The sequence below is a fragment of the Musca autumnalis genome, unplaced genomic scaffold (assembly GCF_047663935.1).
Source record: "Musca autumnalis isolate F117 unplaced genomic scaffold, ASM4766393v1 scaffold_4, whole genome shotgun sequence".
In the NCBI taxonomy this organism is placed as follows: Eukaryota; Metazoa; Arthropoda; class Insecta; order Diptera; family Muscidae; genus Musca; species Musca autumnalis.
Window position 1 is genome coordinate 31,189,017 of NW_027411977.1, and position 60,948 is coordinate 31,249,964.

General features: G+C 36.6%; 1 protein-coding gene across 1 annotated transcript; it reads right to left on the reverse strand.

Annotated features, from left to right (window-relative positions):
- Nucleotides 1–21,768: 21,768 nt before the first annotated feature.
- Nucleotides 21,769–53,962, reverse strand: Cpr66D (Cuticular protein 66D). The gene is made up of 4 exons (XM_073981996.1): nt 53,204–53,962; nt 52,831–52,932; nt 43,349–43,495; nt 21,769–22,541 (listed from the first exon to the last, which is right to left on the reverse strand). The coding sequence occupies exons 1-4, from the start codon at nt 53,429–53,431 to the stop codon at nt 22,218–22,220; spliced, it is 801 nt and encodes a 266-aa protein (XP_073838097.1). The 5' UTR covers nt 53,432–53,962; the 3' UTR covers nt 21,769–22,217.
- Between the last annotated feature and the right edge of the window lie 6,986 nt (nt 53,963–60,948).

Consider the following 60,948-nt stretch of genomic DNA (forward strand, 5'->3'; position numbering starts at 1 on the left):
TTTTTGAACTTTTGTGGGGTAGGTACCTGAAGGAGTGGACCGATATGGCTTATCTACGAACTTAAACTTAGTTTGGAAACAATATTACGAAGGACAAATTTTGGCCGGAAACGGCATTTCCGTTCGAGAATTATCTTGCGCTTCCACCCATAAACATGGTGTCATAGGGTTTGTTTTTCAACTTTCAAGCTATTTTTTCAGGAAGTATGGACTTGCCCCTGAGGAAACTTGTACCTTCGTATAGGGGGCAGTCAATACAAGATGGTACAACAAAAACCAAGGCGATTCGAGAGCAGGTCCTAAACTGAACTTTTCCGAAATTTTGTGTGGGAGGTACTCGAAGGAGTTTACCGATTGAGTCCATATTGGGACCTCATCTAAGTCTCGTAGAAATTTCATAATGTGCAAAGTATGGACCAAATCGGTTACTTCCTTCAAAAGTTATCGTACGCACAAATTTTCAGAACATTTTCGAACTTCTGTGGGGGAGGTACCGGAAGGAGTGGACCGATATAATCCACCTTTGAACTTGAACTAAGTTTGGACAAAATATTACGAAAGCCAAATTTTGGACCGAATCGGCAGATCCGTTCGAGAGTTATCTTGCGCTCCAACCACTACACACGGTGTCATAGGGTTTTTTGTAACTTTCAGGCTATTTTCTCAGGAAGTATGGACTTGCCTCTAATGAAACTTACAGCGTCGTATAGAGGACAGTGAATACAACTTGCGTAAACAAAAATCAAAGCGATTCGAGACCAGGTCCTAAACTGAACTTTTCCGAAATTTTGTGTGGGAGGTACCCGAAGGAGTGGACCGACTGAGTCCATATTGGAACCTAATCTAAGTTTGGTAGAAATTACACGATGTGCAAAGTATGGACCAAATCGGTTATTCCCTACAAGAGTTATCGTGCGCACAAGTTTTGCGACAATTTTTGAACATTTGTGGGGGAGGTACCTGAAGGAGTGGACCTATATGGCCCATCTTCGAACTTAAATCGAATCTGGACAAAATATTTCGATACCCAAAATTTGAACCAAATCGATTGATCCGTTCGAGAGTTATCGTGCGCACCAGCCAGCCAGACTGACCGACAGACAGACAGACGGACGGACATTGCTAGATCTACTCAAAATTGTCTGAAACTGATATCGTACAAACATACTTGGGGTCTAAAACCATTATTTCGATGAGGCACATTTTTGGTCGTATCAAAGTGTAAATACCCTCTTTAGCCTAAAGGCTGAGGGTATAAAAATCGCCGGACGGATTTTCAAATAAATCGCGATTTAAGTTCACATTTTTAGGGGTTCTTTAGGTTTTCACGATTTTGCTTGGAAACCCCGAGTCCTATGTAAATGGGCCTAAATAAATATTGTAGCTGTGAAAATTCTCCACAAGACTGACTTTTATGATATTTTCGTAGGTTTTACCGTTTTTGAGATATAAAAGTTCAAATTGAGACAATGCACTGACTGTATCGCATCCTTATAAAACAATGTAAATACCGTAATTCCCCAAATTAAACTTATATATCTTGAAAATGGTACAATATAGGAAAAAATAAATCATCCAATCTTGTAGAGAATTTTCACAGCTTCAACACTTTCTTCACTCCCATTTTGATGTGATTTGCGGTTTCCAAGCAAAATCTTAAAGACTTAAGATAAAAACCTCAAAATTTGAAGTGAACGCGTATATCTCAAAAATACTTAAACCTACGAAAAAACCTAAAGGTCAGTCTTATAGAGAATTTTCACAGCTACAAAATTTTCTTTAGACTCATTTCGATACGACTTGCGGTTTCCAAGCAAAATCGTGAAAACGTAAAAAACCCTAAAATTGTGAATTTTGATCGCGATTTATTTGAAAATCCCTCCGGCGATTTTTTTGTTTTTTTTTTTTATTTTTATTATCTACGAACATTGCTGTTTCAGAATCCACGAAATCTTCCCATGTGTAAGCGGTTTTCATCAAATGTTAGTTAAGGCGCACTGAGCATGATATTGTTTTATAAGGAGGCGATACAGTCAGTGCATTGTCTCAATTTGAACTTTTATATCTCAAAAACGGTAAAACCTACGAAAATATCATAAAAAACAATCTTGTGGAGAATTTTCACAGCTACAAAATTTCCAAGAAAAATCGTGAAAACCTAAGGAACCGCTAAAAATGTGAACTTAAATCGCGATTTATTTGAAAATCCCTCCGGTGATTTTTTTTTTGTTTCTTGATATTTCTCACCTATGAGCATTGTAGTTTCAGAATCTGCAAAAACTTCCCAGGTGTAAGCACCTTCCCTTTAAATTTGGTTAAGGCACACCGTGATTACGAAAGCCAAAATTTGAACCGAATCGGTTTATCCGTTCGAGAGTTTTCGTGCGCTCCAGCCAGCCAGACAGACAGACGAACGGACATTGCTCAATCGACTCCAAATTGTCTGAAACACATTTCGTCCAAACATACTAAAACCATTATTTCGATGAGGCACATTTTGCCCGTATGAAAGTGTATATGAAGAAAAGACAAAATTTTTTAGTTTTCCATAAGAAAAAAATTAAAAATTTTTTTTTAAGCTACATGAATGATTTTTGGTACATACATTGGGGAAAAAATCCCATTCTTAAATCTGTTCGAGATACTAAATTTGGTTGTTGCGCGCAAAAGTTATGGCGGTTTCAATTCTGATAAAAAGAAAAAAATCTTTAAAAGACTCTAATCATTATATTGAGAAACTCTCTTAATTAGGGGCTCCCTACATACTATATGGTTACTGAGGTCCCATAACTTTAGTGAAAAAGTTGTAAATTTTCGCGGAAATTAGGAAAGCATTCAAAACAATTGGTAGTTTACAACTTGTTCTAATAAAATTCTAGCTGTTTATGCATCTGAAAAATATATAAAAAATATGTACGTAATCTAAACATCGCGAAGATTCAAATGAAACCAAAACTATACAAATCCGTTTAGCGGTTTGCATATTATAGCAAAAAACAAAAAATATATTGAGGAAATTTATAAAATTTTTGTAAGAGAAAATATTTATTAAAATTTATTTTGTGAGTTAGTTGAACAAAATGTAAGAAAAATAGGTCGGAGTTTTTCTTCTATTTTAGTTAAATTCCACGCAATAAATCACATTTTTCATTCTAATCACTTCTCGAAAACACGCTAACATCTAGCAGAAGATATGGATATCTTTCAAATAAATGTTGGGTTCCTTTAAATAGGGTATAATCTTGAAATAAAATTGTATCGGGTAATGTTCATTTTGAAATGCGTGTAAATCGCGAAATCCTCAAAATCACTTGATGCGCATGCGGTTTACCAATACAGCGAATTCTTCTCTTTTAATTTGTACACATTTTCCAGGATTTACTTTGGCCGCTAAGATGTAGCATCGTCTGCAGTTTAGTGTGCAACAAACTGTATTACGCTTATATTTTGCACAAAGTGCATACACTTTTTATGCGCATCCGATTTCACTATCAACCATGAAAAAATACATCGATCTAAACATATTTCAATAAAATCCATCAAGAACCGTGGATGTAGCATCACACAGTATTTTTTGGATAAATCGGATACAGCTCCCATGCCACTAAATTTTTCAAACCGCTGTTTTCGCACAAACGCGAGTGATAATTCACTTTCTTCATTGAAATGGAAACGATCCACATAAAACGCGAGTTAGTCAGCGATATTTTGAAAAACATTTTTTTGCAAATTTTCAATTTTTGCAGTAGCCATTTCCGCCGTTCTAGTAGATGGATTTTTACGATCTGTGATTCATATGATCCGGATCGTCGAAAAACTAAAATATCGCGGGGTACCAGCACACTCAAAACGATATTGTAAATACTGTACCCAAAAAATAGTTTTTTTAGAAAAAATATCGCACTAAATTTTGGCCTTTGGCAGTAGATTACTCTGCTGCTGTGTGGGCTACATACTTAATATACATATCAGATTATGCGAAATCGCGAGTTCTTTAGTCCTATAATTGGTTTTTCGAAATATCCGAATGCGCGTCCCAGTTACATAAAAAATACAAAAAACACCTGAAATCCGGCTTCAAAATGTCAGCATCCATAAAAGGTGGATGCAGTGGAAATTTTGGAAAGTGATACATTAGAAGTGTAATCTTCATTTTGTATTCTCCTACTTTTACTTTGGACAGATGTCCGTCATTTGAATGGTTTAATCAGAAATCGAATAGGAATGTAAAAACCCTGTTTAGATTCAACGTGTTTTTACCTATGGTTTTTCCTTTACGTGGTCGTAACTACCACGTAAATTAAATTTTTTTGCTAAATTTTGGAGCTTTGTACAAAAACATCTAAATTAATCCAGCAATAGTCATAGTTACTGGCAAACTACAATAGTTCGCGTATTGTAATAGTGCAAACCTTGGCTTCATGGAAACTAAAAAATTTTGACTTTTCCTCATATACCCTCGTTAGCATAAATGCTGAGGGTATAAAAAAAGCGAATCGTTATAAAGGCGAACGAAGTAAATCTTTCAGAATGACTAGAAAAAAAGTAAATTCCTAAAATTAAAAATTTATTCACATTTCAAGATCCTGTGGATGGATAATAAAGGCGGTTATGCTTAACACTTTCGGAATCCGGATTTGGGAAAACTTTAAGGAACCCTAAAAAAATCCTTAAAACGTGACTTGGTGAAATTTTGCAGAATTTATGTATAAAAAAAACTTGAGACAAAGGAAAATTGCATTCGTTTTCGTTTAACGGGGAATAGGTAAGACGGGGTTGGCAAATGGCACAACTCATTTGCATATCAAGCAGAAGAAGAATGCATTCTTACTTCAAAACCCCAAAGTAAGGATTAGAATCTGGTCATAAAAAGGGTGTTGTTTTGACAGAGGACTAATTTTCTCACGTTAAAAGTGGTCAGTCCAGTTTTTTTTGTTTTTTTCATTTTCTTCTTGATTGGTAAAATGTCATCTTTTGAAAGGTCATCTCCTAAGTCCAAGTTAGACAAATTTGTGTTTAGGGCTATCTGTTTGCTTACCTTTTTTTACTTCGATCATCCTTTAGAGCAAAACCAGTTTTGTAATGACCTTTTACAAGTGATTCCTTACAAACGTATGATAATGTCCTAAGGATATTAAAAAAGGATTGTTGTGTGATGTAACATTGTAAAGGGTTGTTGCTGTGGATATCTTTAAGATCAATGTCCTAGGTGGTGGTGTTGTGTATGCAAATGTGTTACTGCTGCTAAAGAAATTGGGGTGTGCTTTGTTTGCCTTCTTGTCTCTTGATGGGATTGTCTAAGTCCGAGACAAGCGGGAGACAGCAGCTTCATTTGCATATCCTTTACTAATTTTAAAAATATCCTTGTAATGACCACTTTTTAGAATTTCTAATCAAACAGCTGGTCCTTGTTGGACATCAAGACGACTGGCCATCTTTCATTTTATTCGTGATGGCCTTTCGCCATGGGTATGACCAAACGAGCACCATATTGGGCAAGTTTACCATAATCATTGACTTGTTCAACAGTCAGTCCATCAACTTAATCGATACAAATATGACAACAAGGCAGAGTTACCTTTTAGAATTCCTCCTTACCTTCTGTATGTATGTTTGTGTGCGTGTCCTTTTAATGCAGTCTGTCTCCTTATTATCTTCCATTGCTACGTTGATGAATGTCCAGAACCGGTTTTGTTTTTTTGTTTTAGGTCATATCAAAATCATTTAACCCCTTTTTCCCACACGAACGCATCTTGGGCAATCTTTACTTTAGTTTCAGTTGAGTCGCTTAATGTATGCAAGGACACTGCAAAAGACACGTCCAACAACAACAGTAGCAATGACACATCATAAGTTCTTCTTCTCTGGAAGTTTAAAGATTTTCCCACTGATCAGTTTGGCCTAACCGGTTTGGCCGGCCGGAGATCTAAAGCTAATCAACCAAACTAATGGAAATTCATGACGCAGGCAAATGGAATGAATTATGGTACTAGACAAGAAAGGTATAACAGGGAGTCATAGACGCCGACAGAATGAACAAGTGGCCAATGATATCAAAAAGCATGGTATTCTAAATTGAAACGAAAAAGACAAATATTTGAAGATTTCGAAATCTCTGCTTAGTTCAGCTTATGTCACGTATTTCTTATGAACAGTATTTCTTATGAACAGACTATGGAGCCGACAAAAAATTTGGAAGAACTGAATTTATTTATGGGATGAAAGCATTTTCAAGGTTTTCCATCAGACTTTGAATCTTGGACTAAGCTGGATACGCCTACACATAAGTATTTTTTAAAATAAATAAATATTCGACGTGTAATTGAGGCAGAGTTCTAATGCTGCGGTGGCAAAGCCTCTAAACAGATGGAACTATAAGTATTAGGGTGGCGTGATTTGTATGGAAGGAAAATTAATCATAATGGGCTCTTCGTGTTTCTGTTTCTTGGAATTGTACTTAGCGAAAAAGTCCACTAGTGCATATGTCTACGGGGAAAATCGAGCTTCCCGATTTTGACTAAAACAACTGGATTTCTTTTTTCGGTCAAAATACAATATTACTATATACGGATTTGATATGTCCCTTATAGGCTTTCCACGTTTACAAAGTCAAGATTACAATGATCTTTTTTGGATGACTAAAATCGATGAAAAATTATAAACGTCAGAAGCAAATCATTAAAAGTGCTTCTAAATAAAGTGAATTAATTATAGTTTAACCCCCTAGCGTATAAGTACCATACCATATATAAAATAATTTTCATAAATCATACGCCGGTGGGGATAAAATCCCAGAATTTCATAAATATACAAGAGAGTTATTAATTATTGTCTTGGCTACAGTTTTTGTCTTAGTATTGGGTCGAAATCATCAATGATTTGGCTGTTAAATGCCAAAATAATAAATAAAAAGTCTGATAAAAAACTTCAAGTCTAAATCGGGAGGCTCTATTTTCACCGTAGACATATGTATAGTCTAGTGGACTTTTTCACTCAGTGCAATGCCAGGAATCAGAAACGCGAAACGCCGCATATGATGTTCAATTCGCCCCATCCTAATAAGTATGCTACAAAAATAATAGGTGTAAAAGTAGTACAGAATGTTAAACAAATATTTTTTTCCCATTTGTTATAGAGGAAAAATCTATGCTGGACTGAGAACAACGATTGAAATTTTTAACGGAATTGTCTCTCGAAAACTTCTATCAAGACTTTGGAAGGCCAATGCCACTTCTACAAATATAAAGTCAGAACCATATAAGTCATCTGAACCACATAAATAAATATCTGGTCTCATTAGTCCTCATCAATCGCTTGTAATAAATGATTTCAAATATTATCCAAAGTTAAGCCAATATCTAAATCCAACACAAAATGTATTATACCAATTTTTCCAAATACGAATGTTTATCATCCCGTTAAAAAATCCAAAGACAAAATCAAATCTATTTACATCCCAGCCCTTGACACCTGTTCATGTCACATCTTTACACACCCAAACATGACACATGAAACCCATACAAAAGACAGGCAGTACACAATAATCACCCTTTAATTAGCTCGTTAACTTTTTGCTCTCTTCGTATTTTTACTTCTGTTCGCTATAGTCAGTTGATTGTGCATTTAAATGAACCAAAATATTTACCAAGAAAACAAAGAAATTTGAGGGGAATTTTACTGGACAAAGATGTGGATGTATTAATTGAGCGTGAGGATGATCAGCATCATCATCACCACCAATGAAAGTCATTAAAACAATGAAGGCCACATGAAGAGGGTAAGAATGAGTATACAAAGGGTACAAACGATGATCATGAGGATGGCTATAACAACGAAGATGGTGACAACGATGCTAACATGACCGAAGATGCTGTGTAACATTACCCACAACGGAACAACCACCCCTGTCGAGAAAACATTAAATATATTACTTACAGTGAGTAGACGAGTGCTGACATACCCTACTTTTACTTTTAGGGTAGGGTTATTGTTGTTGTTTATTGCATTAAAAACAAAATTGACTTTTACGCCATGTTATTGTTTTGGTTTTCATTGGTTGTAAGTAGAGTGTTAATAGACCCTTGCCTTGGGAAATTAAATCAATTAATGTGGTGAAAGTGTGGCCATAAATGTTGAAAACAAGGAGTGCACGTTATTCATGAGTTCCAAAATATGGACGAAAATAGTAATGGATACTTGAAACATGAACAGTGATGATTAGTGCAAATACAGGCTTGAATGTTTGTTTTTATACCATCAGCATTTATGCTAACGAGGGAATATATACTTTCATACGGGCAAAATGAGCCTCATCAAAATAATGGTTTTAGACCCCAAGTATGTTTGGACGAAATCCGATTCAGGCAATTGTCTAGCTGGAGCGCACGATAACTCCCGAACGGACCAACCGCTTCGGCCCAAACTTTAGTTTACGTAATATTTTGTTCAAATAAGTTCGAAGATAGGTCATATCGGTCCACTTTTTCGGGTACCTCCCCCACAAAAGTTCCAAAATGTTCGGAAAAATTGTGCTCTTGACGGGAGTTACCGATTTCATCCATACTTTTTTACCAGACATAGATGAGGTTGCAATATGGGCTCAATCAGTCCACTACTTCGGGTACCTCCCACACAAAATTTCGGATAAGTTCACTTTAATTAATTTTTGTTGAAGCAACTTGCATTCGCCTCCCCAATTGCCAATGTTAAAACTTTTTCAGGGGCAAGTCTACACTTCTTGAGACAACAGACCGAAAGGTGTAATAACCCCTATGGCACCATATGTAGTGGCTGAAGAGCACGATAACTCTCGAACCGAATACTGCGTTCGTCCACACTTTGGATATCATAATATTTCTGAGAATATTAGATGAATTGGAAGATGGTGCTTATAGGTCCACTCCTTCCGATACCTCCCCCACAAAAGTTCGATCGAAAGTTTGGTCGAAAATCGTCCATTTTTGGGAGCCAAAATCGTCAAATCAGCAAATTAGTTTTTTTAAATCGTCAAAAAATCAAAATGAATAGTTGTCTTTCAGAGATCAGTGCTACCAATCGCAATATTCACACAAAACGCACATTTTATGTGAAAATCGGCATTTCTGTTTTTTTGGTCTAAAAATCGTCAAAATGCCGATAAATAGGCAAATCTCCTAGAGTGATAATATCCCAGCAAAATAAATTGGAAGTAGTGCAATGTAGACTAGTTCTTTCACGGCATGTTTTGATGCAGTTCAAACGGAGTCGTGAAAGAGGCACTCCATTCCTTACATTTTAACCGCATCCGGATGCGATCCAATGAATGACATCCTTTCCTCACATTTTAACAGCATCTAGATGCAGTTCAATCGGAGTCGTGAAAAATGCACTCAAATTCCTTACATTTTGAACAGCATTTGGATGCGATCCAACAATTGACATCCATTTCTCACATTTAAATTGCTTCCGGGTGAAGTTCAATGGAGTCGTAAAAAAGGCACTCCGTTCGATACATTTTACAAGCAGTTGCTTAGTGATCCCTCTTGTAAAAATCACGTTCTTGTAAAAATCTTGAGTGAAAATGCATAATATGTTGCACTTCGAGATCACTTGTACATATGATTTAACTGCATCTTTGGTGGCAAACATTTTGCTGGGATGTTTTTCGTGGACAAGTCCATGTTTCCTAATACCTATCTAAAATCTATCGAGAAGAATCTCTCCCAGAAATAAGATACACTTCCAAATGGACTATGTCGGGCGATTCCTTTAGTTACCTTCCTCGCAAAATTTTTGAGCTTTAATCTAAATCCATATTTTTTATCGGTAAGTTCATAAGCCCAAAATTCTTCGAATTTCCTTAAGATTCATTTTAAGAGGTTTGGAAGAGCAGAAAACAAGTCTGAAATCTGTAATAACAACACCCTACGATTTTATATATATACTAGCATGTGCCCGCTACTTCGTTAGCCAAAAGTTCAAATTAATAGAAAATGGGGTGCAAACAGACTTTTTATTTATCCCATTCATATTTTGAAAATTTATAAAGGAAAAATTTTTTCAAATTAAAAAATTCGATTCCTAACATACCTAAAACTAATGGTACATAATAATACTTTGCATACACTTATTTTGGGTTTCTGTAAGACGATTCGAATTCAAATTCGTTCGTATTAATACCAAACACATCAACAGTGACACTCACACCAAATTTCAGAATCCCAATTCCACCCTTTCACTCTATACAAAATTTAGTGATTTTTGCAAATTATTTAAATCTAAGCACCAGCAGTGACCCTAATATCAAAATTCCAGCTTTATCCTTTCATCCAAGTTGTACCACATTTAGTACCATTTATTACTTTCCGTAAGATAATAGTACTTATAGTTCTTAAACGACCTCATTACCTCAACATCACTCACAAATAGTTATCATCCCAGTAGAAAATCGACTCTTTGATGACATTTTCATCGACGATACGTTGACGAAATTTCCGAAATTGTCATATACGACAAATTGCGTGACCATATCTTGCATTGTGTCTTGGTAACAAACCCAAAAATGCTAAAAAAGGTGCTTTGAAATAATTGTACACATTTTTATGCAAATATACATTTTCTTTTTGTAATAAATGAAATCTTATAAAAATTCTAAGCCGCGTCTCGAATTAACAACTGTTTAATTTAGTGTTTATAAAATGTGAATTGGCTAGAAAAGGGTAAGTTAAAATAAGTAGATTACATTGCATAAAAATAATTGTATTTTTTTTTATTGGGGAATTTAGGTGAAGCCAATTGAGAAATTTTAAAATTCCAATATGAAGCTCGGTGGTAAGATTTTAGAATATATTAGTTTATATTTACAAAATTGTTGATGTTTTTTCTTTTTACAGAATTCATAAGTGAGAAGTGCAACGAGGTAAAGCAAGAAGAAAATGATGTATTGCAGAACATATGGGAGCTAAGTATTATTCATTTAAGATAAAATTTTTAAAAATATTTCATTTTATAATATAATAAACATTTGACAGACGATAATATAAATGAAATAGTAAATTTGGGTCATGAATGACTAATAGCAGGAACGGGTCTGTGGAACAGTCGTTAACGAAATATGGGGGTTTCAGTCGTCGAAGATGTCATCAACGAAAAGTAGGGAGTTTACTCACCGAAGTTGTCGTCAGTGACAGCTTCACTTACCCTGTCGCTCAAGTTGTCTTGCATGAACACATGGACATTTGTGTGAAAATTTCGTCGATGATTTCACATTGCTGTCTGCAAGGTGTCTTCAGGGATTTGCCACTGTCTTAAACGATTCGTCAATGTTATCTTCATGACACTTTCTACTGGGATATAACCAAATTTTCCAGATATATCCCATTCCACGCTTATTGTTCTTATTTTCTCCTCATATCAACCCCACTTATCACCTGTGACCCAGTTCTATCCATTCATCTAATACCAAAATTATTCCAAATGTTGTACCATATAGCATTTTTCGTACTCTTATAGTATGCATATAGTAGTTTGAGAATTCCCGGAAGACCCTATACCAAATTTTGTACAATGTATTAATTTCGCCCTTTATGGTACAAATTTTCATAACCACCTCCATATTACCTTTCGTAATAATATAGTACATATTTAAAAAACTTTCCCTGCAACCAATACAAAATATAGTACCATTTAGTAACTTTCCTACACATACATAAGTAGGAATTTCCAAATGACCAGCTCTATCCATTCACCCAAATTCAAATTGTTCCAAATTTAGTACCACTTAGTACGAATTTCCAAAACTCGCTCCATATCCCAATTCTACACTTCAACAGTAATCATAAATCCAAATTTCAGGATTCCAGCTTTATTCGTTCCTCCAAATCCAAATTGTACCAAATTTAGTATTTTTCGTACCCATAAGTACGAATTTCCGAAACTACCTCTATATCTCAAACCTACACTCCAACAGTAATCCTAATTCCAAACTTCTGGATTCCAGTTCTATACGTCAACGCAAATCTAATTTTTATAAAATTTAGTACCATTCAGTACTTTTCGTACACAAACCACCTCCTTATATTAACCCTAATTCTCATACTTGATTATCAATGCAAATTTCAAGTTTTTATCTCTATACGTTCACATAATACCAAATAGTATCAAATTTAGAACATTTTAGTACTTTCCGTACATTTATAGTTCGAATTTCCGAAAACCCTTCGGTACATCTATCCTGCACACTATAAGTGACCCTCATTCCAAATTCTAGCACGCGTAGCCCCCAATAAAAATGGTACCATATTAGGTACCTTTTAGTACTCTGCGTACCCTTCTAGTCGGAATTTCTACAAACCCAACCTTATCTGACACATTCGGACCAAGAGGAACCCCCACACAAAACTTCAAGTTTCTAGCTTCAACCGTTTGGTCTGGGCCTTAATCAATCAATCAGTCAGTCAAATGATACCAAATTTAGTACCATTTAATACTTTCTGTACACATAAGTACGAATTTCCAAAACTATCTCTATTTTCAACAGTAATCTCTATTCCAAGATTTAGATTTCCAGCTTCCAGCTTTATCCGCTGGTTCATATCTAATTTGAGCCAAATTTAGTACCATTTAGTACTTTTGGTAGGAATTTCCAGAACTATCGCAAAACCTTCATATTCTCCCTTCCAACAGTCATCTTAGTTCAAGTTTTAAGGATTTCAGCTATATCTGTTCAATCAAATCCAATTTGTACCAAATTTAGTACAAATTTCAAAAACTACCTCAATACATCTATCCTACACTACAACAGCAATCTTAATTCCAAATTTTAAGTTTTCAGCTGTAACCGTTCATCCAAATGTAAATTGTACCAAATTTAGTACCGTTTAGTACATAAGTAAACATTTCCGAAGCCATTTCCTTATATCATCGCCACCACCATTCTTGATTCCCATACCAAAATTCATGATTCTAACTTTATCCGTTCAATATATATCATTGGTACTAAATTTAGTAACTTTTAGTACTTTTCGTACACTCATAGGTCGAATTTTCAAAAACCCTTTGGTAAATCTTTCTAACTCTTCATCAGTAATCCTCATTCCAAATTTCGCAAATTTAGCTCTTCCCGTTTGCCTAATACAAAGGGTACCATATTTAGTACCTTTTAGTACTTTTCGTATACATATGAATGAATTTCCAAAACTACCTCATTCCTAGACTCCAACAATAATCTTAATTTGAAATTCCAGGAACCAATCTTTATCGGTTCAACCAGGGACGTACGCAGGATTTCATTTCGGGGGGGGGGGGCACAACTTGACCAAAAATTACAAAAATTCAAATGTTGTGTAGCGTTACGTAAAGCTATTTTAAGGGGTATTGGCCACTTTTAAGCATGAGAAAAGCCATTTTCATGCATTTTTTATAAAAAATCTATTAAACCTTAAATACCTTCTTCTTTTTAAAAAAAAAAAAAAATCTTGCATTAAAATGCCCGCTTATAAAGCACTGTTTTTACTAAAGCAGTTGGCGGTACCCACTGTAGTTTGAAAAAGAATAAACCGATCAGCATATATTTTCATCATTACGAACCTAATAATCTTGTCCATTATAGAAAAGGAATTAAAAAAATCAATTTTTAAAAATTTTGAACAGTTAAAATCAAAATTTCGATTTTAACAAAAACAAAACACCGTACAAAATTGATATGTTTTCTGACTCCGTCAGCAGTTTTTTTTAGACTCTCTCGGTTAAGCAAATGATTTATGTGTACAATAGTCCCACAAAAACATATAAAGTGCCATTTCGAGGAAAAGACGTTTTTAGTTTCTATGCTACATACATAACACAATAAATGTTTCCCTTCGAAAGCTCATACTTACTTACTTAGCTGGCCCATTACAGAACATTTGTTCTATAGGCCGAACTAAGAAGAGATCTCCATTCCTCTCTATTTGTTGCTTTGCTCTCTGGAATACCGCGCCTTGTCATCTCATCATCCACTTGTTTGCGCCATCTATTCCTTGGCCTGCCAATTCTGCGTGCACCGCCATGTGGCATGTATTCATACGCCTTTTTAGTGGGTTCATCATCGCTCATTCTTTTGATATGGCCTAGCCAACGCAATCGCTGCATCTCGATACGTTTAACAATATTGATGTCGTTGTATAGCAGATACAGCTCGTGGTTCATGCGACGTCGATATTCACCGTCAACGCAGATTGGTCCGTAGATCTTTCGAAGAATTTTTCTCTCAAACACACCAAGCACTGCCATGTCTGCTTGCGCAAGTACCCAGGCTTCGGAGCCATACATCAGCACGGGTAGTATCAGTGTTTTGTAGAGCGTTATTTTTGTTTGACGAGATGTGGGTTTGTTTTTAAGCTGCTTACTTAAACCAAAGTAGCATCTGTTGGCCAATACAATTCTTCTTTTTATTTCACAACTGATGTCGTTTGTTGTGTTGACGGAGGTGCCGAGGTAGACGAAGTCTTTTACTACCTCAATATTATAGGAACCAACTTCCACAGTCGGTCCGAGCTCAATGGACGCATTGCGCGTCGACACCATCAACTTGGTCTTCTCACCGTTTACCGCCAGACCCACTTTAGCAGATTCTCCTTCGACTTTTATAAAGGTATCAGTTACTTCTTTTACTGATCGACCCATGATGTCTATATCATCAGCATAAGCAAGTAACATGTGACTATTGGTGTAGATTGTGCCACTTCTTTTGACGTTTGCCTCTCGTATAACCTTTTCTAGCAGGATGTTGAAGAGGTCACACGAAAGGCTGTCTCCTTGTCTGAAACCTCTTTTGGTACCAAACTCTTCGGAGAGGTTCTTTCCTATTTTAACTGAGGACCTCGTGTCAGTTAAAGTCATTTTACAAAGCCGGATGAGCTTTGCGGGAATACCAAATTCAGACATGGCTTGGAATACCTTTGAGCGCAGCGGACTGTCGAAGGCTGCTTTATAATCGACAAAAAGGTGGTAGGTGTCGATCTGCATCTCTTGGGTCTTCTCCAGGATTTGCCGCAGGGTAAATATCTGGTCAATGGTGGACTTGCCAGGTCTAAAGCCGCATTGGTATGGTCCAATAATCTCGTTGACCATTGGCTTTAGTCGTTCGCACAATATCCCTGACACGATCTTGTAGGCAATAGGGAGTAGACTTATGCCCCTATAGTTAGAGCATACAGTCTTATCTCCCTTCTTGTGGACGGGGCACAGGATACTCAGGTTCCAATCGTCGGGTACTCGTTCTTCCTGCCAGATGGTGCTAACTAGCTGATGAATACACCTTATCAGCGTGTCGCCTCCGGTTTTGAACAGCTCGGCTGGTAAGCCATCGGCCCCTGCTGCCTTATTATTCTTCAGCCGATTTATTGCTGTCTTTACCTCATCTTGGCTGGGCGGTATACATTCAATACCATCTTCTGGGATTGGGACTGTGGTATCTTCGTCGTCTTCGCTGCTATTGGATACCAACAGATTTGAAAAATGTTCTTTCCATATCCTGAGTACACTATCTGTATCAGTTACCAAATTACCTTGCTGGTCTCTACAGGAGGATGTGCCTGTACCAAAGCCATCAGTTTGATGCTTGACTCTTTGGTAGAATTTTCGGACTTCATTCTGGCTCCTGTACATCTCGATTTTTTCACACTCCCGCTTTTCCATCTCTCTCTTTTTCCTGCGGAAAAGACGTTTCTCCTCTCTCCTTTTCTCCCTGTATCTCTCTCGTGCGCTACGCGTTGCTACGGATTGTAAAGTAGCCTTATATGCCGCATTTTTCTCTTCGGTGGCAGCACGACACTCCTCATCATACCATGGATTCCTTGGTGGAGGTCTCTGGTATCCAAGTATGGATTTTGCGGCTGTTTGCATGGAGTGGGCAATGCTTTGCCATTGCGCTGATATGTTATCGGGATGAGGAGGGCTTTGATTAAGCAATTGGGCTAGTTGAGTGGAATATGCTGTGGCTATCTGTTGTGATTGCAGCTTACCGATGTCTAACTTTCGTGTTGTGTCTGTTCGTACTTTGTTTGCTACGTTTAAGCGGGTGCGTACCTTTGCTGCAACAAGGTAGTGGTCCGAATCAATGTTTGCGCCTCGGAACGATCGTACATCCAACACGCTCGATGAATGTCTTCCATCTATCACAACATGATCAATTTGGTTTCTTGTTTTCTGATCTGGAGACAGCCAGGTGCCCTTATGAATATCGAGATGATTAAATCTGGTACTGCTAACTACCATGTTTTTTGCAGCTGCAAAGTCTATCAGTCTCATACCATTGTCAGATGTTTCACTGTGGAGACTGAATTTCCCGACTGTTGGGCCAAAGATATTCTCCTTTCCAATTTTGGCATTAAAATCGCCTAGAATGATTTTAATGTCATGGGCAGGGCAACGGTCATATGTTTCTTCTAAGCGCTCGTAAAATATATCTTTGGTCTGTTCATCCTTTTCTTCAGTGGGAGCATGAGCGCAAATAAAGCTGATGTTGAAGAATTTAGCTTTTATTCGAATTGCAGCAAGTCTTTCATTCACTGGAGTGAAGCTGGATACAAGATGTTTTAGTCTCCGACTAACTACGAATCCACAACCAAACTCATGCTTTACGTCATGGCAGCTATAATACAGTGCGTCACCTTTAGGTGTTGTTGTGACGCCTTTCCCAATCCATCGTATTTCCTGTATGGCAGTAATATCGGTCTTGTACTTTTCAAGTACGTCTGCCAATGCGAAGACTGCACCTTCTCTATAAAGAGTGCGAACATTCCAGGTGCAGATTCGCAGATCATGGTCCTTAAAACGTTTGCGGGGTTCGTCAACTTTAGAGGGGTTTGTTTTTCTTTTCTTTCGTTTCGAAAGCTCATATCTAGGTAAATTTTTGCCCAATGGACTGCAAATTTTGGCACATATTCTATTCTATATTCTATTCTATATTTTATATGAAATAATGGTACAAAGTATATAAATTTAATAGAAAGAATTCATAATATTTAGTCCCAATTTACATTAGGCGAGTTTACTTGCGGCAAGTCTCAGTTTGTAGGAGAGACACGTAAGGGGAAAAAAATTGCTCGTACCGGCAATTTTCAGGCAATTCCTTTTATATTTTTCGTTTTTGACATTATTTTCATTGTTTTGAAAACAAAACTTGCAGAAACAGAATTGCCTGTACAAACGCAAGAGGCAAGTTTAAAAGAGAACGAGAAAAATTGCCGCAAGAAAAATCGTTTAATGTAAATTGGGACTAAGGATACAATTTTAAATATTTACAGAGTACGATATTTAGAATTGAAATTAGACAATATCGGGCCACGTTCGGTAATGTCGCCATGTAAAATTTATTGAAGTATATTGAAGTTTTTAATCATACAGGTCCACGTTATGGTTTATCGCAGAATTTTACAACAACAAAGAATTGTCGTTGTCTTTGCTATAGCAAGATTTTCACTATTTCGATGATCTTAGCCTAATTTTTAAGAATATCGGCTGTCGTTGATATGTTTCCAAATGAAAACATTAAGAAAAATTTAACAGTTTTGGAGATATGGTGCGAAATGTATACAAATGATGGAATTTTGAGATATATTATAAAATTTTTTTTTTTTCATTTCTCCAAATATTTTATTTTGGTCCTTATCTACAAATTTGCTGCAAAGGTCAGAAGAAGATTTGCATTGGATTCAGAGATATAGCCCCGAGTTGTTTAAAAAGTCGATATTTAATAATGTTTAGATGGGGCCATAAAATCCAAGTTGTATCTGACTCAACAAAACGGAACTTTTGTACTTTGGTTCTGTACTTTCAAAAAATCCTCACTTCAAATTATTTGCACAAGATTACCTTAAAAATGTTGCACAGTGTTATTTACCGAAAGATATAGATTCTGATACCAGGATTATTTTTACTTTTAATATTATGTTACAAAAGAAGCGTTATAATTTGCTTTCTTAATTGTACGGTTAGAAGTTTTTGGACTCGATGACCTTGATATACTTTTGGAAGTAATCTTGCGAACCATATTAGGTTCGATTTTAGACCGAATCGGTTAGTCCCTTCGACCATTTTAGTGAACATTTTTGGACTTTTATGGCGGAGGTACCGATATGACTTAAATTTAATTTAGACAAAACATTACGAGATCCATAACTTGGACCGAGAGTTATCATGAGTTCCAACCTGCCAGACAAACAGAGATACAGACGGACGGACGGTGGTAAGTACTTCCATCTTGGCTGAAACGAATATCGTCCAAACATATGTGAAGTCTTAAATCATTATTTTGATGAAATCTATACAGTCCTAGTGTATATAATCTCGTAATCTAAAGTCTGAGGTTACAATTATACTTCGGTAATGATAAGTAAAAATCAAGTGACGCACAAAAATTCATTTGTCTTCATTATTTTCTCATACTGTTTAGCAGCAAATTTGTCTAAAACAGAATAACAAAATTTTTGGCGATGGCAGTAAAACAAATTTCTAATTGGCTTTCAGTATGTAGTCCACGAAGGACCGACCCTTCATACATTTTATTCAATAGATTTTTTTATATATACATATTTCCATTCCCATAATACTGAACTCGTTATTTTTGTTATAACCGGAAAAGTTTTAAGCCTCGAGAGCTCTATACAGTTCGAATAAATAATAGACATGGGGTATATTCATTAAGGAATTAGCTTTTGATAGTGGTATGATATGACATGAAGAAGTAATTCAGATTTTATTGGAAGTTTCTCTCAAAAACAGCTTACAAAAAAAAAAATAATATTTTCTTACAAAACATGTTAATGATGTACATTTTCTGTTCAGAAACTTAAGAAAATATAAGTTTTAATTTGAAATCTTCAAATATACAAACATTTTTATGAGATAAAAATTCAATAACTAGTTACAGTAGCTTAAAAGATTTTGTTCGACCAAACCATTTCGGGGGGGGCCCGGGCCCCCCGTGCCCCCCCCCCCCTGCGTACGTCCCTGGGTTCAACCAAATCCAAATTGTACCAAATTTAGTACCAATTAGTACTTTTCGTACACATAAGTATGAATTTCCAAAACAACATCGATCCTACACTCCAACAATAACTTTAATTCGAAATTTTTAGGATTCCATCTTTATCCTTTCACCCAAATCCAAATTGTACTAAATTTACCAGTTTTTAGTTTTCGTACACCATAGTACGAATTTCCAACCTATTTCCACATTCCACTCCTATACTCCAACAGTAATCTTTTTTCCACATTTCAGGATTCCAGCTTTATCCGTTCACCAAATCCAAATTGTACTAAATTTAGTACCATTTAATACTTTTCGCTTCCATATGTATGACTTTCCAAAACTACCCCATATCTCAAACCTACACTCCAACAGTAATCTTAATTCCAAAGTTTAGGATTCCAGCTCTATCCGTTCAACCAAATCGAATTTGTACCAAATTTAGTACCATTTAGTACTTTTCGTACACATTTTCAAACCAATATCTTCTATCAGTCCTACTTCCCTTTCTAGATTCTCATTTCAAATTTGAAGATTCTAGCTCTATACGTTCACATAATACAATATAGTACCAAGTTTAGTACATTTTAGTACTTTTCGTACACTTCTATTCCGAATTTCTAAAAACCCTATGGTACATCCATCCTACACTCTATTAGTGACTCTCGTTCCGAATTTCAGAATTCTAGCTCTTCCCGTTTGCCTAATACAAAGGGTACCATATTTAGTACCTTTTAGTACTTTTCGTACCGTTCTAGTTTGAATTTCCAAAAACCCAGCCTTATCTGACACCTTCGGACCAAGACTGACCCTCACCCAAAATTTCAAGATTCTAGCTTCAGCCGTTTGATCTGGGCGTTGATGAATCATTAAGTCAGTCAGTCAGTCAATCACTTTATTAATATAGATTGGGAATTTTAGCGATATGTTATAACCGATTCGGCTGAAATTTGGTACTTCGACTTCTTGGAAGATAAGAATCCTTCTTACCAAAAATTGTTAACATACGTCAATGTTTTGGTTTAAACCACATACAACGGTACCACCCTGTAATATGAATTTTGGCCGTTTTTCGTAATTTTGGGCGAAAACACGTAATAATTACTTTTTTTACAAGTATGTATATTAAAAATAATAAATTGCAATACAAAATGAACGTTGAAATAGTTTTGGTTAGCAAATTTGGATTTGAGACCATAGAGCGTTGTTAGCAATCTTCCAGAATGACCAGAAAAAATGCAAAATACCTAAAACTCATGGAATAAGGTTTTGGAAAAACTTTAAGGAATCCCAAGCAAGAATGCACCAAACGTGACTTGGTGAAATTTTGCAGAATTTATTTATGATTTAGGGAGAAAAAAACTTGAGACAAAAGAAAATTGCATTGCTTTATCTTTCATTTGGAATAGGGAAGAGGGGTTTCGAAATGGAACAAAACATTTGCATATCAAACAGAAGAAGAATTCATTCATGCTTCAAAACCTCAAAGCAAGGATTAGAATCTGGTCATAAAAAGGTGGTTGCTTTGGCAGAGGAGAATTTTTCTCACGTTAAAAGTGGTCAGTCCAGTTTTTTTTTCAATTTCTTCATGGTTGGTACAATGCCATTTCTTGAAAGGTCATTTCTTAAGTCCAAGTCCAACAAATTTTGCGTTTAGGGCTTACCTTTATTTTACTTCGATCATCCTTTAGAGCAAAACCAGTTTTGTAATGACCTTTTACAAGTGATTCCTTTCAAACGAATGATAATGTACTAAGGATAGCAAGAAGACAGATTGTTGTGTAATGTAACATTATAAAGGGTTGTTGCTATGGACATCTCTAAGATCAATGTCTTCAGTGGTGGTGAGGTTGTATATGCAAATGTGTTACTGCTGTTAAAGAAATAGGGGTGTGTTGTGTTTGCCTTCTTATCTCATGATGGGATTGCCTAAGTCCAAGACAAGCGGGAGACAGCAGCTTCATTTGCATATCCTTTACTAATTTTGAAGATATCCTTGTAATGACCACTTTTTGGAATTTCTAATCAAACAGCTGGTCTTTGTTGGACATCAAGACCACTGGCCTTCTTTGCTTTAATATTTGTGGTAGCCTTTCGCCATGGTTTTGACGAAACGACCACCACATAGGGCATGTTTATCATAATGATTGAATTGTTCAACAGTCAGTCCAGCAACTTAATCGATACAAATATGACAACATAGCTAAGTTACCTTTAAGATTTCCTCCTTACCTTCTGTATGTGTGTTTGTGTGTGTGTCCTTTTAATGCAGTCTGTCTTTTAATTATTATCTTCTTTGGCTACGTTGATGAATGTCCAGAACCGGTTTTGGTTTTTCGTTTAGGGTCATTTTGAAAATCATTTAACCCCTTTTTCCCACACGAACGCATCTTGGGCGATCATTTCTTTAGTTTCAGTTGAGTCCCTTAATGTATGCAAGGACACTGCAAAAGGACACTTCATTCATCCTGATAACAACAACAGTAGCAATGACACATCATAAGTTCATCTTCTGTGCAAGTTTAAAGATTTTCCCACTGATCAGTTTGGCCGAACCGAAGCAAATCAAGCAAGCAAATAAAATTACACGTCCATGTCATATGCAAATGAAAGCATCTTATGGGCTCTGCTAGCTTCGAGGATGATGGTGATGAGCCAAAGGCTAGCAAAAAGGACATTAAAATAATGTTCTGTGATATTTAACACCACTGCAATTGTTCTTTTGAGAAAATACTCTTCTTCAACATGAAATTAAAGATTTCAATCAACAAAGGGTATTATGTGAAATTTGTTTCTTTATTAAAATTATAATTTGAGTATTGAAAAAAATAGTTATGAATATGAACACAAAAACATGGACACATACACCTATGACCAGATTCATAACAAAATGTCCATGTCCATGCTTTTATTTAAATAAAAAAATATGTTTAAAAATGATTTCTAAAAAAAATGATTGGCATAAATGTTTCGAAAAGAAAAAATGCATTATACATACAAAATAAACAATTAAAACATTTCTAATAAATAAACAAATACAAATATGATACGTTTGATGAAATACATTATTACAAAAATATAAACTCGCATAGTAGGAACACCTCCTTCCTTCCTACGTCACAAGCTCCAACTAGCTAAAAATTCGTTAGAAAATTTTTTATTTTGTTTTTTTTTTTTACTAATTTTAGAATGAAGCATTTTTTTGGATGCGGAAATCACTGTCAACCTAATGTTGATATTGTGGCTGATATTGTTGTTTCAAATTGTAGTCTTGAGCCTTTACAGCCTGGGCATGTGGACGCAGCAATCCCTGGTGTTGTGGTGCAGGTGTGGGAATTTTCACAACAATATCGGTTGGTTCACGAATGACTTCAGCCTTGAAACCCTCTTTGGGATCAGCGGTATATTTGACGGTGCGAATGAAACCGTCCGAATCGACGACAGAGTAGCTGCCCTTGATGACACCACCATCACGTACCTCCTTGCGATTTTGATAGTTGGTGAATTCATCATCCTTTACATCGAATCCAAATTGATAGGAAGAGTTTTGCTAGAAAAAAGATGAAAAAGACAAGAAGAGGTTTTTGTAAATTTAAGATTGTCATAACATTGCAATGTGTTGTGTATTTTAATGGCCAGAAATAATGTGACGTAGGGGATAAAAGATACCAAGGAAAGTCCTGCCGGCCTATTCAGTCAATTTTTAAACACTTCACTCATTGTTTATTTGACAACAATTTAATTTGTTTGTTTCGTTTTTGTTACAAAAACAAAAGAAATTATAACAAAATTGTAATCGATACAATTTAAAGCATAGCCCCCCTGACCGACTTTAACATGACAAAGCTCAGGATCTATCTTGATCCCTCTTTCATCTCAAGTGGACACTGATCTCCACGTGGTGTCACTTGGGGTTCTGCCTTTAACACCCGTTAAAGGTAGTGAGCTAACATGTGCCGGGCGTTCACACATAAGAACGTTAAAAACTTGGGTTTGGGCGGCGGGTTAGTAACCCTCCCCTAGAAAAAACAGCCTACTATGAAAAAGCGAAAGAAAAGAAAAACAAACCCCTCTAAAGTTGACGAACCCCGCAAACGTTTTAAGGACCATGATCTGCGAATCTGCACCTGGAATGTTCGCACTCTTTATAGAGAAGGTGCAGTTTACGCATTGGCCGATATACTTGAAAAGTACAAGGCCGACATTACTGCTATACAGGAAATACGATGGATTAGGAAAGGCGTCACAACAACACCTAGAGGTGACGCGCTGTATGACACACAGCAGGAGTTTGGTTACGGATTTGTAACCTTTCGTCATGGGTCGGAGGTTAAAACATCTGGTCTCCGGCTTTACCTCAGTGAATGAAAGACTTGCTGCAATACGGATCAAAGCAAAATTCTTTAACATTAGCTTTATCTGCGCTCATGCTTAGAAGAAACATATGACCGTTGCCCTGCCCATGAAATTATTTTAGGCAATTTTAATGCCAAAATTAAAAAGGAGAATATCTTCGGCCCAACAGCCAGGAAATTCAGTCTCCATAGTGAAACTTCAGACAATGGAATGAGGCTGACAGATTTCGCAGCGGCAAAAAACATCGTGGTTAGCAGTACCAGATTTAAACATCTCGATATTCATAAGGGTTCCTGATCAAAGAACATTTTTCTAAGCTGTTGGTATCCAATAGTAGCGAAGACGATAAAGATACCACAGATCCAATCCCAGAAGATGGTATTGAATGTATACCAAGATGAGGTAAAGAAACCATAAACCTGCTAAAGAATAGCCTACCAGCCGAGCTGTTCAAAACCGGACACGACACACTGATAAGGTGTATTCATCACCGACGATTGGAACCTAAGCATCCTGTTGACTGTCCACTAGGGTAATGACTTTTTTACAACCTCATACCCCTGCATGATATTTTGATGAGGTTTTACCTAAGATTACATAAAATCTTAATTATAATGTGATTCGATAAAAAAAGCTTCCGCACAAAAAACTTTTAAAGTTTTTATTTTTCAGAACATTTGAAACATTTTTTCAAGTCGCTGTAAGCAGATATATAACTGAAAACAAGGTATAGGGGCACACGACATAAATATAATGACATAACCGTTAGTTTCTCACTAATTTTATCGTCGTTTTAAACCATATATATCATTTTATATTATATATAACTTTTCTTCATATATCATAAAAATTAAAAGTGGTTTGTGCGGGACCTTTTTTAAAATTTAGGTGAAATAAAAGTTATTTTAGTCATTAATAGGTAAAAGACCATCCATTTGTGCAACAGGAAATAATTTGTTGAAAACATTTTTTTCTTCATTTCATAGAATTTTTTCAAAAAAAAATCAAATTTGTTTGTGCGGAACCTCTTTTTATAATAAAGCGGAATGAATGATATTTTAGGCATTATGAGGCAAAAGTTCATTTATTCTCACTACATGAAATCGTTTTTGAGAAAAATTATCAAAAAGTCATAACCCTACTGTCCACAAGAAAGGAGATAAGACTGTATGCACTAAAAGTTTCCCCTATTGCCTACAAGATAGTGTCAAGTATATTGTCCGAACGACAAAAGCCTATGGTCAACGAAATAATTGTGCCTTAATAAAGCGGCTTTAGACTTGGCAAATCCTGACATTGACCTGATAGTTACACTGCGGCAAATCCTGGAGAAGACCCACGAGGTGCAAGTCGATACCTACAACATTTTTGTCGATTATAAAGCAGCCACCTACGTTCAATGGTATTCCAAGCCATGTCTGAATTTGTTATCCAAAACTCAATCGGGTTTGTGAAATAGCATTAACTGTTACTCGGTCCTCAGTTAAAAAAGGAAAAACCTCTCCGAAGCTCTCGTGTGATCTCTTCAACATTCTGCTGGAAAAGGTTATACGAGATGTAGATATTAGAAAATTACACAATAGCCACATGTTATTTGCTTATGCCGATGATGTAAACATCATGGGCCGATCAGTAACTGATACCTTTAAAAAGGTAGAAGGAGAATCTGTTAAAGTGGTTCTGTGGTGGTTAAACGACAAGAAGACCAAGTTGATGGTGTCGACGCCCAATGCGTCCATAGAGCCCGGACCAATTGTAGAAGATGGTTCCTATAATTTTGAGGTAGAAAAAAACTTCGTCTATATTGACACATTCATAAACACAACAAACAACATCAGTTGTGAAATAAGAAGAAGAATAGTATTGGCCAACAAATGCTACTTTGGCTTAAGTAAGCAGTTTAAAAACAAACCCACAACTCGTCAAACAAAAACAACGCTTTAAAAAACACTAATACTACCCGTGTTAATGCATGGTTCTGAAGCCTGCGTACTTGTGCAAGCAGATGAGACAGTGCTTGGTGTGTTTGAGAGAAGAAAAATACTTCGAAAAGTCAACGTACCAATCTGCGTTACAACCACACCAGTATAGTTAAACGTATCGAGGTACAACAATTGCGTTGGCTAGACCATATCATAAGAATTAGCGATGATGAACCCGGTAAAAAGGCGTATAAACATGTCCCACAGGCTGGTGCACGCAGAACTGGCAGGCCAAGGCTTCGATGGAGCAAACAAATGGAAGAAGATATGACAAGGAGCGGTATTCTAAAAAGCGAAGCAACCAAACAGAGAGAATTTGAAATCTTCTCTCAGTTCGGCTTATAGGATAAATGTTCTGTAATGGGCCAGCTAAGTAAGTAAGTATTAAAAAACAAGTAAAAAAGTATCAGTCGGCTTTGCCGACAGAGATATACCCTCAGCCAATGTGAATTGAAACTTTCAACTACGGTCAGATCGAATTTATTTATGGTATTTTCATTATTTTGTGGCCTTTCGTGGACATTTGGATTTGGATTAAAGTTCAAAAGTGTTGCAGAGGAGGCACTTAAAGGAATGGGCCGACATAGTCCATTATGGAAGTGGATCTTATTTTGGGATATATCGCCCACTAGTCATTTCAGTGGGTCTGTGGGTCGTATAACTTATGGACCAGTATGCCAGGATGCATGGACTTGTCCGCGGAAAATATAATACCGATGTAAGCAGGGCAACAACGAACAGCGTCGGCATACATTTCCAAAGGATCCTCTAACAGACCTTAAACTGCACTTAAACACAAATGTTGGACTGTTGTGGAGGAGGTTCCCTAAGGTACCTCCATTTTAGAAGTTAAAATAAATTTGGACAATATATTAGGAGATCCAAAGTGTGGACTAAATTTGTTCAAGAGATATTGTGCATACAATTTAAGTGACATTTTTTAAATATTCGGGGGAACTACCGGAAGTTGTGGGCCGGTATTGCCTATCTTCGAACTGAAAATATGACAAAATATCAGGAAAACCAAATTTTGGACCAAATCGGTTAGTTCGAAAAAAATTTTACCGTCGTAATTGAGACCGTCGTAATTCGTAATTTTAGAAATTTCGGACCGAATCGGCAGATCCTTTCGAGAGTTATCTTGCGCTCCAACCACCTCACACGGTGTCATAGGGGTTTTTGGCAACTTTTAGGCTATTTTCTCAGGAAGTGTGGACTTGCCCCTGATGAAACTTGTACCGTCGTGTGGGGGGCAGTGAATACAAGTTGCTGAAACAAAAATCAAAGCGATTGGAGACCAGGCCCTAAACTGAACTTATCCCAAATTAAGTCCATATTGGAACCTCATTTAAGTCTGGTAGGCATTTCACGATTTGCAAACTATGGACCAAATCGGTTACTCCATTCAAGAGTTATCGTACGTACAAAATTTCCGAACATTTTCGAACTTTTGTGGGGGAGGTATCGGAAGGAGTGAACCGATATAACCCATCTTCGAACTTAAACTAAGTTTGGACAAAATATTACGAAAACCAAATTTTGGATCGAATCGGTTGATCCGTTCGAGAGTTATAGTGCGCTCCAGCCAGCCAGACAGACAGACAGACGGATGGACATTGCTCAATCGACTCCAAATTGTCTGAAACACATTTCGTCCAAACATACTTGGGGTCTAAAACCATTATTTCGATGAGGCACATTTTGACCGTATGAAAGTGTATATAGCCTCGTTAGCATAAATGCTGAGGGTATAACAAGTAAGAACGGCGTTAAGTTCGATCTAAACCGAAAAATGTCAGGAGGAAAGTTTTTAGACTCAAAGAAGACTAAATACCAAACTTCCGATATTTCGGTATGATAATGCGGCCAAAAGCTTCATAATACCGAAAGTCATTCAGTAATTTCGTTGGGATATTGACGTCTCAACCCTCAGAATTACGAAAATCGATAGGTACCGTTCTAAGGGGGTTATATCGAAACAGTCGGAAATCTTTTTACCTCAAACGTAGACTAACAGCCAGTTTCTGTATGTCGAATGAAGAATGTGTGCGAATGAAACACGTCCAAACTCTTGTGTGTTTTTCAAATTTGTTTTTTGTTTTGAAGCAAAAGCCAATGCAAAATATTTTGAAAACTAAAGATTGGACGTGTTTCATTCGTACACATTATTCTATCGACATATAGAAACAGGTTGTAAATACCAAAATTTCAGTAATTTCAGTGGCTGATTTTCGGTATTTTGAAGGTTGTGCCCACAAACCACATAATACCGAAAATCGGGATGTACCGTCCTAAAAGGGCAATATGAAGGTGAAACGTTTTGTACCCTCAACGAAGACTAAATATATCATATTTCAGCCATTTCGGTGAAATATTGAGGCCACAACCTTCAAAATATCGAAAATTGGAGCTATATGAAGGCGTGGACCTATACCGACAAATTCAGAGGAGAAAATTTAATACCCCCAACGAAGACTAAATACCATATTTCACCCATTTCGGTGGAATATTAGACCACAACCTTAAATATGCCGAAAATCTGGAGGTACCGTTCTACGGGGGCTAAATGAAGGCATGGACATATACCGACAAAATTCTGGGGAAAAGTTTTTTACCCCCCATGAAGATCAATCATGAAGCTAAAACCATCAAAATACCGAAAATCGGGTAGTACCATTCTATGAGGTCTATATTAAAACGTGGACCGATATAGCCCATTTGTAATACAAAACATCCTAGGAGTAATAGAAACTTCTATACCAAATTACAAAGCTCTGTCTTAAAAATTGCGAGCTGTATCGTGATTTCAACAGACATACGGAAATGGCTATATCGTCTTAGAATTTTACCCTGATCAAGAATATACATACTTTATAGGGTATCCCATGGATATTTCGATGTGTTACAAAAGGAATGACAAATTTAATCATACCCTCCATAGTATGGTGGAGGGTATAAAAGAACTGTGCAACATTTTTAAGGTAATATTGCGCAAACAATTTGAGCTGAGAATTTTTTGAAAGTACAGACCCAAACGACAAAAACCCTAGTTGGTTTTTGTTGTGTCGGATCCAGCATGGATTTTATGGCCCCATCTAAACATGGTTAAATATTGATTTTTTAAAGCAATTCTGGGCTGTATCTCTAAAACCTATGTGAATCTTCTTCAGCAAATTTGTAGATAAGGGCAAGAATAAACTATTTGGAGAAGTAATGAACTCGAAAAACTACATTTATCGCCTCAAATTTTATAAAACATTAAAAATTTCCATAATTTGTATACATTTCGCACCATATCTCCAAAACCGTTAATTTTTTCTTAATGTCTTCTTTTGGAAAAATATTCGCTGGAATGCAATACACAACTCTTCAGAATATGCCATTGTTGTAAAATGCCTCTATCACGTTGTTTTCAGTATATTTTGTGGTGAAATCCGAAATGCGAGAATAAACTGTTGATGTGAACTGTGTTTGAAATACGTGTTGTAAAAGATATGATGCAAAATACCGCAGAAACAACAGTGAAGTAAGCATTTTAGAGTTTTAGAATGTTCTGAAAAATTGCTGAGAACTTTATTTGGAATATGTTTGCAAAAGGTCACCTGGTTCAGCTCCCAAGAGTTTAGCTGATACTGTCAAGAATTTCAGCAATTATGTAAAATTGTCTATATTTAATCGATTTTGATGATCTAGAAGGAGTTTTTCTTATGTAGTCTGTTCAAAAGATAAGTTTTACTAGTTAAGGGCTACAATATTGCCAAAACAGCAAGGCCAAATACATTATCGTTTTCGAGATAAAGGCCCGATAAATGCAAAAAAAAAGTTTTAGCATGGTTTAGATGAGGCCATAAAATGCGAATTGGATCTGACAGGACAAAACCCTACTAGGGTTTTTGTAGGCTCAATATGTACTTTCAAAAAATGCATACTAGAAGTTGTTTGCATTTTAAGTGTTGCATAGTGAAACAGTCAGAGAAGGAATACCCTTTAAAATTATCGAATGACAAATTACTGTTATCAAATCCCCCTTTGCCTTCTTGTTTATTGACCACGTTACCAATGCTTGCAGTTTCATGGCTCAGCTCTGGTTGCATTGGACTGTAACACAATTATGTCACAACCATATGGTCTTTCATAAAGGCTATTGATTTCTTTTTTTCTTGTCTCTTTAGTGGTCGGTCGGTCGGCCATGTCCGCTTAATGTTGCCAATGTTCCGGTAATGGATAGAAAGTGAAACGACGCATTAATAAAAGCAATAAGGCGTTGGCTAAGTAAATCACACACCGACACACACACACCACACATGTTTGTTAGTGTTGGGCAATCTCGTTCATTAAGCGGATCGATCTTTTTCATTCCGTTCACCAAAAAGATCCGGATCTTTCACTTCGTTCGTTGGCTCTTTTTCGTTCAACAATACATTTGACTGTGTTATTTTCTTTTGAAGTCGTTCGTTCTCCGCTGCATATGACTCCGTCGTTCTTTTCACCGAATCGTTCTTTTGAAAATGTTCGTTCACGAATGACACATTGTGTGCTAATGGGGGTGGTTTTGTTTCTGGATTTGATATGAAAGAACCAGATGAACGAATGATGCAAAAGAAAGATATGACCGAGATGTGTTGTTACTGAGCGAGAGTAGCTCTCTGAATCATTGTTTGTTTTGTGTGGAAATTTGTGCTGCTTGACTGCAAAACCAATGCATTCGTTTTTTTTTTGCTTGCTTGTGTGCTTGTGTGTATGCAAAGCTAATGGTGGTGGTTTTGTTTTGTAAGCAGCAATGACTCGGTCATCGGGGATCTAAATGAACGATATAAAAGAATGCGCTGGATACGGATCCGTTCGTTCTTTTCACGGAATCGTTCCTTTGAACCGGTTCGTTCATGAACGACACAACTCTAATGTTTGTACCTTTGATTATGTTTTATCCCACATTGCATAAGAATGAATGATTAAAGCTGCGATATCTAATTGCGATCAGTGGTAGTTGGAAAAATATTATATGTGCATGTGTCTCAAAGTGAATGTCTTAACTAATGTGACTGATGACTGCATGTTTGGTCTTTCGTGGTGCGTTATTTGGCCTCTTAGGCATGACATGGCGTGTAGTTGTGTAGTCGTTCGTAGTATTGTGGTCTTCATTATTGCCATAAATGTTTGGCGTTAAGGAATGTTCAAATGAACGGCTTCTTGTTCAAATGAAAATGCCTTCTAACACCACCAAATATCAAGCCAACCAACCAAACAACCGCCTAGATTTGTAGGCTGTAATGAGTGCTAGTTAGATAGACTCATTCCTCAATTTATTTCTAGAGCTAGACGATAGAAGAAAAAAAATATTGCGAGGTGCTGCTGCCCAGCTTCATAAAATTTAGTACACACACGCATAACTTGTTCAGACATTATGTAATATATAGATCATATTACACAAGAAACGCATATTTTCGCAATGCCAGCCACCAGGTCTTGGAGTTTTGGCCAATATTTTTTTTTTTTTTTTTGTTTCTTTCTTCCTTTTGCTTGGGTTAAGAAGAAATAATACCAAAACTAGTCCACTGAAACTGCTGAAATATAACAACAAACCACCATGACATTTATGAAAGTTGTCTAACAAATTTGACAATTTGACTGAGTTGAGCTTAGCTGGCTGGCTGGCTGCCTGTGGCGTGTTGTGTTAGTTTTTATATGGGCCATATACCAAGAATTATGAGTTTGAAAGGGATTGGTTTGTATGCTGCTATTATTGCTGTGTGTCTGTGGAATTTATTGGCGTTAAAAAATGCGTAAAATTTCTTAATTGCCAATAAGACAGAACAGAGCGATGTCCTTGAAAAGATAAAAATTCCACAAACACGCCTTAGCATGGTTCTATTTGGACATTCTACATTCTTGGGGAAACGTGGCCATAAATTTTGCATTCACAACTATTCCCTGTTTGGAAGTATGAATTAATCACAACCGAAAACATAGCTAGAAAAAAATATATTTAGTGTGCTCTGGGCTGAGATTACAATTTTAATGTGCATTTAGATCATTCGAATCTGCCTGCAATATCACTATGCAACACTGAAAATGCAAACAACTTCTAGTATGCATTTTTGAGAGTACATATTGAGACTACAAAAACCATCAATCCCACGGCAGCGGATTCTTTCTTAGCGGATTGACCCGGAACCATAATGTTTCGGCCAGCGGCTGCCAAACCAGCATTAAACCTATGCTCCTACGTAGGTTTAAATGCTGCTACAACAACAGCAACAAAAATCCTAGTAGGATTTTGTCCTGTCATATCCAGTTCGGATTTTATGGCCCTATCTAAACCGGGCTAAAACTACAGTTTTTGCTTTTATCGGAGCTTAATATCAGAAACTATTAGGAATTTGGCCTTGCTGGCTTTGGCAATATTGTAGCCCTAAACTAGTAGAACTTTTCTCTTGAATAGACCACATAAGAAAAACTACATCTAGGGCATCAAAATCGATAAAATATAGACAACTTTACATAATTGCTGAAATTCTGGTCAGTATCAACTAAACTATTGGGAATTGAACCAAGTAGCCTGTTGCAAAAATCTTCCAAATAAAGTTCTCAGCAATTCATCAGAACATTCCGAAACTCTTAAATGCTTACTTCATGTCGTTTCAGCGGTATTTTGCACCATATCTTTTACATCACGTATTTCAGACACAGTTCACAACAACAGTTTATCATCGCATTTGGGATTTCACCACACACGGTGCTCTCGAACCAACGAGCTTAAACCTGACAAGTTTTTGTGGATTCTTAAACTACAATTTTCATAGATGAGAAACATAAAAAAAAAACAAAAAAGAAAAATCGGCGGGGCGCTTTTTTAAATAAATCGCGGTCAAAGTTCACATTTTAGGCTTTTTTAGGTTTTCACGATTTTGCTTGGGAACCGCAAGTTCTACCGACATCGAATTAGATAAAATATTATATTTGTGAAAATTCTCTACAAGATTAAACTTTATAATATGTTCGAAGGTTTTACCATTTTTGAGATATAGAAGTTCAAATTAGGACAATGGACTGACTGTATCGCCTCCTTATAAAACAGTGTCATGTACTGTGCGCCTTAACTAACTTTAAATAAAAATCGCTTACACCGGGAAGTATTTGCGGATTCTTAAACTACAATGTTCATAGATGAGAAAAATAAAAAAATCGCCGGAGCGCTTTTTAAATAAAACGCGGTCAAAGTTCACATTTTTAAGGGTTCTTTAGATTTTCACGATTTTGCTTAGAAACCGCAAGGCCTATGGAAATGAAACTAAAGAAAATGTTGTAGCAATGGAAATTCTCTACAAGATTGTCCTTCATAATACTTTCGTAGGTTATACCAGTTTTGAGATATACAAGTTTAAAAGGGGACAATTCACCTTATAAAACAATATCATGGCGGCAATTTCCCAACTTAATCTTATATATCTAAAACATTGTACAACCTACGAAAAAATTATGAAAGCCAATCTTATAGAGAAATTTTACGGCTATAAGATTTTCTTTAGCCCCGTTTCGATAGGACTTACCGTTTTCAAGCAAATCGTGAAAACCTAACAAAAATACCTACACATGTGATATGAACTTCTATATCTCAAAAAAAGGTTAAACCTATGAAAATATCATAAAGGTAAATTTTGTCAATTTTTTTCCTTTTTTTGGATTTTTCTCATCTATGAACATTGCTGTTTCAGAATCTGCAAAAACTTCCCAGGTGTAAGCGGTTTTTATTTAAAGTTAGTTAAGGCGCACCGTGCATGACATTGTTTTATAAGAAGGCGATACAGTCAGTGCATTATTCCAATTTGAACTTCTATATCTCAAAAATGGTAAAACCTACGAAAATACAATAAAGATTTATCTTGTAGAGAATTTTCACAGCCACAATATTTTATTCTATCCAATTTCAATAGGACATGCGGTTTCCAAGCAAAATTGTGAAAACCGGAAATAAACCTAAAATGTGAACTGTGACCTCGATTTAACATGGCAAAGCCCAGGATTTGTCTTGGTCCCTCTTTCATCTCAAGTGGACACTGACCTCTCCGTGGTGTCACCTGGGGAACTTTAACACTGGTTAAAGGTAGTGAGCTAACATGTGCCGTGCGTTCACCCATAAGAACGTTAAAAACTTGGGTTTGGGCGTCGGGTTAGTAACCCTCCCCTAGAAAAAACAGCCTACTATGAAAAAACGAAAGAAAAGAAAAACAAACCCCTCTAAAGTTGACGAACCCCGCAAACGTTTTAAGGACCATGATCTGCGAATCTGCACCTGGAATGTTCGCACTCTTCATAGAGAAGGTGCAGTCTTCGCATTGGCAGACGTACTTGAAAACTACTAGGCCGACATTACTGCCATACAGGAAATACGATATATTGGGAAAGGCGTCACAACAACACCTAAAGGTGACGCACTGTATTATAGCTGCCATGACGTAAAGCATGAGTTTGGTTGCGGATTCGTAGTTAGACGGAGGCTAAAACATCTGGTATCAAGCTTCACCCTAGTGAATGAAATACTTGCTGCAATTCGAATAAAAGCTAAATTCGTCAACATCAGCTTTATTTGCGCTCATGCTCCCACTCAAGATAAGGACGAACAGACCAAAGATATATTTTACGAGCGCTTAGAAGAAACATATGACCGTTGCCCTGCCCATGACACTAAAATCATTCTAGGCGATTTTAATGCCAAAATTGGAAAGGAGAATATCTTTGGCCCAACAGTCGGGAAATTCAGTCTCCACAGTGAAACATCTGACAATGGTATGAGGCTGATAGACTTTGCAGCTGCAAAAAACATGGTAGTTAGCAGTACCAGATTTAATCATCTCGATATTCATAAGGTCACCTGGCTGTCTCCAGATCAGAAAACAAGAAATCAAATTGATCATGTTGTGATAGATGGAAGACATTCATCGAGCGTGTTGGATGTACGATCGTTCCGAGGCGCAAACATTGATTCGGACCACTACCTTGTTGCAGCAAAGGTACGCACCCGCTTAAACGTAGCAAACAAAATACGAACACACAAAACACGAAAGTTAGACATCGGTAAGCTGCAATCACAACAGATAGCCACAGCATATTCCACTCAACTAGCCCAATTGCTTAATCAAAGCACTCCTCATCCCGATAACATATCAGCGCAAGGGCAAAGCATTGCCCACTCCATGCAAACAGCCGCAAAATCCATACTTGGATACCAGAGACCTCAACCAAGGAATCCATGGCATGATCAGGAGTGTCGTGCTGCCACCGAAGAGAAAAATGCGGCATATAGGGCTACTTTACAATCCGTAGCAACGCGTAGCGCACGAGAGAGATGCAGGGAGAAAAGGAGAGAGGAGAAACGTCTTTTCCGCAGGAAAAAGAGAGAGATGGAAAAGCGGGAGTGTGAAAAAATCGAGATGTACAGGAGCCAGAATGAAGTCCGAAAATTCTACCAAAGAGTCAGCATCAAACTAATAGCTTTGGTACAGGCACATCCTCCTGTAGAGACCAGCAAGGTAATTTGGTAACTGATACAGATAGTGTACTCAGGATATGGAGAGAACATTTTTCAAAACTGTTGATATCCAATAGCAGCGAAGACGACGAAGATACCACTGTCCCAATCCCAGAAGATGGTATTAAGTGTATACCGCCCAGCCAAGATGAGGTAAAGACAGCAATAAATCGGCTGAAGAATAATAAGGCAGCAGGAGTCGATGACTTACCAGCCGAGCTGTTCTAAACCGGAGGCGACACGCTGATAAGGTGTATTCATCTGCTAATTAGCACTATCTGGCAGGAAGAACGAGTACCCGACGATTGGAACCTGAGTATCCTGTGTCCCGTCCACAAGAAGGGAGATAAGACTGTATGCTCTAACTATAGGGGCATAAGTCTACTCCCTATTGCCTACAAGATCGTGTCAGGGATATTGTGCGAAAGACTAAAGCCTATGGTCAACGAGATAATTGGACCATACCAATGCGGCTTTAGACCTGGCAAGTCCACCATTGACCAGATATGTACTCTACGGCAAATCCTGGAGAAGACCCAAGAGATGCAGATCGACACCTACCACCTTTTTGTCGATTATAAAGCAGCCTTCGACAGCCCGCTGCGTTCAAAGGTATAAAAGCCATGTCTGAATTTGGTATCATCCGGCTTTGTAAAATGACTTTAACTGACACGAGGTCCTCAGTTAAAATAGGAAAGAACCTCTCTGAAGAGTTTGGTACCAAAAGAGGTTTTAGACAAGGAGACAGCCTTTTGTGTGATCTCTTCAACATCCTGCTGGAAAAGGTTATACGAGAGGCAAACGTCAAAAGAAGTGGCACAATCTACACCAATAGTCGCATGTTTCTTGCCTATGCTGATGATATACACATCATGGGTCGATCAGTAAAAGAAGTAACTGATACCTTTATAAAGGTCGAAGGAGAATCTGCTAAAGTGGGTCTGGCGGTAAACGGTGAGAAGACCAAGTTGATGGTGTCGACGCGCAATGCGTCCATTGAGCTCGGACCGACTGTGGAAGTTGGTTCCTATAATATTGAGGTAGTAAAAGACTTCGTATACCTCGGCTCCTACGTAAACACAACAAACGACATCAGTTGTGAAATAAAAAGAAGAATTGTATTGGCCAACAGATGCTACTTTGGTTTAAGTAAGCAGTTTAAAAACAAAGTCACATCTCGTCAAACAAAAATAACACTCTACAAAACACTGATACTACCCGTGCTGATGTATGGCTCCAAAGCCTGGGTACTTCCGCAAGAAGACATGGCAGTGCTTGGTGTGTTTGAGAGAAAAATTCTTCGAAAGATCTACGGACCAATCTGCGTTGACGGTGAATATCGACGTCGCATGAACCACGAGCTGTATCTGCTATACAACGACATCAATATTGTTAAACGTATCGAGATGCAGCGATTGCGTTGGCTAGGCCATATCATAAGAATGAGCGATGATGAACCCGCTGAAAAGGCGTATAAACACGGACCACTTGGCGGTGCACGCAGATGGAGCAAATGGAAGAAGAGATGGTAATACGCGGTATTCCAAAAAGCAAAGCAATAAACATAGGGGATTGGAAATCTTTTCTTAGTTCGGCTTATAGGACAAATGTTCTGTAATTGGCCTATTACAGAAATAAATACACCAAGCATTGCTTATCTGCTTGCGCAAGTACCCAGGCTTCGGAACCACATATTAGAACGAGTAGTATCAATGTTTTGTAAAGCATTGTTTTTGTTTGACGAGTTTTGGTTACTTACGCTAAAGTAGCATCTGTTGGTCAATACAATTCTTCTTCTTCCTATCGCATGATGTCAATATCGTCAGCATAAGCAAGTAACATGTGGCTAATGGTGTAAATTTTGCCGTTACTTTTGAAGTTTGCATCTCGTATAACCTTTTGCAGTAGGATGTTGGAGAGATCACACAAAAGGCTGTCTCCTTGTCTGATGAATACTCTTTATGAGCGTGTCGCCTTCGGCTTTGAACAGTTCGGCTGGTAAGCCATCGGCTCCTGCTGCCTTATTATTATTCTATAGCCGATTTATTGATGTCTTTACCTCATCTTGGCCGGGCGGTATATGTACATTCAATAGCATCTTCTGGGCGTGGATCTGTGGTATCTTCATTGTCTTCGCTACTATTGGATGCCAACAGTTTTGAAAAATATTCTTTCCATATCCTGAGCACACTATCTGTATCAATTATCAAACATGGCAAAGCCCAGGACAAATAACCCTAAAAATGTGACTTTTTTAACCTCGATTTTTTATTTTTTGATTTTTCTCATCCCATGTGTAAGCAATTTTCTGTTAGTTAAGACACACCGTGCCTTATTCAAACAATTCAGCATCAATTTTTTTATCTTAAACATCAATCAAAAAAGCATTTGTCAAACTTTATCACATCAATTATCAAAACTATTACTTTTTTCGATCGAAACAATGGATTAACAATTCCAATAAATCACGTAATACCGCCAAACTCCTACAACCGACAAAAAATGAATGTAATGAAAGGCGCTGCATTGATGATAAAGATGATGACGATGATTTTTCTTTGGTCTTTTTTTCTTCTTTTCGAAATCACTGAAAAAGGTTAAGCACTCAAGGTTATTGCATGTTGTCTTATGAGTTACGTTTTTTTTTATCATTTCAGACCTATTGGAAATAAATACGAAAACAATGAAATCGAAATTTTTTAGCTCCAACAACAGTGGTTTTACATTGATTTCAAACAACCTCACCTAAGCGAATGCATTTCAACGGATGAATGGAAGTACACACTGAGGAACATGCCAGAGAACAGACAGCAAACAATTGAAAGCACAGTAACATAGATAAAGATGGAGAGGGCCTTAACAAGAAACAAGACTATGTAGAAGGCCGAACGGATGGAGGATGGTTGGATATTCTATAAGCCTACAATGTTGTTCTGTTATTGCTGCGGCAGCAGCATTCAAAACTCTTGTTCTCATCCAAACTGGGTTAAGGTAGAGTTGTATGTTCAGTCAGACAAACGACCTACCAATCCACCCAACCAGCCAACAACAAACGCGACCCAGTCATACCAATTTTGGGTGCAGTCAAATGTTAACAATAATTCTTTTCCAACAGCATGATGTGAAAGAATATTTAAAACTTTGGCTCATTGAATACAAATTAAGTTGTTGTTCAGTTCCTTCCACAATTTACCCCCACTTTGATTGCATGTTTTCAGTTCAATTACCACAAACGTCAGATGAATGTGACAAACAAAATTATAATTTTGCCATTCACAAAAATTTTGAAATTCCATAGATTTTAAAAACAGTTTTTTTTGTGCAGACAAATTGCAAACAATTTTTAATTGGCTTGGAAAAAATATTTTGACATGTAATCAGTGGATTAAACAAAATTGGTTTGAAAATTGGGGATAACAGATATGCAGCAGAAGGTCGAGAAATGTTCTTTCTAAATATGTATATATTCAAGGAATTCGGTGAGTTTTCACTTCAAATCTTATAACATAAAATTCAGTATAATAGTATACAACTCAAAATAAAACTCCGCAATCAATCAAAATAGAAGATTTTATAGTATGTTTACATTAGATCTATTTCGACGGGTTAAGATCGCTTACCTGGCGTTTACATACAGACAATTTTGAGCAGACAATAGCAAAGAACAAACCTTTTCCACCAATATATTTATACATTTTTTAATATATATTTAGGGCCTGTTTCACTATGTCGAAAGAACATGAATGCGAACGAAAAACACCTAATCTTTGCTTTTCATGCTAATATTGACTATGTTTTTAGCTTTGAAACAACTACAAAATTAGAAAATCATACACGAGGTTAGTAGTTTTTTTTTTGTTTTCATTTTCGTTTAACATAGTGAAACAGGCTGTTAAAAAATGTATAAATATGTTGGTGAAAAAGGTTTATATTTTTGCTATGTCTAACCAAAACTGTCATTTGTAAACGGCGGGTTATGAAGATTTTTTTTGCGTATATGCAAGGGGTTTGTCATTTAAATCCACTGTATTTACTAAATCTACTACAATGTAAACGTACCATGATCAACTTGTGTGTAGTCAACCTTACATTAAATATCGTGAATTTCATTAAAAAATTGCATGAAACCTGGCGTTTCTAGATCGAATTCCCTACTACAGCAATTTCGTGATTTTACTCTACAATGGAGCTCGATCTAGAAACGCCTAATTTCATGAAATTATTTAATAAAATTCACGCTAGTGTAGACCGGGACTAAACACCCTCCCTCTTCCTTAAATTCCAGCCACTGTGCAATTGGGTGTTAACGCGATCACATTTAAATTAACCAGAAACTGGTTACATTAGAAACACATGAAAAATGAAAGGAAGTGTGATAACAAAACAAAGGCCAAATAAATTTTCGTGTTTGATTTTTCCATTAAAACCATGCCGCCGCACACATTGAAAATCCACAAAACAAATGTAAAACTACAAACCCAATCAATATGCAGCAGCATTTCCGTACGGAAGACGAACAACAAAAACAATGATGAAAATACAACAAAACATGCAACACAACTCAATGTTGTTGGCAACATGCAGCATCCGTTGTTGGATTTTTTCCATCTTCTTGTGTTTGTTTTTGCATTTGTTTTGATCATATGGCTGGAATATAAACTAAGGGTTGCCATCTTTAAATGATGACTTTTCCTATAGAAAAGTTCATCAGTGATGACTTTTCGTATAAAAAATCCCATTAGGCATTACATTTTCATACAGCAAAGTTTATCAGTCATGTCTTTTCCCATAGAAAAGGTTATCAGTCATGACTTTTCCCAAGGAAAAGTTCATCAGTCATGTCCTTTCCTATAAAAAATTCATCAGTCATGACCTTTACTATCGAAAAGTTTAGCAGTCAATACTTTTCCTATAGAAAAGTTCACCAGTGGTTCATTTTCCTATAAAAAAGTTCAGAGTTCAAGTTTATCAGTGATGATCAAAGGAAAGGCCATCGCTCACAACTTTTCAATAGAAAAGTCCCTCAGCCTTGACTTTCCTTATAGAAAATATCATCAGTCATAGATTTTCGTATATAAAAGTTTATCAGTCATGACTTTTCTTATAGAAACTGTCATCAGTCATAAATTTTAGTATAGAAAAGTTCATCAGTCATGATCTTTTCTATCGAAAAGTTCATCAGTCATGACCTTTTCTATCGAAAGATCATCAGTTATGACCTTTTCTATAGAAAAGTTCATCAGTCATGACCTTTTCTATAGAAAAGTTCATCAGTCATGACCTTTTCTATAGAAAAGTTCATCAGTCATGACCTTTTCTATCGAAAAGTTCATCAGTCATGACCTTTTCTATAGAAAAGTTCATCAGTCATGACCTTTTCTATAGAAAAGTTCATCAGTCATGACCTTTTCTAGAGAAAAGTTCATCAGTCATGAACTTTTCTATCGAAAAGTCCATCAGCCATGAATTTTCGTATAGAAAAGTTCACCAGCCATGGTTTTTCCTATAGACAAAGTTCATCAGTCATGACCTTTTCTATCGAAAAGTTCATCAGTCATGACCTTTTCTACCGAAAAGTTCATCAGTCATGACCTTTTCTAGAGAAAAGTTCATCAGTCATGACCTTTTCTATCGAAAAGTTCATCAGCCATGAATTTTCGTATAGAAAAGTTCACCAGCCATGATTTTTCCTATAGACAAAGTTCACCAGCCATGATTTTTCCTATAGACAAAGTTCATCAGTCATGACCTTTTCTATAGAAAAGTTCATCAGTCATTACATTTTCTATAGAAACGTTAATCAGTCATTACCTTTTCTATAGAAACGTTAATCAGTCATGACATTTTCTATAGAAACGTTAATCAGTCATGACATTTTCTATATAAATATTCATCAGTCATGATCTTTTTCTATCAAAAAGGTCATCAGTCAAGACCTTTGCTATAGACAAATTCATGTGTCATGACATTTTCTATAGAAAAGTTCATCAGTCATGACATTTTCTATAGAAAATTCATCAGTCATGATCTTTTCTATGGAAAAGTTCAACAGTTATGACATTTTCTATAGAAAAGTTCATCAGTCATGACATTTTCTATAGAAAAGTTCATCAGTGATGACTTTTCGTATAAAAAATCCCATTAGGCATTACATTTTCAAACAGCAAAGTTTATCAGTCATGTCTTTTCCCATAGAAAAGGTTATCAGTCATGACTTTTCCCAAGGAAAAGTTCATCAGTCATGTCCTTTCCTATATAAAATTCATCAGTCATGATCTTTTCTATGGAAAAGTTCAACAGTTATGACATTTTCTATAGAAAAGTTCATCAGTCATGACATTTTCTATAGAAAAGTTCATTAGTCATAACCTTTTCTATAGAAATATTTATCAGACATGACCTTTTTTATAGACAAGCTTATCAGTCATGACCTTTTGTATAGACAAGTTCATCAGTCATGACCTTTTCTATAGAAAATTTCATCAGGCATGACCTTTTCTATAAAAAAGTTTATCAGTCATGATCATTTCTATCGAAAATTTCACCAGCCATGACTTTTCCTATAGACAAAGTTCATCAGTCATCACCTTTTCATCAGTCATAACCTTTTCATCAGTCATAACCTTTTCATCAGCCATGACCTTTTCTATAAAAAAGTACATCAGTCATGATCTTTTCTATCGAAAAGTTCATCAATCATGATCTTTTCTATCGAAAAGTTCATCAGTCATGATCTATTCTATCGAAAAGTTCATCAGTCATAACCTTTTCTATAGAAAATTTCATCCGTCATGACCTTTTCTATAGAAATATTCATAATTCATGACCTTTTCTATAACAAAGTTTATCAGTCATGATCATTTCTATCGAAAATTTCACCAGCCATGCTCTTTTCTATCGAAAAGTTTATCAGTCATAACCTTTTCTATAGAAACGTTCATAAGTCATGACCTTTTCTATAGAAATATTCATCAGTCATGATCTTTTCTATCGAAAAGTTCATCAGTCATGACCTTTTCTATAGAAATATCATCAGTCATGATATTTTCTATTGAAAAGTTCATCAGTCATGGCTTTTTCTATAGAAAAGTTCATTAGTCATGACTTTTGCTATAGACAAATTCATCAGTCATGACATTTTCTATAGAAAAGTTCATTAGTCATGACTTTTGCTATAGACAAATTCATCAGTCATTATATTTTCTATAGAAAAGTTCATCAGTCATGACCTTTTCTATAGAAAAGTTCATCAGTCATGACCTTTTCTATAGAAAAGTTCATCAGTCATGACCTTTTCTATAGAAAAGTTCATCAGTCATGACCTTTTCTATAGAAAAGTTCATCAGTCATGACCTTTTCTATAGAAAAGTTCATCAGTCATGACCTTTTCTATAGAAAAGTTCATCAGTCATGACCTTTTCTATAGAAAAGTTCATCAGTCATGACCTTTTCTATAGAAAAGTTCATCAGTCATGACCTTTTCTATAGAAAAGTTCATCAGTCATGACCTTTTCTATAGAAAAGTTCATCAGTCATCAGTTCATCAGTTCAAAGTTCAATTGATTAGATTTCCTTTCTGAACTTTTCTATGGGAAAAACTTTCCTATTAAAAGTGATTGTCCTTTCGTTAAGAAAAGTCATCATCGAAAATAATCCACAAAATAATCTTCCCAAAAAATTTCTGCAAAACGGCAACTCCACTACAATTAAAATTCATTGATAACATGTGGTGCTTGAAATCTGCCTACTAACTACTACCAGTTAAACAACCTACTACGCAGTGGCTTCCATAGCCAACCAGTAGTAACATCATCACAGTTCCATCGTAGCACATGCTTGCCGTCGTAATGCAGTAAAATTATTTTTCGCTTACATTTGAATTGGTGTTAATGACCTTATATTGCCATCAATGCACGATCCAGCTATGCACAAGTGCAATGGCGGCACTAAATCATGTAATATTTGAAATTTCTTTTTTTTTTCTTTACTTTTTACCTCCACTCGTTTTCATGCCTTGGTAAAATAAATGAATGATAACTACTGGCCAAAAAGCAAACAGACCAAAAAAAAAACGTCTAACCAGTAAAATATTGTTGGCCTTTAACAAGAAATAAAGTTCACCACTAACATTATATTAACATACAATGGGGTTGTGGTAATAAGAAAAGAAACTGCAATGGACAGACTTGTGGTAAGGAAGTATGATTGTTTGCATCCCAGTTTTAGTGGGAATTTGAATACAATGAAATTATTAAATTGGGGACCTGTGATCATTTAACCATTTAAAAACTGTGATTTATGGTGACTTGTTTATAAAAAAAAAGTTATAACAATCGAGACAATGCATGGTAGGAAAGTAAGAATGAAAGGAAATGATTTTTCGTATGAAACGTGGTTTTGGAAAATTACTCCCACATAAAACATCCGTTTTTGGTTCCAGGGATTTTCTTAGTGAATGTATTTAGTTGTTTTGCTGTTATTTTTACTTACATCTTCATATTCCTCTTCTTCTTCAATTTGTGCCTTGCTTTTGGGTCTGGGTGCCTGATATTGTTGTGGCACAGCCTGTGGTCTTCTGGGTGCTGGTGCAACAGCTTGTGGCTGACGATAGACTTGTTGAGGTGCTTGATATTGAATCTGCAAGAAATAATGATGAGACATTTATTTAGATGGTTTCATAAAATTTTTTTAAAAAAGCTAACTAATTGAAAAACAAAATTTTCCGGTTATTTTTTATTTATTACTTAATAATTGAAAGCACTTAAAATTGTATTGAGTTATGTGAAAGTTGTTATTAACATTTTACAAAAATATAAATAACAATTATAAATGGGAAAAATATTGAAAAGCCATCAATGGAAATGGCCAAAATACATTAAATAATGTCAGGTTGAATATACATTCATATCATGTTTATCTTCTCTTGTGTCATGATGTCAAAATATCCACAATTCCTTAATTAATTTCTCGTTAGAGACGAGCTTACTGACCAAGATGCTTTTTGAAAAAGGAAAGCCGACGATACGAACCCACACAATCACCACTGTGTGACATGCATGTTTCGCCTTTGGTTTAGGAAGGCTCCTCAGACACATCGACTGTGGGGCGGCTTCGCTATCCTCTAACTTATTTCCTCTTTCAAATGCAAGTTGTTTTTTTTTACAAAGTTGAATTTTTTGTTCAAATCTTTGTATGGCTTTCATGACAAACGCTTAGCGTAGCCTTTGAAAGTTATGAGTTTGGTTCTGAACACTAACACGCCGTGACAACACTTTTTTCCATGTGTTTTTCAAGGACGTGGGTTCGAACCCCAGCCTGGCTCAAGCTGATTTTTATTTTTATTTGAAAATTTTGCCTATTAGGCGAAGGTCATTTTTTTATTAATTTTTTAATTAATTTCTCGTTAGAGACGAGCTTACTGACCAAGATGCTTTTTGAAAAAGGAAAGCCGACGATACGAACCCACACAATCACCACTGTGTGACATGCATGTTTCGCCTTTGGTTTAGGAAGGCTCCTCAGACACATCGACTGTGGGGCGGCTTCGCTATCCTCTAACTTATTTCCTCTTTCAAATGCAAGTTGTTTTTTTTTTACAAAGTTGAATTTTTTGTTCAAATCTTTGTATGGCTTTCATGACAAACGCTTAGCGTAGCCTTTGAAAGTTATGAGTTTGGTTCTGAACACTAACACGCCGTGACAACACTTTTTTCCATGTGTTTTTCAAGGACGTGGGTTCGAACCCCAGCCTGGCTCAAGCTGATTTTTATTTTTATTTGAAAATTTTGCCTATTAGGCGAAGGTCATTTTTTTATTAATTTTTTAATTAATTTCTCGTTAGAGACGAGCTTACTGACCAAGATGCTTTTTGAAAAAGGAAAGCCGACGATACGAACCCACACAATCACCACTGTGTGACATGCATGTTTCGCCTTTGGTTTAGGAAGGCTCCTCAGACACATCGACTGTGGGGCGGCTTCGCTATCCTCTAACTTATTTCCTCTTTCAAATGCAAGTTGTTTTTTTTACAAAGTTGAATTTTTTGTTCAAATCTTTGTATGGCTTTCATGACAAACGCTTAGCGTAGCCTTTGAAAGTTATGAGTTTGGTTCTGAACACTAACACGCCGTGACAACACTTTGGTGATTGCATATCCATTTGGTGATGCATATCAATCAGTAATTAATATGTCAACATTTCTTTAAGAAACTCACAAACGAGACGAAATTGATTCCTCAAATCGGAAATAAGTTGAATTTAAAAAATTCCACCTAATAAATATTATGGATCAGGAAAATTCAACATATTTAAAAAGTTTTGTCCAAATCGGATACTCTAATTGTAAGTTGTTGTGCTCATCATTTATTTTATTTAGTGCCTATATAGTTTTAAGAGCTTTTGATCAGTTTCTCAAAAAGTATGGACTTGTCCCCGACAAAGAAATTGACCGTCTTAATAGGGGCCGCAAGGAAAAATTCAAAATAATCCGAGACACGTTCTTAAACTGCACTTTTGCCAAAAATGGACACCGTTATAGTCCAAATTTCGACCTGATTAATGCCTGGAAGAAATTTTACAATGTGCAAAGTTGGGTCAAAATCCGTTACTCCGTTCGAGAGTTGTCGTGCGCACCATATTAGCGGACCGAAATGACCTATCTACGAACGTAATCTAAGTTTGCATAAAATATTGCGAGGTACAAAGTTTGGACCAAATCGATTGATCTATTCGAAGGTTATCGTGCCCACCAGCCGACCAATAGTAGGATTCTCTAACGGATTTTTGGCTACCGAAAAAAAATCGGTAAAATTAAATCGCAAAATTATGAATGAAAAGTATGAATAAAACTTTATGTTGATTGCTAAATTACCGACATTTTTAATTTTAGCAATTTGTATGGATAACCAAAAAATGCGTTAGAGAATCCCACGAATAGGGCTAAATTTTCACCAATTGTCCAAAACACGGTATCGTGCAAACTTACTTGGGGTCCATAGGGGACCTTGGTGACGTAGGGGATTAAAGATACCAAGCAACGGTCTTGACCGGCTTTAACATGGCAAAGCCCAGGTTGATACTTGGTTCCACTTTTATTTCAAGTGGACACTGACCTCTCCGAGGTGTTACCAGGGAAGCTGATTTTAACACTATTTAAAGGTAGTGAACAAACTTATGGCGAGCGTTCACCCATACGAACGTTAAAAATTTGAGTTGGGCGTTGGGGTAGTATCCCATCCATCCAAAAAGCAAAATACTATGTAAAACAAAGAAAAAGAAAAACAAACCCCTCTAAATTTGACAACCCCGCAAACGTGTTAAGGACCATGATATGCGGATCTGTCCCTGAAATGTTCCCACTCTTTATAGAGAATTTACATTTTACGCACTGGAAGATGTACTTGAAAAGTACAAGGTCGATATAACTACCATAGAGGAAATACTATGGATTGGGAAAGGCTTCACAACAACACCTAAAGGTGACGCACTCTATTATAGCTACCATGACACAAAGCATGAGTTTGTTTGCGGATTGGTGGTTGGTCGGAGGTTAAAACATCTGGTCTCCAGCTTCACCCCAGTGAATGAAAGACATGCTACAATGCGGATAAAAGCAAAATTCTTCTACATTAGCTTTATTTGCCCTGATGCTTCAACAGAAGACCAGGACGAACAGACCAAAGATATATTTTACGAGCGCTTAGAAGAAACCGTTGTCCTGCCATGACATTAAAATTATTCTAGGCGATTTTAATGCCAACATTGAAAAGGAGAATATCTATTGTCCAACACTAGAGAAATTCAGTCCCCCCAGTGAAACATCTGACAATGAATTGATAGACTTCGCAGCAGCAAATAAAACAGGGTAGTTAGCAGTACCAGATGTAAGCATCTCGATATTCATAATTGCACCTGACTGCCTCCGGATCAAGAACAAGAAATCAAATTGATCACATTTTTATAGATTGAAGACATTCATCGAGCGTGTTAGATTTACGATCGTTCCGAGGACAAAACATCGACTCGGATCTTTACCTTCTGGCAGCAAATAAAGTACGAACAGACACAACACGGAAGTTGGACATCGGTAGGCTGCAATCACAACAGATAGCCACAGCATATTCCACTCAACTGGCCCATTTGCTTAATCAAGAAAGCACTCCTCGTCTCGATAACATATCAGCACAATGGCAAAATATTGCCCACTCCATGCAAACAGCCGCAAAATCGTTACATGGATACCAAAGACTTCAACCAAGGGACCTATGATATGACCAAGAGTGCCGTGTGGGTTTTGGAGCTTTTGGTCCATTATCTTAGGAAGTATTGACTTACTTCGCAAAAAAATTGTACCGTTGTAAATGAGGCCGCTAGAACAACATACTGAAAAAGAGTCAAAACGATGCGAGAGGAGCTCTTAAACTTCACTTTATCTGAATTTTGTGTGGGAGGTACCCGAAGGAGTGGACCGATACAATCCATATTCCAACCTGATACATGACTGGATGAAATAATACGATGTGCAAAGTCTGCACCAATCAGAAACTCCATGCGAGAATTATCTTGCTGATTTGCCATTTTGTTTGGTGCCGCCAGGGTTCTTGGAGCTTTTAGACCAATATCTCAGGAAGTATAGACTTGCGTAAGAAAAACATTGTACCGTCGCAAAGAGAGCCGCAAGGAAAACTTATTGAAAAAATTTCAAAACTATCCGAGAGGAGCTCTTAAACTTCACTTTATCTGAATTTTGTGTGGGAGGTACCCGAAGAAGTGGACCGATACAATCCATATTCCAACCTGATACATGACTGGATGAAATAATACGATGTGCAAAGTCTGCACCAATCAGAAACTCCATGCGAGAATTATCTTGCGGATTTGCCATTTTGTTTGGTGCCGCCAGGGTTCTTGGAGCTTTTAAGCCAATATCTCAGGAAGTATAGACTTGCGTAAGAAAAAAATTGTACCGTCACAAAGAGAGCCGCAAGTACAAACTAATGAAAGAAATTTCAAAACGATCCGAGAGGTGCTCTTAAACTTCACTTTATCCGAATTTCGTTTTGGAGGTACCCCAAGGAGTGGACCGATCTGCAAGAAACAAGACGATGTGCAAAGTTTGGACCAAATCGATTGCTACCTTCGAGAGTTATCGTTCACACCATTTCACAGAACATTTTTGAACTTTAGTGGGGGTGGTACCGGAAGGAGTGGACCGATATGACCCACCTTCGAACTTAAACTAAGTTTGGACAAAATCTTACGATATCCAAATTATGGTTCGAATCGGTTGATCTGTTCGAGAGTTATGGTGCGCACAAGCCAGACGGACGGACATGGTTAAATCGACTCCAAATTGTCTGAAACGAATTTCGTCCAAACATACTTGGGGTCTAAAACCGTTATTTCGACGAGGCACATTTTTGGTCGTATCAAAATGTAGGGTATATACATTCTAGCCTAAATGATGAGGGTATACAAATTCTACCAAAGATTAAGGCATCAAACTGATGGCTTTGACACAGGCACATCCTCCTGCTGAGATCAGCAAGGTAATTTGATAACTGATACGGGTAGTGTGCTCCGGATATAGAAATAGTATTTTTCCAAACTTTTGGTACCCAATTCTAGCGAAGACGACAAAGATACCAAAGATCCAATCCCAGAATATGGTATTAAATGTATGCCGCCCGGCAAAGATGGGGTAAAGACAGCAATAAACCGCCTAAAGAATAATAAGGCAGCAGGAGCTGATGGCCTACCAGCCGGGCTGTTCAAAACCGGAGGCGACACGCTGATAAGGTGTATTCATCAGCTAGCACCATCTGGCATGAAGAACGCGCGTACTCGTTGAAAGGATATAAGACTGTGGGCATAAGTCTTCTCCCTATTGCCTGCAAGATAGTGTCAGAGATATTATGCGTACGACTAAAGCCTATGGTGAACGTAATAATTGGGACATACCAATGCGGATTTAGGCCCGGCAAGTCCATCATTGACCTGATATTTACCCTGCGGAAAATCCTGGAGAAGAACCAGGAGATGCAGATCGACACCTACCACCTTTTTTTGTCCTTTATAAAGCAGCCTTCAACAATACCCTACGCTCAAAAGTATTCCAAGCCATGTCTGAATTTGGTATCCCCGAAAAGCTCATTCGACTTTAACTGATCCTTTAAAATAGGAAAGAACCTCTCCGAAGAGTTTAGTACCACAAGAAGATTCAGACAAGGAGGCGGGCTTTCGTGTAACCTGGTTATACGAGATGCAGATGTTAAAAGAAATGACACAATTTACACCAATAGCACATGTTACTTGCTTATGCTGATGATATAGACATCGTGGGACGATCAGTAACGGAAGTAACTGATACATTAAGGAATGTTGAAGGAGAATCTGCTAAAGTAGGTCTGGCGGCAAACGACGACAAGACCAAGTTGATTGTGTCGACACGCAATGCGTCCTTAGAACTCGGATCAACAAGGAAGTTGATTCCTATAATTGTACGCTAGTTAAAGACGTCGTCTACCTCGGCACCGCCATAAACACAACAAACAACATCAGTTGTGGAATAAGAAGAAGAATTGTATTGGCCAACAGATGCTACTTTGGTATAAGTAAGCAGTTAAAAAAAAACCACAAATCGTCAAACAAAAATAACGCTTTACAGAACATTGATACTAACCGTTCTGATGTATGGTTCCGAAGCCTGGGTACTTGCGCAAGCAGACAAGGCAGTGATTGATGTGTTTGGGAGAAAAATTATTCGAGTGATCTACCGGCCAAACTGCGTTGAGGGTGAATATCGACGTCGTATGAACCACGAGTGGTATCAACTATACAACGACATCAGAATAGTTGAACGAATCGACATACAACGATTGCGTTGGCTAGGCCATGTCATAAGAATGCGTGAAGATGAACCCGCGAAAAGGCATAAAAATACAGGCCGCATGGCGGCATACGCAGAACTTGAAGAACTATGCTTCGATGAAGCGAACAAGATTGAGAAAATAAAGCACCAAACAAAGAGGAATGTGCGGCTTGTGGAAGAAATGTTCTGTAATGGGCCAGCTAATTAAGTACACTTGGCGTCTAATATCATTATTTTGAAGAGGCCATTTTTAATCATATCAAAGGGCCTGAAGACTGATTTATATACTAAAGAATTCTTTATATTTCTCTAGATGTTTCGTACTATGATCGTAAGGTCAGCAAATAAATAAGGTAAAAATATGGAGATCCTATAAAATTGATCTAAATGGTGTCGGACTGTAATCAATGATATAAGAAAAGTCTCTCCTTTAACTTTCTAAAATGTTCAGGGGAAACATTAGTACATATTTATTATTTTTATGGGGCCCAATAGTTGGCACAAATACCATGCTAAAAAAATACAATTTTAAATTTCAAGTGTTATAGGTGGCATTAGAGTGGTTTTAAAAAAGTCGATGTCAGACCACATTTATTGTCCAATCGATGAAAACAGTTTACCAGTTCTTTGTAGTGGCTAAACAAGTAATCCTACAAACAATTTTGAAAGTCGGGTCAGATTTTAATATTAGCTATATAATGGGCCCATTGAAACTTTGAGGCCCCAGTGGCACGTGTTAACATATTCTGATTGAGCTCAAACTTTGGCAATCTTAATTTTTAACAAAACTAAGCATTTTAGAAGGGTGCCGCATAAAAAAGCCGACATAGATTTTATTCCTTTGAGTTAAAACCAGTCTAAGGAGGCATATCCTCAAGGTCGCCAGTATTGTAACTCATCTATGATTTACTAAATTGTCATAGTTTTTCCCGATTTGTCGGGCTAAATCCAAATAAGTAAATTAATGTTTATACCCTCAGCATTTATGCTAAGGAGGGTGTGTACATATATACGCTTTCATACGGGCAAAATGTGCCTCATCAAAATAATGGTTTTAGACACCAATTATATTTGGACGAAACGTGTTTCAGACAATTTGGAGTCGACTTAGTCATGTCCGTCCGTCTGTCTGTCTGGCTGGTCGCACGATAACACTCGAACGGATGAACCCATTTGGTCCAAAATTTGGCGTTAGTAATATTTTATTTTTAAGTTCGAAGATGAGCCATATCGGTCCACTCTCTCCGTTACCTCCGCACAAAAGTTCGAAAATGTTCCGAAAATTTATGCTCACGATAACTCTTGAAGAAAGTAACCGATTTGGTCCATACTTTGCACATTGTGCAATTTCTACCAGACTTAAATGAGGTTGCAATATGGCAAATCGGTCCACTCATTCGGGTAGCTCCCACGCAAAATTTCGGAAAAATTGTGCGCACGATAACTCTCGAAGGCTGTAACCGATTTAGTCCATACTTTTCGCATCGTAATATCTCTACGGGACACTTGGACATGTTCGAATATGGACTATATAGGTCCATTCATTCGATTACTTCCCTCACAAAAGTTGTGAAGAGTGCAATTTAAGGCCTGCTCTCAAATCGTTTTCCTTTTTATACCCTACACCACCCTGTGGAAGGGGTATTATGTGTTAGTGCATTTGTATGTAACATGCCTAAGGAAAAGAGATGGAACCATAGTTCCTTCTAGGGATATGCATAGAATCACTTTCTGAGTCCATTTATGCATGTCCGTCCGTCCGTTCGCAACGTACAGGTCGCATTTATTGTTCGATTTGGCTGAAAATTGGGGAAGATCATTTTTTTAGCCTAATGCAGAACGCTATTGCTTTTGGTGAAAATCGGTTCAGATTTGGAAATAGCTCCCATATATATTTTCGGCCGATTAGAGGTATTTGATGCACCAAACACGCTGTATCTGTCCAATTTTGATGAAATTTGGAATGTGTTACGGAATTAGGTCTATAGACAAATGTGCCAAATTATATCAAAATCGGTTCAGATTTGGATATAGCTCCCATATAAATTTTCGGTAGATTTTTGGTATTTGGTGCACGAAAGACGTTATATATGTCCGATCTCAATGAAATTTGGAATGTGTGACGGAATTTGGTCTACAAATAAGTGTGCCAAATAATATCAAAATATGTACAGATTTGGATATAGCTCCCATATATATTTTCGCCCGATTTAAGGTATTTGGTGGACCAAAGACGCTATATATGTCTAATTTTGATGAAATTTGGAATGTGTGACGGTGTTTGGTCTAGAAATATATGTGCCAAATTAATCTGTTCACATTTGAATTTAGCTCCCATATATATTTTACCACAGTCGTGTTTTTTTTTTTTTTTTTTTTTTGTAACAAGTTGTATTCGCTGCCTCCATTACGACATTATGCGTTTTTCAGGAGAAAGTCCATACTTCCTGAGAAAGTAGTCCGAAAGGTTTAAAATAACTCTCGAATCGGTCCACGATAACTCTCGAATCTTTCCAAAATTTGGACTTCGAATCCCTTTGGTTTTTTGTTGCAACAACTTGTATTCGCTCTCCCCATTACGACGGCACATGTTTTTTTTTTTCAAGGACAGTTCCTTATTTCTTCAGATAATTGCCCAAAATCTACAAAAGAGTCTGCCGGCACAAATTAAACTGGTAGTACGTAAGATAATCCTCGAAGGGAGAAACCGATTTGGTAAAAACGTTGTACATCGTATTATATAGATGTCAGAAGTATTGTGTGTTACTTCTTTTCTTTAGGTCCGCGGCTAAGCCGACTGATACTTGTTTACTTGTTATCAAACACGTTAACAAATTAATCGATCCTACTCCACAATGTGGCAAAGAAGATGGATCCATAGTTGATTTTGTTAGTCAGTATAACATTTGTAGAATTATTATTGTCCAATTCAGTTGAAAGTCGGAACAGCTCATACTTTTGTCACACAATGATTTCTAAGAAAATCCCTTCAGATTTAAAATCATCCGAAATCCTTTTGTCCCAACCTCTCACATTTTTCATAGTTTAATTCAAAAAAAAAATTCAAAACTACTTTCTTATATGATTAAAAAACATGTCATACCTGTTGAGGCTGTTGTTGATGTTGTTGGTGTTGTAAATATTCTCTGACGGCAGGAGCAACATAACCCTGTTGTTGCTGATGTTGTTGTTGGGAAGCGCGCACCTAAAATAAACATAACAAATATTTCCATTGGTTGACAAATCGCAAACACATATATAATTGTTTTAATAATTATTTTGGGAAAACACAAAACTGTATCCATTAAAAAGTCAATTCCCTACATTATATTCAAGGTATTTCTTGTTGATCATAACTGATTGATATAAACAATTAATTAATTGCTTTTGAAAACAATATTTAAATTTAATAAACACATTTTTAATAGCAATAGAAATTCCTTGAAATTTATCAAAATCGAAACAACTGCACATACTTGTTCTTGCACATTATCCTTTACACGCAACTGTTGTCCAGGCGTTATGTACTGCTGGGTTTGTTCCGAATTTTGTTCGTAAATTGGTGTTGCATCACCAGCAGCTCCTGTCTGTTGTTGTAATTGCTGGTAATACTGACGCAAATAGGCTGGATCAATTTGTTGATGCTGTTGGGCACCAACATGGCCAAGTACGGCCAATGTAACAATTATCACAAATCCGCGCATATTATTTAATATGTTTTGTTTAAATGTCTATGTCGATTTGTAAGCGAAAGAAAACACTGAACTAGTTGTTGTTGTTGGTATGTATATATGGTAAATCCTTTATAAGGTCAATACTCTTTCAAAGCAATTTATTGTTTATATTGCACAATCGCGTTTTTCTTTTCTATTTTTGGATTTTTTTTTTTCACTTTTTCGGCCGTAGAGATTTAAACGTCCTCGTTATAAGCGTTAACAACGGTATCTGCAATGGTTTGACACTGCAGCCCAAGCTTTTATAGTTGCACCTAGTTTTAACTATGCCCCAGTGTTTTGTTTTCTTCTGCCTCTGCTTCTTCTGCTATGGGTTTTGATTGTCGTCTATTCGTGGCGGCGCTGTGTGAGTTTTGGTTTTTGGGGTTTTATCGACGAATTTGACTCTCGGAAGAGATCACCAACAACCAACGAAAATGAGTTGGAGTACACAACATTAGTTGTCAGCCTGTTTTTTTGTACTGCTGCAGTTTTATTGCTACCATTGTCTTGATCAAATGTTTCAGTTGTTGTCGTTTGATTTAGACCTGCTTAACGCCAGCTAATCGTAAACATTGGTTAGCAACAACAATTATTACGTTGAGTACTCTCACTTGCAATGTTGCACGTATGTACATACATATCTATGTACGAGTACCTACATTGTTTTATAATAATGAGTGCGAAACGAGTCTTAACCGCAGCAGCAAATACCCCTACATGTGTGACGTCACTTAACCGGTTAAAACACGACAGCACGCGTACATACATCGATACTCGTACGTAATGATGGTGCTTTGGAGAGTTATTTGGGGGAGTACGACAACTGAAGTTGCTGTTCATTTTCTTGTTTTTATACCCTCAGCATTTATGCTAACGAGGTTTTAGATAATGGTTTTAGACCCCAAGTATGTTTGGATGAAATGTGTTTCAGACAATTTGGAGTGTCCGTCCGTATGTCTGTCTGGCTGGCTAGAGCGCACGATAACTCTGGAACGGATCAACCGATTAGGTCCAAAATTTGGATTTCGTAATATTTTGTTCAAACTTAGTTTAAGTTCTAAGATGGGTTATATCGTTATATAGACTCAATCGGTCCACTCCTTCGGGTACCTCCCACACAAAATTTAGGAAAAGTTCAGTTTAGGACCTGCTCTCGAATCGCTTGAATTTTTGTTGTAGCAGCTTGTATTCACTGTCCCCCACACGACGGTATACATTTCATCAGGGGCAAGTCCATACATATAAAGTTGCAAAAAACTCCTATGACAGCGCGTGTAGTGGTTGGAGCGCAAGATAATTCTCGAACGGATCTACAGATTCGCTCCAAAATTTGACCTTCTTAAAATTTTGCTCAAACTTAGCTTAAGTTCGAAGAAAAGCCATATCGGTCCACTCCTTCAGGTACATACCCCACAAAAGTCCAAAAATGTTCGGAAAAATTGTGCGCACGATAACTCTTGAAGGGAGTGACCGATTTGGTCCATACTTTTTTGCACATTCCAATATATCTACCAGATATAGATCAGGTTAGAATATGGACTATATTTGTCCACTCCTGCGGGTACCTCCCACAAAAAATTTCGGATAAATTCACTTTAAGACCTGTTCCCAAATCAATTTGATTTTTATTGAAGCAACTTGCATACGCCGCCTCAATTACGTCAGTAAAGGCTTTTTCAGGGGCAAGTCCATACTTTTTGAGAAAACGGCCCGAAACCTGTAAAAACCACTATATGTAGTGGCTGGAGAACTCGAACCGAATACTGCGTTCGTCCACTCTTTGGATATCGTAATATTTCTTCGAATATTAGATGAAATTCGAAGGTGTTGTTTATAGGTCCACTCCTTCCGGTACCTCCCCCACAAAAGTTCGAAAATATTCGCTAAAATATTACGCGCGATATCTAATAAACGCGGCAACCGATTTGGTCCAGACTTTGGATCTCTAAATATTTTGTCCAAACTTAGTTTATATTCAAATGGGAGCCCTATCGGCCCAATCCTTGGTACCACCACCCACACAAATGTTCAGCATTTTTATGTGGTTAAGGGTCTGTTCGAGTTAAGGGTTTTAGTTTAATATTGTTTAGAAGCCTTATACCCCGGTTCCACTTATCCTGATTAACCCAGTGGGTTTGGATTTCAAATGCCAATTCCATAGCGCAAACGTCAAATAAATCCTCTCGAAGTGGGTTAACCCGTCAAAAAACTCTAGTGTAACCGTACTATTATAGTGACCGGATTTAATAACCCCACTGGGTTTCAAATGTGATTTCCATTACCTATACGTCAAATAAGTCATCATGAAGAAGGTTAACCCTGCAAAACCCTATAATATAAACATCATATTATAGTACGTTTAGACTGTGGTGGATTTAGCAAATTTTCATTTCATTTTCATTCAAGAAAGTCTAAAAAATATGTTCTTTGTATAGAAGATCCCATATAATTGTTAGGTATATAAAAAGACCTCATACCTTTAAAAGCTCTTCTGCCTATTGAAAACCTTATAAAGCTCCTCTGTCTATTGAAAACCTAATAACATGTTCTTCAAACAACTTTTCTAGCTACAGAAGACCCCATGGAATTTTTCTATTTATAGAAGACCTCATCAAGTTCTTCTGTCAATGAAATACCACAAAAAGCTCTTCAATATATAGATTAAACCATAAAGCTCTTCTATCTATAGACGACCTCATAAAGGTCTTCTGTCTGTAGATTACATCATAAAACTCTTCTATCCATAGAAGACCTCATAAAGTTCTTGTACCTAAAATAAATCCCAAAAAGATCTTCTATATATATAGATGACTCCATAAAGCTCTTATATATAAAATGTCCCATAAAGCTTTCCTGTCTATAGAAAACCTCATAAAGCTCTTCTGTCTATATAAGACCACATAAAGTTCTTATATCTCTAAAAGTCCTCATAAAGCTCCTATGTCCATAGAAGACCTTATAAAGTTCCACGTTCTATAAAAGGTCCCATAACGCTCATAAAGCTTAAGCCTACAGAATACGTAATAAAGTTCTTCTGTCTATAGAAAGACCTATATAAGACCTCATAACACTCTTCTGTCTATGAAATACCGAAAAAGCTCTTCTATCTATGGAAGACCTCTTCTGTCTATAGAAGACCTCAAAATGCTTTTCTGTATATAGAATAGCTCGTACAGGTTTTCTACCTATAAAACACCACTAAAAGCTCTTCTATCTATAGATCAGACCACAAAGCTTTTCTATTTATAGAAGACCGGGGAGAGGTCGCATGTCTGAAGAAAGCTCAAAAATATATTTCTCTGAATAAAACTTATAAAAGACTTCTATCTATCGATTATTTACATATCTCTTCTACATATAATATACCACAAAAAAAGCTCTTCTTAATATAGATGACACCATAAAGCCTCATAAAGCTATTATCTATAAAACATCTTTTACCTGATAAAGCTCTTCTTTCTGAAATAAACCCCAATAGCTCTTTTATCTATATGCCTCATAAAGCTATTATCTCTATAGAAGCCACTATAAAGCTCATCTGTCGATGAAAAACCGCAAAAAGCTCTTCTATCTATAGAAGACCTCATAAGGTTCTTTCACATAAAATTAACCTCAAAAAGCTCTATTATATTTAGGTCACACCATAGAGCTCGCTTATCTAAATAATGTCTCATAAAGCTCTTATATCTATAGAAGACTCATAAAGCTCTACAATATATAGATCACATCATAGAGCTCCTTTATCTATATAATACCGAATAAAGGTCCCATAAAGCTCTCCTATCTATAGAAAACCCCAAAAAGCTGTTATGTTCTTATATCTTTTAAAGTCCTCATAAAGCTCTTATATCTATAGAAGACCACTTTCCACTTTCTATAAAAGGCCCCATAACGCTCATAAAGTTCTTAAGTCTACAGAATACGTAATAAAGTTCTTCTATTTATAGAAAGACCTATATAAGACCTCATAACACTCTTCTGTCCATGAAATACCGAAAAAAGCTCTTCTATCTATGGAAACCCACAAAAAGCTCTTCTATCTATAGAGGACCTCTTACGGTTCTTCCACATAAAATAAACCTCAAAAGTTATTCTAAATAACGCATCATAAAGCTCTTATATCTATAAAATACCCATAATGCTCTCTTGTCTATAGAAGACCTCATAAAGCTCTTCTATATAGATCACATCATAGAGCTCATTTATCTATATAATACCGAATAAAGGTTCTGTCTATATAATACCGCATAAAGCTAATATATCTTTAAAAGTTCCACTTTCTATAAAAGGCCCCATAACGCTCATAAAGTTCTTAAGTCTACAGAATACCTAATAAAGTTCTGCAGTCTATAGAAAGACCTATATTAGAACTCAGAACACTTTCCAGTCTATGAAATACCGAAAAAAGCTCTTCTATCTATGGTAAACCGCAAAAAGCGCTTCTATCTGTAGAAAACCTCTTAAGGTTCTTCTACATAAAATAAACCTCAAAAAGCTCTTCTATATATAGGTCACACCGTAGAGCTCGCATATGTAAATAATGCCTCATAAAGCGTTTATATCTATAAAAGACCCTTAAAGCTTTCCTGTCTATAGAAGATCTCATAAAGCTCTTCTATACATAGATCACAGCATTGAGCTTCTTTATCTATATAATACCGAATAAAGGTACAATAAAGCTCTCCTGTCTATAGAAAACCTCAAAAAGCTGTTATGTCGATATAAGACCACATAAAGCTTTTATATCTTTAAAAGTCCTCATAAAGCTCTTATGTCTATAGAAGACCTTATAAAGTTCCACTTTCTATAAAAGGTCCCATAACGCTCATAAATTTCTTAAGTCTACAGAATACGTAATAAGTTCTTCTATCTATAGAAAGACCTATATAAGACCTCATAACACTCTTCTGTCTATGAAATTCCGAAAAAAGCTCTTCTATCTATGGAAAACCGCAAAAAGCTCTTCTATCTATAGAAAACTTCTTAAGGTGCTTCTACATAAAATAAACCATAGAGCTCGCATATCTAAATAATGTCTCATAAAGCTCTTATATCTATAAAATACCCTTAAAGCTCTCCTGTCTATAGAAGACCTCATAAACTCTTCTACATATAGATCACAGCATGGAGCTTCTTTATCTATACAATACCGAATAAAGGTACCATAAAGCTCTCCCGTCTATAGAAAACTTCAAAAAGCTGTTCTATCATTAAAATACCTTCCCGTCTGAAGAAACCTCATACAGATATTCTACCTCTTAAGCTCTTATAGTTATAAAAGGCCTCATAAACTCTATTGTCTATAGAAGATCTCAAAAAGTTATTCTTTCTATAGAAGGCTCCATAATTATCATAAAAACTCTCATGTCTACAGAAAATCTTCTGCATATAGAATGTCCCATAATACTATTCTGTCTATAGATGACACCATAAAGCTCTTCTGTCTATAGAAAACCTCACAAGGTTACTCTACATAAAATATGCCTCAAAAAGCTCTTCTATATTTAGATCACACAATAGAGCTCGCATAGCAATAGAATATCTCATAAAGCTCTTATATCTATACAGGCCCCATAAAGCTCTTACATCTATAAAGGTCCCATAAAGCTCTTTTGACATCATTAAAAGACCTCAGAAAGCTCTTCTGTCTGAAGAAACCTCAAAAAGATATTCGACCTAAAATATGCCGCAAAAAGCTTTTCTGTCTAGAGATGACACCATAAAGTTAATCTATCTATAGTAGACTCATAAAGCTTTTATTTACGAATTCTTCTATAGATAGAAAGGATTTTTGGGGTCTTCTATACATTGGCCCCTCATAAATCTCTTCTATTTATAGAAGACTTCATAAATATCTTCTATCTATAGAAGACTTCATACAGGACTTCTATCTATTAAACACCGCAAAAATATCTTCTATGTATAACAAAACTCCCCTCTTTATAGAAAACCCCAGAAAGCTATTTTGTCTTATAAAGATCTTCTTCGTATTAAAGACCTTCTAAACACTTTTGTTTATTGAATTTCCTTCTGTCTAGGGCTGACCTCATAGAACTCTTCTACCCACAGAGGCATTCTGTTTACAATAGATGAGTTCCAGAGCCCCATAGAAGACTTCGGACTTCTACCTTTTACCTCTTCAAGGTCTAAACTTTCAGTTCTTACATATGAACAAACCATTACTTTATTTGAAGTTTAACGCTGTTTAGCTTATGTCACCCTTTTGTATTTTTTTTTTCTCTTTTGCGGCTCTGTGTATTTTTGAGACTTCATCTCTGCACACTCATTCGTAATTGTAATTGATATGATATTTGTTACAGCTGTTTTTTCTTCTGGCCAACCACATTGAGGGCTGACCTAATTTTGTTTTTGTTGTCAAAGAATATTTCGCGGAGTCAGCAAAACTCAATACACAATGGCTGGCTGCTGGCTGCATCTACGCATGCGCAGCATTAACACCTTTACCAGGCCAGGCTAGACAAGACAACCGAACCGATATACTTACACATATAATTGTCGATATTCATTTACATTTGTTTATGGTTAGTCATCATCGTCATTGCCTATTGTTTAGGGTTGTTGGTTGGTGGTTTATGGAGTAGCTGGGTTGGTTATGCTAATGTTTTCGTTGCTGACTATAATGCCTGTTCAGCGTCATCATCATAGCCAAGTGCCAGTGCGACGACGAATCATGTGCAATCATTTAAATGTTTGTTGTGCGTTATATGATGCTTTTAATTGTGGTTTACGACGTGATCTAAGATCTCTTTGAGACAATAAGCTCATATGAACAAAAAAAACATATCTACATACATATGTAGATATTTAGGATATGTTCACCCGTACATATCTAATTTTAGCCATGGCTAATATAGTTTTAGGTTTGGAGGGTATTGTTACTGTGACGACGACGGTTACTTAATCAAATTTTGAACTGTATCGAAGTACTTATTGTGTTTAAAATCTTTTATTCAATTATTTCTTTTGTTGTCATTTTATGACTACCGATCTATTTGTGAGTTGCGAATTCAATTGTTACAAATAATCACAACGTAGAGTTCAGCGTGTTATTATTGGCTTGTTATTGTTATGTGGTACTGACCGCAGCCAGCATACACTCGGGATAAGACAAGCAGATCAGATTTCACAACAATAATAAGTTCCTAATAAAAAGTTGATTTTTTGTATGTTTCACAATATAATTAAGATTTTAAATTTAAACTTAAAAATTCTATGTTGGAAAGTAACAGGTAAATGGGAACTGCATAGGTATAGAAATTAAGAACAGGACCTTTGCCTTTTTTCTAAGCATAATCAATAGTTTCATAACTTTCAATGATTCTACTCAAAATTACAGTTATTCTTAAGTTATATGCAATTCCAAACCCCGGCTAATGTAGAAAATATTCCATTTGAATAAAATGTTAATAATTTACCAACATATAACGCTTGCAGCTGAAGACTGGAGGCATTTATCGCCATTTGATGAATGAATTTGTGGGCAT

Bases quoted from the DNA above. Each gene is read 5' to 3' on its own strand.
- Cpr66D (XM_073981996.1), bottom strand. From the start codon at position 53,431: ATGCGCGGATTTGTGATAATTGTTACATTGGCCGTACTTGGCCATGTT. The intron at 52,933-53,203 runs GTATGTGCAGTT...TGTTTATTTTAG, and splicing joins AGGATAATGTGCAAGAACAA to GTGCGCGCTTCCCAACAACA. The intron at 22,542-43,348 runs GTAAGTAAAAAT...TCTTTTTTCTAG, and splicing joins AAGAAGAGGAATATGAAGAT to CAAAACTCTTCCTATCAATT.